This window comes from Bacillus rossius, chromosome 11 (assembly GCF_032445375.1).
Source record: "Bacillus rossius redtenbacheri isolate Brsri chromosome 11, Brsri_v3, whole genome shotgun sequence".
Taxonomy (NCBI): Eukaryota; Metazoa; Arthropoda; class Insecta; order Phasmatodea; family Bacillidae; genus Bacillus; species Bacillus rossius.
In genome coordinates this window covers 32638881-32699828 of record NC_086338.1, presented here as the reverse complement: position 1 = coordinate 32699828, position 60948 = coordinate 32638881, and the positions used below count along the sequence as shown (strand labels likewise).

At 39.2% G+C, this 60948-nt stretch overlaps 3 protein-coding genes across 3 annotated transcripts in view; 1 reads left to right on the top strand and 2 right to left on the bottom strand.

Moving 5' to 3' along the window:
• Nucleotides 1–520: 520 nt before the first annotated feature.
• Nucleotides 521–3597, bottom strand: LOC134536764 (wee1-like protein kinase). The gene has a single exon (XM_063376675.1). The coding sequence runs from the start codon at nucleotides 3354–3356 to the stop codon at nucleotides 1791–1793; it is 1566 nt and encodes a 521-aa protein (XP_063232745.1). The 5' UTR covers nucleotides 3357–3597; the 3' UTR covers nucleotides 521–1790.
• An 8789-nt stretch (nucleotides 3598–12386) lies between these two features.
• LOC134536775 (26S proteasome regulatory subunit 7) lies at nucleotides 12387–30366 on the top strand. The gene is made up of 9 exons (XM_063376691.1): nucleotides 12387–12546; nucleotides 13135–13172; nucleotides 17781–17954; nucleotides 20580–20719; nucleotides 21482–21650; nucleotides 22106–22270; nucleotides 24872–25063; nucleotides 28589–28784; nucleotides 30154–30366. The coding sequence occupies exons 1-9, from the start codon at nucleotides 12474–12476 to the stop codon at nucleotides 30309–30311; spliced, it is 1305 nt and encodes a 434-aa protein (XP_063232761.1). The 5' UTR covers nucleotides 12387–12473; the 3' UTR covers nucleotides 30312–30366.
• Nucleotides 30367–49170: 18804 nt separating this feature from the next.
• LOC134536774 (activated Cdc42 kinase Ack) overlaps nucleotides 49171–60948 on the bottom strand; it is a 69139-nt gene continuing 57361 nt past the window's right edge. The window contains exon 16 of the mRNA XM_063376689.1: nucleotides 49171–53436. The gene's annotated coding sequence lies outside the window, so the exon portion shown is untranslated. The remainder of the gene's footprint in view (nucleotides 53437–60948) is intronic.

Below are 60948 nucleotides of genomic sequence, written 5' to 3'. Positions count from 1 at the left end.
CTCGAAAACTGTTGTCCCCTCAGCAAAGAAGTTTCACTCTAAAAATACTGTCTTATGAATACATTAATGCTATATGTGCAATGCCAATTCACATTTTGTTTATTATTATACTTTTGATTGACTGACCACCCTAACATAATTTCCATCCCTTAAAAAAATAATTATACTTAATTATGAAATTTTGCAAACATGACTTTCAAAACAAGATTACTGACATCTGAATTCAAAAAAATTTCTCTTTTCACCTAGTCTACCCAAGGCTCAGAATCCTAAAAATTATATCAATATATATCATTCCCACCAACAAAATGAAATTAATTGAAAGCAAAACAGTGGAAAAATTGGTTCCATCCCTCCACCCTCAATGAATTGAAATTCTGCATAAGCTCCTGTTACTGGTTAAAACTACACTACTTGTTCAAGTAGAATGGCAATAAAATATCCTATTGTTACATAGCAAAATTCACATCTAGACAATTTTAACTCAAAAGATAATAATATATTAAATGAACTCAAGCTGTTGCAAAATCGAAAAATTTATTATTTTTTTTACAAATTACAGATCATTTTTAGGAACCAAACACTATTTACACACAGGGGTTTTAACAGCTGTACAATAAAATAATTTAAAACTCAGAAAAATGGTACATACATATTTTGAGATTTCTTTTTACAATATCACGGCATCATTAAAATCATAGGCAGTTTTAAAATGCTAAAACAAAAAAAAAAATTATTACTAAAACAATTTACCATAATTACATTAGAGACAAATTATAGGGAATGTAATATTTGGAATTACTACACAAAGTACTCCGTATGCTTAATAAACATCTAAAACTATCATTGGGGAAGTAGAAGAAGTGATTATAAAAATATAGTTGATATTAATGTGCTCATCAATTCTGTGAAACACAACTTTCATTTCCTTTTGTATATGCATCCAAAACTTTACACCACATAATTTATCTGCACATACCAGTGGAAAGTAATATGCCTAGAAAACAGTAAACAGTTTTCAGTAAATTTCACATGGTCCAAGAAATATTTTGTCACATATGCCTAACATCATTGTGATTGAAAAATGAGAGTTTCACAATTTAAGCTTTGTCTACAAAAACAGTCAACAATCCTCACTCTTTGTTGCACAATACATCGTGCATGTTAAAATAAAATGGACAAGTCATGAAGCACTGTAATAAAATGCCCTTACGTAACATTTCAAATGCAAACCACCAGCGAAATCATATCTACAGAATAAGAACAAGTGAACAAATGTTAACCGACATCATTATCTTAAAAACATCTTCTGTAAAGAGTTAGAATAAAAAACTGAGACACAAAAAACAAACCTGCTAACCACTAAAACAAGCCTGCCTAGTAGCAACACATTTAAGAACAATAATATCATCATCATCAAATAATTTATACAAAAATAAACACAAATGCTGAATGCAAGATAACATGCCTATCTGTACAAGAACTGCCAATTATATTTTAGAAATACTAGAAAAAGGAAAATAATAAACATGATGCTATTGCTTTTGGAATCTCCACACACACACACACACACTCATACACACCAGCTTATAGAAACCTTACAACTGAACGTTATACGCTTCTACATAGACGATAAGTAGGCCTAATAAGATCATAAAAACTGACAGTGGTTTGCAGTTTAGATATCACATGACAATGGCACAGCCATGGTTATTGTTATAATTAAAATATTTGTTCACTTCATGTTGCACGCTGTGTGATGCATGGTTACTCCAGACCGGAGCCGGGCACTACAGGAGGTTGCTGCTCTGGCTTCGCCGCGTGCGATAGCCGACCTGCCTCGTGCTGGAGTCCCCGTCGCTTCGCAGCGCCTCCTGCAGTTGCTGCTCCAGCAGCTGCCGCTTGAGTCTCTCCGTCTCCAGCTCGGTGAGCAGGTCCCGCTTGCTCTTGTCGCTGGGGGGCACCAGCACCGGGTGGTACAGGATGGCGACCGCCGAGGGCCGGGCGCTCGGCTGTGGATCGATCATCTGCCTGAGCAGGTCGTTGAACTCCCGGCTGCACTGACGCAGGTACGACAGCTGGCCGTCCCGTATCGCGTGCCACTCTTCGCCGTTCTTGGGCAGCGGGCCCCCGCCGCCCGCCTCGTAGATGGTCAGCCCCAGGGAGAACACATCGGCCTTGGTCAGGTGAGAGTAGTCCTCCTGCAGGATCTCCCTGGTGAGGTAACGGCAGTCGCCCTCCTCCACCTGCGGGTTGTTGAGCGACGTCACGTTCCCGAGGTCCCCGATCTTGTACACGACACGCTCCGCCGCCGGCGCGGCCTCCTTCTCGTCCGTCTGCGTCTCCTGGCAGATGAACACGTTCTCCGGCTTGATGTCCAGGTGAACCAGCTCCTTCGAGTGGATGTAGTTGACCCCCTCGGCCAGTTGATGCAGCAGCACGTGAAGCTCTGCCTCCGTGAACCTGGTGTCTTTTATCACTTCTGCGAGACTGCCCCCGTTGCAGAACTCGTTCTGAATGTACATGTGGTTATCCTCCGCCCATGCAGAGAAATAGCACACCACGTTTTGATGCCTGCCCATCACAGCATGTGCGTACACTTCATTCAGGGCACGCTTCTCGTTGATGCTACCAGTGAGTGGGCGAATACTCTTCTTGATGGCATAAAGACAACCATCTAGTCTGTTGAGACATTTGTACACGCTGCAGAAGGATCCTCTCCCAATCAATCCTAACTCTAGAAATTCTTGGTGGTAACGGGAGATGTTTGACTGTTTAAGAGCAAACCTCTTGGTAGGCTGTTCAAGATCGCTTTCATCATCCTTCACCTTCAGAATACCTTTAGGAGTACTAGAGTCATTTGGTGATCCTTCATTTAAACGAGCCCTTTTTCTTGGCATCGACAGCATGTTCTTTGGGGTGAAAGGATTAGTATTAAAAGATGTTGAGTTGTCTTCTTTAACATCCGAAGTATTGTGGTCCAATGAAGTAAGACCCACGCACTTCCTCAGGATTGTTTTCGGCGTTTCAGGGACATCGTACAGCTGTAACGCCCGCACACGTTTGTAGGGAGGAGAGTTTACAGACGGTAAAAGTGAATTCAAATTCTTCCTGCAACTGGTTCTGGCTATCGTACCGTCAGTCTTATCGTTGGGAGAGGACGCTCTTACTTTGAGAACAAACGGCGGTATGGAATTTGGAGAGCTCGTTTCAGGGTTGAAATGTGACATCCCATTATCTTCAGATGATGTATCAAGGCTGGAGAAAAGTTCCGACCCTGAACTTGTCACATTCATGTCGTCGTCAACACAGCGCATGTCATCGGGACCACATTTACATGGAGTTTCACCCATCATAGCGATACGCTACAGAGTAAATACACACTACGATGCTATATATTAAAATTGAATAAAATCCGTTACATCGTTCACTTAATTATGTAAATGATGTGTTAAAACCACCTTAACTTTAAAGAAAGCACAACCACTGCCAAACACATTTCAAATACAACACTTGTACACATATTTTTAAATCAAAAATTTAACGACGCCATTGAGATCACAACAAACTATTTTCGTCCGCCATGATTTCTGCATAGAGAACAAAATATAATAGAAGGAAAACCTCAAAGCTGAAGTTAACGACATAGAGATATCTATGGGTCGTTGTTAAAATCCGAAAGATATATAATATTATTCTAGTATTTTTTTAACTTCATTGCAACTTGTCCTTGAGAGCTGAAAGCTCATGCTGAGGGCCTATACATACAATGTACAACGTATAATACAACAACACCAAAAACAACATAAACACATGTATCCGTATGTGTATCGATATCAAAATAGCCTATACAGATACATTATTACGTTTTAACATACACGTCGAATACTAATATTAGTAATATCAATGATTATTACAAACATGTTCACTGTTTCATAAAACTTTTAGTAATATTTAGCGGTAATAGTCATTAGAAATTACAATTGAAATAACACATATCATATTCAAAAATATTAATTATAAATAGAACCATTTCTCTGTCTCTTTATATATTTTTATTATTAAACTAATTAAAACTTAAGTTTTTATTTTTTCTCTTAATCATTAGTCACTATTGCCATTAATGTTTACATGCAAGTAGATGATCTTTTATTTTATTTTAACTTGCCATCACCCGGGGTCTTGAACTCGATACCCGGGTTGAGCCTAGTAGTTGCTGGTGTCTCTGTTGAGGTGTTTGTTCTCCGGGAGGGCGCCAGGCTAGTCTTAAAGCGTCTAGCCGTTGTTGTGGTGGGTCGTCGGCCCCAGCGTGCACTACTAAGCTCCTAGGCTATATGGTGTCTGAACACAATGAACACACGCACGTAATTACTTGACGGTTTTTGAACGAAGGGGAAACGCAGGGAACGGCACGTCCGTCCTAGTTGATGACCCGTTGTCGACTGCCGTTGACCGCGGCTGGCCTAAGAGGGGGGGGGGGGGGCAGCGTCAGAGGCTAGGGGTACGGTCTCGCAGCAGGGTAAGGTACTGGCGGGGTGGAGACCGGGCTTCACTGTCACAGGCGGTACGACGTCAAACTGAGGCATTTGATGTTTTTTTTTATTGAAGCTTTTAGATACTTCATTATGAATCTTAACTAGGTTGTTTCTGACACTATTAGTACCAAAAGATGATGTATTACATTGCACTATGTGTTATTTACTCTCTCCTCTCGTTTGATAGTTATGTACCTCCGAATTCAGCGTGAACAGTGTATTTAATAATGTAAGACATTTAAAATGTTTATATATGATAATAATAGATGAGTATTTTCGGAGGTCTTTTAGCTGCAGTATGTCAGTTTCACTATAAAGTTTGATTGTTGGAGTAAGGTAGTTATACCCATACAAAATCCTAATAGCTCTATTTTGCAAAAGGTACTTCCAACTCATGTAGATGTGTTTTGTTGCACCACCCCCAGATTACTAACATGTATCTAAGATGTGATTCTGTGAGGAAGCTATAATAGCTTTCAGTAACTTTGGAGATATTGTGCCTTTTTAACCTGTGCATTATTCCAATAATTGGAGTTATTTTGCCCTTAATTTTACTAATATATGTTTCTCCCGTGTGAGTTTGGAATTTTTAAAATATCCCTTAAAAAATTATTTAAGTAATAATTGATAATTAACTATGTATTAAAGTTGAAAATGTAGTAAATAAAAAGACTTTGTAGTAATATCAAAAGTTTAAAAGACAATCTATTAAAAATTTTCAAAAATGTGTGACAAAGCTTATTAAACAATAAGTGATTATCTCAAATTAATAGTTAATTGCTACCAATAATGGGTACCCATGTAGAACCATTTTTAATTATTATTTAATTTATTCTTTGAATGAGAGCTACTGTTCATAAACACGAAAAATGTGAGAGCTAATAAACCACATAATATGCTCTATAAAGCTTTGGCAAAATCCAATTTTTAGTAATAATGGTAAAAAAATAAGGCATGTAATCTTCTGATAATTATAATAACTTTTAATAATCATAAAAACTGTTATAATACAATGGAAAAATGATAATCATTAGGAGAACCATGTCAGCAAAGTCTTTTCTCACCTATTGCTCTGGTGAGATTATACTGTGGGTGTGGATGAGGTAAAGCATGCCGAGATGCTAGATAATGAATTACTTTTCTGGGCACCAACTAAAAGTGACATAAGAGTCTTAATTGTTCTCAGGCATGATGTAAACCCGTTAATTAGAAGACGGTAGCGTGATCAGCGGAACAGAGCTACATCAAGCAATTGTAGGCACCAAGTCGCTGTACTAACAGGCTAGTTAAGTAAATGTGTCGATATTAAGGTAAGAATGTTTTATTGACTATACGAACCTCGTAAAACAATCCCCGCCAGTGTGACCTGTTCCCTTACTCTAGGTCGAAGCAAATTTTTATAAACTTCGCGTCCGCTAAATGAAGTTAATGCTGGATTGAGATATCATCGCAGAAAACACACACACAATTGTTGATCACTATACCGGTGTTCAGTTTAGAAATTCAAGAATTGATACTTATTATACCATTGACGTCCCTCGGCCTATGGTCCCTAATTTCCTGTCTGCGAAATGTCCTGATTTGCCCATGTAGCTCTCGTCGGTGAGGAAGTGAGTTCAGGCCTACGTGGCAGGTACCGGAAAATACGGGACCTGGAGGGAACGTTACGTAGGTAAGAGGAACGGTAGGTAGTTCCAAGGTTAATGCGATGATGTCTGTTTTCATCACCCCTTTTATTCTGTAAAGAAATCCTGCCGCAGCCTGGCTGGCACGTCGCGGAACGAGCGTCCTCCTCGCTGCGACCCGGACTCCTGGAAATAAGTCTCGTCCTCAATGTGTGACCCGAAACGACAGAGAAGGTAACTCCGTAGCGAATCATACCGGTTACGAAAGTTCAGCAGTGCTACACAGCACGTACGCGACCTGTCGCGGAAGCGGGAAAAGGTCCAGTAAATACATGTACTGACCGAGAGAGTTCGGCGGTTCAAAGAGGCACATTCACGGCCTATGACGTATGCAAATAAAGTCCTGAAACGATACGTAATGTCTGAGAAAAGTCCAGCGGTACAACGAATACTGATATAGAGCTGCTCGGCTGCAGAGGCCGTCCCGTGACGTTATCATTGACTGCGAACTCAGAGCTAAGAAACACGTCTCCCGAGCGGAGCGGAGCGGAGCGGAGCGTACATCTGCTCGCTCTCGCGTCTGGATCGCCACTGCTCTCCTCCGCCCGCTAGCGAGCCGAGGCCCGCGGGCCGCGGAGAAGGGGAGGGGAAATCGGCCGGCGTGGGAGAGGCCCGCCTCACGGTGCGCCAGGCTGCGAATACATGGCTGACAACAATCGAATAATTAAATACTTATTACACGATATAAAAGTAATTAGTTAATAAAATGCAAACACAAATGAACCAATCAATAAATAAGTTACAATTAAAGACAACCGAAGTATTTACACAACATTTACAAACACTATTCCAGACGTGAGAGTTATATATAATCGTGGAGGCTCGTGGTTATTTAAATGTATTTACAAAATATAACTATATACAATATCCTGACGTCCGCTGACGTACCAGGGCGCATGCGGGTGCGTCCCTGCTCGTAGCACTTCACAGTCGGTGCACAAGGGGAAACATACCTCCCTTAGGCCCACGTCGGCGGACAGGTACGGCCTCTGTATCTAGGAGGGTACGACGACTGTCGTCACCATAATAACACTAAAACACATATTAGTACTAAACAAATTGTCTAATATGTCCACAGAGGTCATAAGATTGTTCAAACACCTGGCAGGCTGCAAACAGGTTGGCACTGAGAGTCCTAGGACCTAAATAGTGACTGGATGTGCAAGGTTTCACTAGAATCTTGCAATATATGGGCAAAGCTGAAAAAGTCGTGGAAGGACTGGTGTTTCTCCCTGGAGTGATGCTAGAGGTATGTTGCATGGTCTGGGGTTCAGATGATGGGGCCTCTGGTTGTGCGTTGTGGGTGTCTTTGCAGGAGCTCCCAACTGGGACTTTCGTAATTCCTTTTTGTGGACCTTGAGAGATTTTTCTAGGATTTAGACATAGATAAAACCTTTTCCCATGTTTCCCCACTATCAATTAAGGTCCCTACAAGATAAGGGCAAGGCTGGCACAGAAGTTATCCTCTTAGAATGACAGCAGGTGAGTCTGCCAGTATACAAAATCTCCTACTTTGAGTGTATCACAACTTAAGAAATCTAGAGTGTTTTAGCCTTAAAATCATTTCGGATAGGCCACAACACACATAAAATAATTTTTGCAGATTCATATAGTATCCTCTCTGCATTACAAAGCAATAACCTGACACATAAAGTGTCTGATATCATCATCAATATAGATCATCTTTTGTGTACAAACTTCATGTACTTGTATAGCAAGTGATATGAGAGTTTAACACAATGAAATTGTAGACAAAATGGCTAAACTGGCTACTTCACAAGAAATTACAGTTAATACCCCAATTAAGGAAAGCTTGCCCTTGGTTCTGTAAACATCAACACATTAGAACTGACGACAGTCGTCGTACCCTCCCAGATGCAGAGGCCGTACCTGTCCACCGACGTGGACCTAAGGGTGATATGTTTCCCCCCCCCCCCCCCACCCACCAAGTGCACCGACTGTGAAGTGCGGCGAACAGGGACGCACCCGCGTATGCCCTGATACATCAGGAGTGTTGTAAATAATTATGTTCTATTAATACATTTAAATAACCACGAGCCTCCGCAAATATATAACTTACGTCTGGATTAGTGTGTATGAATGTCATGTCAATAATTCGTCTTTATTCTGTAATTTATTATTTGAGCCATTTGTGTTTGTATTTTATTAACTGACTATTTTTATATCGTTATAATAATTCTGTAATTCATTCCAGTGTTATGTCAGCCATGTAACTGCAGCCTGGCGCATCGCGAGGCGGGCCTCTCCCACGCCGGCCGATTTCCCTCCGCTCCTCCACGGCCCGCGGGCCTCGGCCTGCCAGCGGGCAAGGAGGGCAGTGGTGAACCAGACGCGAGAGCGAGTGGACGTGCGCTCCGTTCCGCTCCACTCGAGAGACGCGTTTTCTTAGCTCAGAGTCAGTAGTCAGTGAAACATCACGGGACTGTCTGCAGACGAGCTGCTCTTCTTTAGCATTCGTCATTCCGCTGGACTTTCTCAGCGTTACGTGTCTATCGGGACTTTTAACTGCATATGTCACAGGTCGTGTAAGTGCCTTTTCAAACTGCCGAAACTCTCAGTCAGTACGAGTAATTTCTGAACTCTGTCCGCTCACGTGACAGGCCGCGAACGCGCTGTGTATATATATACGGAACTTTCGTAACCGGTACGTTTAGCTACGGGGCTACCTTCTCTGTTCGTTTCGGGTCGCATCCTAAGGACGAGACTTATTTCCAGGAGTCCGGGTCGCGGCGGGGAGGACGCTCGCTCCGCGACATGCCGGCCAGGCTGCGGCAGGATTGCTATACAGAAATAAAACGGGGCTCGTGAAAACGGAGGTCACCACATTATCCTTTGAACTACCTACCGTTCCTCCTAACCACATAAAATTCCCTCCAGGTCCCGTATTTTCCGGTCCCGGCCACGTTGGCCTGAACTCACTTCCTCACCTACGAGAGCTACATGGGCAAATCAGGACATTTCACAGATAGGAAATCAGGGACCATAGGCCGAGGGACGTCAGAACCTTTTCTTAGACGCGAATTCGCCTTCTCTTCAATCATGGCTGTTTAAAGTCATTTATTTATTAAATTTACACCTTGCAGCATCTCCCACCTTTGTCTGTGAAACAGCATAATCATGACATTAATAATAGTTACACTATTTCAATGTTCATTAATGTAACATCGTGAAGAATTTTTTCAGCAACTAATTTGAGATTAAATATTTGCATTCTACATTCGCGAATATGTGCTATCCCCGCCTAATTTAACCAATTTCAAAATATTTATATAATTATTTGTCATCTAATGGAGTTCCAGTCTGATCTCAACATGGCGATTTTTTGACGCAATTCAGTGTTTGGTTTTCGTATTTAACTTTGACGCCGTCCCCGTTGCCTGATCTGATTCAACGTGAATTTTAATTGTTTGATTAAATTTTGGATCTCAAGGGCGGGGTTCCTGGCCTCGTGGCTGCAGGCAGGGACGTGGCGACAAAGGGCCCCCCGGGCTGTTATGGCCTCCCAGGACGCCTGATTAATGAAACACACACGTTCTTGTAGCTGTTTTATTGCGTAGCACAACCTATACGTCACACGCTCACGCAACTGGCCGCTTCATCGTCGACCTAAGCTCCGCGCACGATGAACCTGTTCTGGCTTATGCGAATGCACGTGTACGTGACGTGAAGTGCGTGGGCGATAGGTCCCGCAAAATTACTTAAAATAACACATTACACTATAAGGGCGGTAGGTCCCGCGAATTTACTTATGAAAACACGTTACACTATAAGGGCGGTAGGTCCCGCGAATTTACTTATGAAAACACATTACACTAAATCACCGTGATAAGTCCCGCGCAGGAGGATATGCACAGGCGGCTAGTCCGCGTGGTGGCGAGGGCCACGTTAAGCTGGGTACGGACACGGTGGAATCTTGAACGATATCACACACGTGGCCGTGGCATGTCCCAGTTGATGACTCGTCCGAATGTTAATGGTCGCGTTTGGCGCAGTGCCGCCCTGCGTGGGCAATTAACTATGTCCCGAGGTGGGACGTTATAGCGTGAGGCGCAGGTGCCACTAGGGGCCACCTAATTAATTACGTAGGAAAAGAAAAGTCCATGGATGGACTACACACTTTATTAATAGACCGCGCGTGATCGCTAACGGCCGAGTTGGGCCGACCGGGGAGCTGATATAAAAACGATTGGGCTATAATTACCTATTGCAGTTACAGAATGTTGGCGCGAAAGTTGAAGGCTCCCCGTGCGTGGGCTGCCGGCCCGGGCGAGTGCTGGATGGCGACTGACTAACCTCCCTGGCCGCCGGGGCCAGGGAGGGGGGAAATTCCGCGGGAAAACTGCGGAGCGCGGGAAGATGACTTCGGCCAGTTTTGTGACTGATGACCCTTTATAACATGATCATTAAATTAACATTAATTAATACTGAATTTAAACTTGTTAGTTTTTGTTTGTCTTATCAAATGCATGAATAAACAATACCCTTGCGCAGTGCCACACCCGGCTTTGCACACGTAGGAGGCCGTGACTGACTGACGTCACGCCGTTCGGGGCACTGCACTACGTTGCGCGCACGGGCGCATTCGGGGCGCGGCACTTATCAGGTGTTGAGGACACATAACGGCCTGTGCTCTCAGAGGGAGCACTGACGGCGGCGTCAACTTTCAGATGACACAATGAAAGTAACTGTATTTTGAATTAAGTATTTTACAGGCGCCAAACGAATATGATATCTTCACTCTGCTACTCTGGAGGATTATATATATATATATATATATATATATATATATATATATATATATATATATATATAGCTGCAATTGGGTACAAAGTGCCCGGTGGCAAGCATTCTCCCTACTTTCCTTACTCTCTCCTTCTGAACTGGTCCAAACTCCCAGCCGACACACACTCATCCTCCAGCCTATTCCATTCCCCTACTGTCCTCACGACCATCGCTTTTTTTCCCCTTTCTGTTCTCCTCCTCTCTTTGAAAACCTTCCTAGTATTTTCCTTCCTACTTCTAGGCATTTCCATTTTGATTTTTGACTTTTCCCCCCAGCTCTCCTCATCCTCCCACTCCACTCAGCACCTGGTACATCTTCACCAATCTCTCCTTCTGTCTTCTATCCTTTAAGCTCTCCCATCTCATTCCTATCATCATCTCTGTGGTACTGCACTCCCCCTTCCCTTCTCTGTCTGTTCTCCTCCACTTGCCCTTTACCCATCTAGCTGCTCTCCTCTGCACCCCCTCCAGCTCCCTCTCAAGTACTGCCATGTATGGGTCCCACACTGCTGCGGCATACTCCAGCATGGGGCGGACCATAGTTTTATAGACCTTGTCACGTATGCTGCTGCTTCCCCCCTGAGCACTCGTCCCAGCATGCCCAGGGCCTGAAAAAAATGTCAAAAGTCATGTACAGCAGACGTTAGGTAATTAGTGAAATAGGGTCTATGAAATAGGTCTTCTTACGATAGTTTATCTAACAGACTAAGGGCCGTATTCCAAGACACAAAAATAAGGGTTTAGGTGTTGAATATGCAATACCTGTACCCTAACCATATTCCAAGTGCACGATAGGACACGGCCAGTCCCTTATTTTTAGGGCACTGATTTTTGGTGTTCTATCTGTTGCCGATTTGATCCATAACTGTATATATATTTTTTCTTTTTTAATGAACTTTAACGGAACTTTTACGATTACAATTTCCCCCCTAATATCTTAAAAAACAGCAAATATAAATACGGCCAAAAATTCATCGTTTATTCTTTTACAACCAAAATTAAATATTTTATTTCACATTATAATTCCATAGTTTTAAAAAATAAGCTAAAAATTACTATGGATTCCACGAAGTACAACTATTTATAGCCTCGCACAAGTCCTCGTTTATTAAAACGGCTGCCGATCTGATACCTTACAGGGGTTCAGTTAGGACATGTTTTGAAATATGACCCGAGAGTTAGGATACGGCAGTTGCCCAACAAGGCAGTGCATATTCGCTACCTTACTGAAACGTCTTGGAATACCGCCCTTAATTATCCCATTTCGTGTTTTAATTACAATTTTTCACAATTCCAAAATCTAGTATGTTATGGCTTAATTATAATACTTAAGCCAACATAAAAAAAATAAAGTTTTAAGAGATTTGTGTCTCGTTCTCTATGTATTTCTGAATTATTTTTTTTTTGTTTGAGTTGTTTTGTCTGTCATCTTAAATATCGAAACTTAAAAATGCCAGACTTTTTGGGTGATGAAATGAGAAAAGTGAAGAAAGATGAAAAAGAAGAAGATAAGGAAATTAGAGGTATGATTATTATGTACATAATTGCAGCAATGTAAAAGGAGTAACACAATGTTGATTAACTATAAGGTAGCAGTGGGGTGTGAATTGATTATTTTTGAATTTTGCTGCTGTTGGCACAAGTCCAGTGCTACTCACTTGGTAACCAAATTTACACATCTGCCCCCTTTCTCCGTGTGGCTTACACAACTAATAACTGCATCTTCCTGTCTTTGCCTATTTCACTGTGTGCTCCCTCCCCTACAACTATCACTACCTCTGCCCCATACAGCTACACTGCTTCCCATAACTTGCCTGTGTTGTTTAAGGGACTCCTGTACGAACCACAATTATGTTTATATTCCCCCCTCCCTCCCTCCCTCCTTCAACACTACACACACACAGACATTACATGGTAGATGTACCTAGTTCCTAGCCATAGGTCTTTGGGACATGTTTACAACTACTAAAAGTATAACCTTTTGAATTTGAGTGTTTAATCTAATAAACTTTAATTACCTACATAGCCCTACTCAATAATTTAACCAACTCTGTATAAGCTGTTCTCAATGACTTTTGTTTCTTATATAAGATGTTTGTTTATTTTTACAGCCCTGGATGAAGGTGACATTGCATTGTTGAAAACATACGTAAGTAGTTTGATAAAAAAAAATGTAAAAATAAGTTTGGTAATGTAGAGCTACGTTTAGTAACATGAAATTACACATAAACATATTTCTCCTCGTCATATAGTTTAGTTGAGTGCACATCTGGAAAAAAAGATAATTAAAGCAGTTTTGTTTGCATTAGGCCTACCATATTACCCCAGGTTTAAAACCTAGAATTCCTGTTGAGGTTTATTTAGTGATATATCCTAACAAAGGATGTTTATAGTAGTGGAATTGATGTTCCTATTCTGTCACTAACGGGAAAGCACGCAATGCATTTTGGTCAAAGTGGTTTGATATCAGTACCCGGCCATCTTGGATTTTGTGTATGTTATATCATGCAAAAATTTAGGATGAATAAATTATTAAAAATTTCAGATGGCTGGAATCAATCTCCTTATATTTATTTAAGGTAAATATTTAGAGTCGCGGTAGATGCGGAAAAAAATGCTAAAAATCCGAAAATACTTTTATTCTATGCTCTTTCACTTCCTCTTTTCAAATCAACCGGCGGAGGTAAGAAATTCCAAATACTTTAGGAGATATCGAATTTTTTAATTTTCATCACAATACCTGCGTATTCATGCGGCGAAGACCATTGTTTTTTGTTTACGAGTATCTATTATGTTTCTTATTGGACAATTTTGTCACGTGACAGTTCCGTGATTGGCCAGTATTCAAATGAACCAATACGTGATTATTTATTCATTTATTGTTCAATACGATGTTTAATTAAACGGTCAACTTCTGCCATTTGATCATTGGTTTCTAATTTTAAAGTCTTATTTTTTTTATTTGGATATTTTTGCGCAAGTAATAAGTAACAAAAATATTTTACGTGAGTTTTTAATGTTCATCATTTGTCCGGGTTTTGTTAGGTCAGGTCAGTTACATTATAAATAATTTAAAACTAAAGAACCATTGAAATTAATTCACATTATTTTTAATGTCCGCTTAGTTTGAAAGTATTTATAATGTAACTGACCTGACCTAATCGACCATTTTAGTTCCTACTGCTTATCCTTTGTCCGGGTTTGTTTGGTCAGGTCAGTTACATTATAAATATTTTAAAACTAAACAGCCATTAAATTTCATTCTCATTGTTTTTTATGTCCGCTTAGTTTGAAAATATTAATAATGTAACTGACCTGACCTAATCGACCATTTTTATTTATAACGCATTCACTAACACACGACAAAATAAAAAAATGGCGTCGTTCTAATGGTTGTACAGGTGTTGTATTGCTAAATTAAAAAATTCGATATCTCCTAAAGTATTTAAAATTTCTTACCTCCGCCGGTTGATTTGAAAAGAGGAAGTGAAAGAGCATAGAATAAAAGTATTTTCGGATTTGTAACAATTTTTTCCGCATGAATACACAGGTATTGTGATGAAAATTAAAAAATTCGATATCTCCGAAAGTATTTGGATTTTCTTATCTCCGCCGGTTGATTTGAAAAGAGGAAGTGAAAGAGCATAGAATAAAAGTATTTTCGGATTTTTAGCATTTTTTTCCGCATCTACTGCGACTGTACATATTTACCTTATTTAATAAGTTTTTTTTTATTCTTTGGATCCCACAAGTCAAATGCTGTGGAATATAAAACATGTCAATATGAGGTATGCTCATAAATTACATTAATATAAAAATATGTGGGGGGGGGGGGGGGGGGGAATGCTCACTTTATTAAAATACAATAGACTAATCACAGTATAAATGACATAAATGACATGGAACCGTGTGTACATAAGAATGACATAGGTAAATTAAATCTTGGTCATATTAAGTCATTTTAGTACACAATAAAACAGTTCTTATCACACAATGGTATCAGGTATATCCAGATTTCAGTTAGGTATTTGTTACGAATATAAATGTATAGACCTAAAGGTAACACATTAATACTGATACCGGATACCCAAATTCTGGAAAGTCAGGAAAAAGTCAGGGAAGTTGGAATTGGTAAGGAAAAGTCAAGGAATTTACTTGAAATCCTGTAAAAGTCATGGAAATTTCCTAGTGATAGTATGTAATTTTTGGGTAAAATTTTATGTTACAGTTACTACATACTATAAAATAGCATATGCATTATCCTGTTTGAACTAGTTTGGGGCAATGGTCAATGCTATATCCTAGGTTTTATTTATTTCTTTACTAGCTGAAGTACCTGGCGTTGCCCCGGCTAAACACATCATAATATAAGGAACATCACTACCAATTTTCAATTCTGTAGGACATAAACTTGAAAAACGGGAAATTTGGATTTTAAATTCCCATTGATTTCACAATCTCGGCGCATCAGGGCCACGCATCAGCAAAACTGGGACGCCAATCTTCAGTTTCATTTTGTAGGAAGGCAGGTAACCCCTAGGCAAGACGTGACGGATGCACCAAACGATAGCGCGTTACAAATTCAAGGCAACACTGTGACAACTAGCCCCATAAGCTGGGCGCGGGACTGGACGGCACTGCCCTGGCTGCATGAAAAATCTCGTGTCAATATGCCTATTCCAGTCTACAGAATATCTAATTGTAATCAAATAATATATTTGTCTACTGTGTCAAATATTATGTATGTATGTAGTGTGAATTTCAATAGCACATACTGAACACACACTAACCCAGATACTTGAAATTAAAAATATGAAAAAAAAAAAAAAAAAAAAAAGAATATTAAAGTTGTTAAATATTACAAATTTAAATTAAAAACAATTTAAATGAATAATTCGAAGGTAGAACAATCATATAATCACACAGTGCTAAAGTCCTTCAGTTTATACAGTTATATAGTTATGTCAATGTGTACAAACAACTGAAATTTCACTTAAATCCAATATAATGTTTGAATGAAATAATCGTAAAAGCTTGCTAATATTTCAAGATTTATGTGTGCGTTGGTGTTATTGTATATTTAAGCACTAGACAACACTTTCAACATACCAAACTTCTGCAAAATACTCAGGCATGGGTAGAATGATGAAACCCTAGTCGACAGTACTACCAGGTGGACAGCATAGTCTCCAGAACGTCAACATACTAATGCAGGGTGAGCTAGAACTGCAATAGTCAATGTCTGGAAATTGGCTACCGTTGCTCCTCCGGGATGCTGAAAACTGCTACTATTTTGGTACTATCTCACCAAGATGATATCACGGATCAGGGTACAGGGCGTCGTTTGTGATACAGCCGAAACCTCCAGCCTAAAATGATTGAATTGCCCGATGTGGAAGTTCACAGCACTTTAGCATTACACCCTAAGTCTGATGTGATAAAGTGCAGACATTCTAAAGTTTTACTTATTTTGAAGAAAACTAAAGAATTCTACAGTCTTCGCGAGGTCTTCTTGCCTCCACACACAGGAGACGTCTTACTCGATGTACGAATCATAAGTGACTCTTTTTTGACGATTTTCCAGACTGCATTATTACCAGAAAGTTTCCATTCGAACTGGGTAAGGCAGCAAAGGGAAACATTGCTATGAGAAATATTGGATGACTTAATTTCTACCTGGCAAACTGTGTTCAGGTGCAAGTTCATGAAGAATGTGTGCCTAGTGCAGACTCAGTACAAAAGGGAATGATTTAATTTAAAAAAATAAATATAGATAACAATTTAGGAGAAATTAACCTGCCAGTAAATGTTAACCAACAATCCTATGAAGGGTAGCTTGCTATAACATGTGGTTAACTTTACAAAAAGCATTTAAGAATTCACCAAAGATCGAAAAGTAGTCTTGTTTCTGAATTAAATTTTTAATCTGAATAATTAGAAGAGTTAACATGCCTAAAGGGCGTGTTTTCAGAATAATTTTTACATTTTTAGGCATAAAACAACCGGTACAGATTCTTAAAAGAACTTATGGGACTTGCATTACACCTTTATTTTCAATCCTCCGCCATGTAATGTTACGGTCACTGATCATATTTCATAGTTGTCCTATGCACAACGCTAAAACTGCGCGCCTGTTCAAAGCCTTGCTCTTAGAGGCGATCCTGCTCTAAAAATACCACCTGAGTGCCGCGCATAACATCCTGCCTCACTAATACAGATATACCCCCTGACAGATGAGCCCCTTAATAAGCACTTAAATTACAAAGCAAGAATGGATTAATTTTATTTTTAAGTTAAATTTCTTAACTGAAAGTTGATTTAGTGGATATAATGATATCATCAGAACATAAAATAAAGTATAATTAATGCCTTGAAAGGTAATGAAAAGTGCAACACAGATTTAGGTATCATATTCTAGCTATTGAATTGCTAGCAGAAAACAGAGATGGTAGCAGCAGCAGCAGCAGCACTCAATAGCATGTTTACATTATAGTATAATTGCACACTTGCATACTCACGTAATTGTGCGATTGCATACTTTTTCTCTTGCATACTTCCGCTCACATTCTTACACACTCTCATACTTGAACACTTGTATGCTTGCGCACATGCACATGTGTTTCAAACATTTGTGTACCCTACAAATTTGCTATCCCTAACGTGAGTGGCAGTCATACACCTATTTTCTTAGAGATGTTTGTGGCCATCTCTGCAGAGATGACAGGGGATGGTGACAGAGGGGGTGTTGCTTGGACAGGGCCAGGGCCAGTACACCAAGAACATCAAGGGTGTGGAGGACGACATCCAGAGTGTGATCAAGCGCGTGAACGAGCTGACGGGCATCAAGGAGTCGGACACCGGCCTGGCGGCCCCGGCACTCTGGGACCTGGCGGCCGACAAGCAGACGCTGCAGAACGAGCAGCCGCTGCAGGTAGCGTCTCCGTCCTGTCGTAAACCTTGAATTACAAGCGTCTCATGGGCGTCGCAACCGGGGGGGACGGGGGGGGGGCCCCCCCAATAATAAAAGTCTTCAATTTCGTCCCCTCCAATAATATATTTAGTTTCGTAGTTATATTATTAATATGATTTCTGTGATACAACCCATATGTTGCGCATGGTGCATTTGGTCCAATCGTGGTAATGTGAGCACTGTGTTTTTACAAATTTGTTCTCTGAAAATATTTTTTATAAAAAATAAATTATATATTGCAACCCACTATAATTAGAATATTTATGAAAGAAAAATGCCTAAAAACCACCTTTTTGCACCTTCAAACCCTGAATTTCCCCGGGGGAGGACCCCCGGACCCCCCGCTTTTTTTCCCAGGGGATTGATATTCCTCAACAACTAAATCAATTGCAGTCCCCCCCAAAAAATATATCCTTGCGACACCCATGAGTGTCTGGCTTGTATATTTCATGCTTTAAATATACCTGGCTCATTCACTTTCATTCGTTTATTCATGCATGCATCCATTCACCCGTCCGTTTTCTTCCAAGAATTGTAGCTCTCTGTAAAGTTAACTTTATTTTCAAGGAGCAAGTCTGAGGAGAAACTTTGTGTCAAGTAGAGTACAGTAAGTCCTCTATTTAGGTCGTACCGATTTACGTCGTTTCGGATTAACGTCGCTAATGTTTGAGTACTTTTGTTTCAATTTAAGTTGTCGCCGATTCACAATAACGTCGTTTACAATGACCGTAAATCTTTATTTTAACAAAAACACCGTATATAATTCGTTTATAATTCTTTGTTTCCTTCGGTAGTTAATTTATGCTATGTAGAGTAAGCTACACGTTCACCGCCTTATCTTATCATACATCATGAGGGACGCTTCCTGCTCTCCGCTGCTCTCCGCGCGGTGATGCAATACTACCAGCCCGCCCGCTCGGCCACCCACGTATCTCGCACGTAGAAGTGTTATCTACTTCCCGCAACGACACAGCATTTTCTCCTACCCCTTTTCGTCCAACTCCTTGGCACTTCAGTAGAGGTGTAAAAGTAACTAAAAAAAGTGTACCCGTATGTATTCGTTACTATAACAATTAGTACTCGTTACTTTCGTATCGTTACTCGTTACTTCTGATACCGCATAACATGCTATGTTATGTAACAGCAACGAATCGAGTCGTATTTCGTACGCGTACAGTATGACGTCGCGTAAATAATAATAAATCGAATACAAACAATTAAAAGTATTTGATAATTAACAGCTTTTGTTAACCAAGAAACAATAAAATCTCATTAGAGCAGCTTTATTATAATATCTCTTTTAAGATAAGAACAAAAAACGTGAAAATACACGATAATGAAAAACAAAAACATACATATTTATAATTTGTAAAAAATACTTTCTTACGTTGTTTCTGTTCCAATCTCAAACTTTGTCTACACACACAATACCTTTAATAAACAGTAAAAAACTTCGACGACGAATTTCCAAATTATACTTTTCTTAATAAACAAACATAGTTCTTTGTAACGAATAAGCGTGCGCATGCGTAAAACATACGAAAAATGCGAGTAATGAAATGCATTCGTGTGTACTGTGTAACGTTTCGGTACTCGTTACTAGATGCCGCACCCGTTACTCAGTAACGAATACATACGGTTTGCTACAGCTCTACACTTCAGTCGCTATGATATCATTGAGTTGGCCGGAGTTTTAAACGTGCCGTTGTTAACTTTATCGTGATTAAATGCGTTTGTAGTAGGCCTACAGTATCAGCTCACTGCAATTTATGATTTTTTCTTCATAAGATGTCTTCCAAACGACTATATATATATGTTTTTATATTTCAATCAATAAAGGTAATAAAGCAGCTGGTTAAATAACCATTCTATAAAGCTGAGAAGTACTAGTTGGACTTGTTTCCCACGCTGTCGGTTGTAATTTGCTGATAAAATTGCCCGTTAACACGTCTGTATGCCAGCGCTTCCGGCCGACCTTGGGCCGTGGTCGGCCGGTGGTATGAAACATGGCTCATTTTGCGTCGTTTCTATTTACGTCGCGGTTTTCAGGAACGTAACCCTGACGTAAACCGAGGACTTACTGTATTTTGAGTGATATTATCTTTGAAAGATTTGTGCAATGGGAGTGCATGACTTGATGTAAGCTTTTGGACATTCGCCATTGCTAAGCACGTGTATGCTGTCATCATTTGTGGTTTTTTTTTTCTCGTTTCTCTTCTGTTTTTGGAAAACTATTTTGTTTGTTTCGTCTTTTCGTTTTGCTGTGTTTTTGTCTCGTTTCAACTGTTGTGCTGAATTATTTGGGTTCGGTATTTTTGTGCTGTCATCATTTGTGGGGGGTTTTTCCGTTCTGTTAGTCCATTTTTTTTGTTTTTATTTTTTTGTCGGCCATATTCCTGTTGTGGAGTATTGTTTGGTGTTAAATCCTGACAACAGCAATTTTTTTGCTTAATTTGTGTTTTTGTCATTTGTTTTTTTTGTAGTTTTCTTCTACAGACATACATGTGCTTAGCAATGGCGTATGTCCAAAAGCTTACATCAAGTTATTTTGAGTGAACCAGGCATTCATATTATTTTTGCACGCAGGTGGCAAGGTGCACCAAGATCATCAACGCTGACTCCGACGACCCAAAGTACATCATCAACGTGAAGCAGTTTGCCAAGTTCGTGGTTGACCTGGCGGACTCTGTGGCCCCGACGGACATTGAGGAAGGAATGAGAGTCGGGTGAGCGCATTGTCGTGTTACAGACACCTAGTTTATTCATCACATGTTACTCATGTTTACAGAGATGACTAGTCAGCAACTTGGAATCATTAGTTTTATATTAAAAACTAGGTGGTTATTTTTTTATAGGTGCTAAAGTGCAAAACAAATAAAATAAAATTAATAAACAGATAGATTTACTAAAATTACCAAAAAATTTCTTCAATTTAATAAACCAAGAAATAAACATAATTAACAAATTTAACCAATTAAAAAAAAAAAAAACATTTTTCGGGGGAGCTACTGTTAGTCTCTGTTCAGTTTTTTAGCTATAGGGAAGCTGGCCACACACTCATACACCAAAAACACTCAAACTTCCGCTAAACTGTATGAAATACAAATATCTGTTGAAACAATTTGTGCGCCACCTATTGCAAAATAGTTATACAAACTCAGAACCTTTCGCGGGGATGCGCATAACAACACACTCAAAATTTCATTAAAATCGGATGAATGGTACAGGAACGCATGTGGGACAAAGCAACGAAAATTCAAGACGTGATGGGTGCCCCAAACAATAGTGCGTTTGACATTCAAGGCAACGTCATCTATTGACGAAGTTCAAAACTATTACATATTTTGCTAGCCGCCGCGAGCTCCGCTAAGCGGACGGGTCTCGCCAAGAAGAAGGATATGAAGTTGTCAGATCTTACCATTGTATCCATCAGGATGAAGGGATCAACAGTGCGAGAGAGAGAGAGCAGTCGTGCCCGTGGCTTGCAGCGTGGACCGCAACAAGTACCAGATCCACATCCCGCTGCCGCCGAAGATCGACCCGACCGTGACCATGATGCAGGTGGAGGAGAAGCCGGACGTGACGTACAGCGACGTGGGCGGCTGCAAGGAGCAGATTGAGAAGCTGCGGGAGGTCGTGGAGACCCCTCTGCTGCATGTGAGTGCTCCGGCCCTTGTCACTCGGTGTTCCCTTTATCAATGAGAGGATGACAATACTCGTGGTCCCATTTCGACAGGCAAAAAGTAAACATCATAGCCATGAATAATAAGTTTTGCTTTTCGAGGGTTTGAACTGTGAAAGTTAAAATTTTTAATAACACAAATTGTGTTGAATTTTTTTTAATATTTTAAGTCATGGTACCTTTTGAGAAATGAAGTAAAATGTAGTCGTATTAAGTTACTTTGTTACATGAGATTGCCTGGATCAGTTTAAGAGAGGAAGTTTGCAGATTCAGTCATAATGGAAAATTGTGAAAAAGCAATTAATTGTATCTATGGTACACATGCTGTAAAATTTCTTTGTACATTCACTTGTAACCACTATTCTAGCTTAACAAACGAGAGAGTAGGCTATTACATGTTTATTATTGAATTTGTTGTGTATGTTTTCAGCCGGAGAAGTTTGTGAATCTCGGTATCGAACCCCCGAAAGGGGTCCTGCTGTTTGGACCGCCCGGCACAGGGAAGACCCTGTGCGCCCGTGCCGTCGCCAACCGAACCGATGCGTGCTTCATTCGTGTCATTGGCTCCGAGCTGGTGCAGAAGTACGTCGGAGAGGTTCGTACACCTCATGCTTGTGTTGTAATCAGTGATTACTGAAGGTTTTTTCTTTTATTAATGGTAAAAGATAGCAAAATTTTTTTAAGTAGCTTTGTAAAGTTAAATTGAAAAAGGTAAATTAAAAAAAAAAAAAAACAATTTAAGTAGTCTGCTTATAGCAAGTACTTTATACTGCTTACAGTAGTGAAATAAAACATGCATGGATCAACAGGGTTTTTTAAAGTTACACTTGAACCCAGATATTACGTATGCTCACATTTCCACGAATTGCATTCGTAAAATCGCTACCTTTGTAAAATCGGGGGTGGCCTATTATCCCACCAACCCCCTCCTTCCTCGAAGAAAAATACTGTTTAATATTTTTGAACCAAATATGCGTGCAAATATTAGTGTTATTTGGTCTTACTAAATAAAATACCATTAAATATTAAATACTACTATCAAAATCCAGCTGCAGCGTTTGAACATGGAATGCGTGCTGGCCTTCTTTGCCTGGTCCACTCACCCACCTTCCTCTGCGCTGCGGCCGGTCTCGGATGCTTGACATTTTTTTCTGCTGCCTCTTTCTTAGCAAACATTAAAAAAAAATTCTACTTTACGTTAAAGCGTATCGTGCCCGCCTTTCATACATACTACGATCGCGTAAATAGTGACTTCCAGTTGTGAACAGTATGTGGAATGCTAATACTAATAACTGCTCGTATTTTTTATCGGTCTACGTGTTTGAGATATTTATCATGTAAAATAAACATGCGAACCACGTATAGTAGCATGTAATATTCAGTCTCCTTACCCGCTTCTTATTTTGCCACCACTGATACTTTTCTCCTCCCCCCCTTTTTTTTATTAATTGCACTCAAGGACATACCAGTATCCAGTCATTATGGGAGAGGTAAAGAAGGGTTGAAGAGCAACAGAAATACTACTGGTTAGACAAGACTGGCCCAGGCCTGGTTCATAAGCTGGAAAAGTTTCCTGCCTAGAATTTCTAGGTGCTTCCCCTTATCAGATTTATAAGTTAATCTTAAACAGCTTGCAGTTTAAAATGTTTACGAAAGTTTGTTGATTTTGATTGCCAGAATTTAGGAGACGCAGCCCATAGTTCTGTGTATACCTATACTGTTTCATAAAAGTGATCATAAGTGTTTGTGGTTAAGAAATGCCAAAATGACAAAGCATGCACACGTGCTCATGCACACATGAGATACCTCTCTATTTATGTATATCTACCTATGTTTCTCATTATCAATCTCTATCTCTCTTTGTCTCTTTCTCTCTCACTATCTTTATATATCTCTCTATCTCTTTCTATCACTCTATTTCTCTATCCCTCTTTTATATTTAATTAAATTCAATTCTGTAATGAGTGCGCACTCATACACCGAAAACACGCAAACTGCCGCTAAATTATATTAAATACACACATTATTGAAATGATTTACGTGTCATGTATTGTAAAATGGTTGTACTGATTTAGAAACCTTCGCAGGCATGTGCATAATAACTCACCAAAGTTTCATCACAATTGAATGAATTCTATAGTTACGCATTCATTTTTATATGTATAGATTAGCCTTTATACAGCTAAAATTTGTTTTGCTGTACAATTGCTAACCAGTTGACTTCAGCTTCAGAACAGACATGTAGACTAATACCTCCATGGATACGACTCGCACGCCACCATTATTACTATAGAAAAGAGGAATTGTCATAAAATATTTACTGATAATTATCAGATACGACTCGCTCGCCACCTATGTATGTAATCTCACCTAGACAGTAATCTACCTCATGTTTCAAATGTCAAGTGTGCACAGGGTTTCACAGGGTTTCTTCCACTTACTTCTGCTTCTCTTCAGTGTGGCTGCTGGCAAAGTCTCCGCCTTCCCCCCACTTTCATCCTCCCAGGCGACTTCGTCTATCACAACATTCTGTGCTTTCTGAATGACTACTTTTCAACAACAGTTTATATATATATATATATATATATATATATATATATATATATATATATATATATATATATATATAAGATAGAATGAATGAATCAAGGTTTGGTTCTTGTAGAAATCAGGGCCATTAAGGACAGAGAGAAATGATGTACGAATGGAGCATTGCTGTAATCTGTAAAGAATGGGTGGAGGAAACGGGAGTAGCCGGAGAAAACCACTGACTCGCAGCATCGGCAAAAAAATCCGAGGTCGACCCCACCTAAACTGGAACCCGTGTTAGCTTGGTGGGAGGTGAGTGTTCTGACCACTTGACCAGTGCAAGTAAAATATTTCCGTTGCACACTTTTAAGGCATTTAATATTTAACGTTTTTATGCAGACCCATAGTTGATTGTTAAAGCAGATGTAAGTAATGTTTTGAGTAGAATAAGCATTCCCTCTCATGCACAGTATTTCTGCCTTTGTGCAGCTTTCTAGCTGTGTTCTCCACATGGAAGCATATTTTTTTATTGCTAACCGGTAACCAGAAACAGAAACGGCATTAATTGAAGCGAAATGCTGTGGGAAAGTGACGAGTTGTGTGTTTGTTCGTGGAGGCGGATGCTGTGGCACTGTACGGCAGGGAGTGTGTGTGTTGGCGCGCGCAGGGAGCCAGGATGGTGCGGGAGTTGTTCGAGATGGCTCGCAGCAAGAAGGCGTGCCTCATCTTCTTCGACGAGATAGACGCCATCGGGGGGGCCCGCTTCGACGACGGCGCGGGCGGCGACAACGAGGTGCAGCGGACCATGCTGGAGCTGATCAACCAGTTGGACGGCTTCGACCCGCGGGGGAACATAAAGGTTGCGCTTGTTGCCTCTTTGCCTCTTTGTGTTTGTCACTTGTCCTGTACATGACCGGTCAGTTTTGAACATCTACCTCAAATGCAATGCTTACAGTGGACCTCTTCACCGGTATCATATTTAATATATTTAAAAATAATTCACCATTTTTTTATATTTGACTAAGTCACATTAACATTTTAGTGAATTACCCGTAAAAAGTAACTAAACAGATTACGGAGACGAAACTTAAAAATTTGAAAGTTTATACATGTATAACTGGTTACTGCATAACTTAATTATGAATTTGTGCGTAAGATTAATTTTTTTACATGTTAGCTGCTATTTATAAAAAAGTCGGGCAAATATACTTTATAAATTATTGCCGAAATTCGTGGTGGTCACTCACTAGTAGTTCATTTTCTCTGTGTTCCACGCCTGGTTAGTGCAAACATACTGAATTGTGTGGTCAGATTTTTGACCATAACAAATAGTTAGGGAAAGAAAAAGGTAAATTTGTAGTGTAGTGGCTTCGAGATGTTTGTTGAAATGTTTAAATTTTTGAAAGAAAGTGTTTTTGGTCAAATTTTTGAAAAGAAAAAGGTAAATTTGTAGTGTAGTGGCTTTGAGATGTTTGTTCAAATGTTTAAATGTTTGAAAGAAAGTGTTTTTATGCAGCTAATCAACCTTTGTCTTCAGGTTTTTTTCCCCCACATTGTTCTCCATGAACAGCTACTCTAAATATTGATTTAAAATGTTTGAAGAACCGCAAAATACTGCAAAACCGATCCATTTCATGACAGGGTGGCCAGCCAACCGGAAAATCGGGAAATACGGGAAATAGCCAGGATTTCTTAAAAAAACCAGGAATACCGGGAATCAACCAGGAATTTTTATTAGAACCGGGAATTTTTTTATGAAGTAACGGTTGCAATAACATACGGCTGTTAAATGATCACGTTCACCACCCGTCGAAGCACGACAGCGTGCTCGTGTGCTATATTTTGTGAAAGTTAATTTGTTCATATTGCATTTAAAAACTTTTGTAGTACGTAAGAAACCGTTAACAATTCAGACTTCCATACTTATTATGTTTCTGTATTCAAAAGCAACAGCATTTTGGCTGAAAACGTTGTTGTAGGGTGGTAGTAATTTCTCGCACTGCATGTTGGTAGCACTAGTTTTGTATGTATATTTGTTTTTACTTTGCGCTCATTTTGTTGCGTCACGGTATCACGGATACTTTTCTCGAGTTTTTTTAAAAAGTTTAGTTGTGCGGGACGTTGTTTTGAATTTTTTAAACTAACATGTAATTGGCGCAGACTATCAAAATGTGAACGAGTTCGGTCACCACGTACAATGACAAATATACGGAAGAGTTTGAATGGGTGGAGAAAGATCCAAAGTGCAGGACACACGCTATTTGCAATTTGTGTAATGTTAAAATCAATATCGGTAGCATGGATGGGAAGAACAGCATTAGCCAGCCACGCAAGAGAGGCAAAACACGTGCGTTTGGTGTCAAGTAATTTTTGTGACGTGAGATTATAAATTTTTTGTTGGTGGTAGGTTTTGTTTTAAGCAAGTTCATTGATTTAATTTTTAAGCCTATAGTTAAGTTGTCTATTGTTTAACGCCAATAAAACATCATATTGTGTGTGCTTTGTGTAACAAAAATGCAAATTGTAGGCAAATATTGATAAAAACCACCCTTGAAAAAACCTGGAAAAAACCAGGAATTTTATTATCCTAGAAGAGTGGCCACCCTGCATGAAAATCGTAAAAACATTTTTTTAAAATGTTGAGTTTGTGAATTATTGATTAAATTAACTCATATTTACATTTGAAAACCCTATATATTTACACATTTTTGATTTTAATTGCAGCCAGGCAAACTGTTTTAATTCAGGAAGATTACAAACTAATTTTCTGTTATTTCCTCTGGAATCCAGAACAATTATTTACATTTGTTTATTTTGTTTTTGAATTGCAACAACTGTTTCATCATAGTTAAGTACAGCAAGTAAGCTACTATTGTGTCGCTTAGTGGCAGATTGATTGTGACTATTGATTTATACGCTGTTGTAACTAACACATTTGTTTAGTTGGCGTTTATTTATTTTTTATTACTATGATCTGTGTGATGAAACAAATGCAAATAATAGTTGGTTTTCGTTTGAAATGTCACAAATTTTGCCATGTTTTAAATTCTCACCACAATTTTTTCTGCCACTGATTAGCGAGAAAGTAGTGAAATAACTTTGAATACGTGTTGTGCCTAGTATTATATATGTTTTTGATTATTGTTTGTGGGTTATGTATAGTGCACAATTGACTTAACCTCAACAGTGAACGTTGGTGTATGACTATCTAATGAGGTATGCTGTGTAAATTATTCTTTAGCAATTGAATACCGTATATACTCGTGTATAGCGCACTCTTTTTTTCCCTCAAGTAAAGGAAAAAAAAAATCAAGGATGCGCGCTATACACGGAAATAAAAATATTTTAGGGGGGGGGGGGGAGGCGAGGAGTGGTAGTCGTTAACTGCCGGGTGATGGGTGACCCCACACATACGCACAAGCAATGAGGCCTCTCTTTCACACACACACACGCACGCGCGCGCAAGGTGAGTCATCTAGTCCTCCGCGCCAGCTTTGCAACGTAGCGCAACGGGAGTGGTGGTGTTTAGTCCTGTCAACTGTCAAGGTTACTTGATGGTCATAGTCCCATTCATGCCTGCCTCCCTCCATCCGCCTTGTACCAGTACGATACAGCGCTTCATTATCTTCCATCTACAAAGCAGAGTTTAGCTTGCTCGTGTCATTTCAGATGGTACAGTATGCCACAAAAGTTTCACTTTCAGGTGGAAGAGTATTTAATTTAAGTATTTTCCTGACACATCACCACACATCAATGTAAATAATCATTTGTTTCATAAGTAATTACTTAACAGGTACCACAAAATGTTAGTAATATTTATTTATGGGAAAAAAATTCATAATTTTTTTCTTTGGAATTTGTTGCAAAAATCGTGGTGCGCACTATACACGAGTGAATACGGTATTCATTGTTTTGAAGTGTTGGCATTTGAAGTACAATCAAATACGAATAATAAACTACATATTTTTATGTGAGAGTACAAATATACGCACAGGCCTATTAATGATGCAGACCTTTTTAGCCACACAATGGTAACGTTAAAGTTTTTGAGTTATCCTTTTCTTCATTGTATTCCCTCAATTTTAGAATTTTTTAAATACTAAGGATTGAAGGTATTTGAGAATTTGATTGGCTCATCCCGGTTATAAATACATATCTTTGCATCATACTGTTATGATTAATGAGGTTTTTTTTTTAATAGTACTAGAAAGAACTTTTTGGGAGAAATCTAATTATTACAAATTTTAATGTGTAGGATTAAGAATGAATTAACTTAAAAACGTTAAAAATATAAAAATTAATCTAAAAATGATATTGGTGAAGCACATGAAACAGAATGTGTAGCTTGGTGCGGCACGTGCTGAGAAGTGTGGTGTGTTCCCAGGTCCTGATGGCCACCAACCGACCGGACACGCTGGACCCCGCGCTCATGAGGCCCGGCCGCCTGGACCGCAAGGTGGAGTTCGGGCTGCCCGACCTGGAGGGACGCACACACATCTTCAAGATCCACGCCCGCTCCATGAGCGTGGAGCGGGACATCCGCTTCGAGCTGCTGGCCCGGCTCTGCCCCAACAGCACCGGTAATATCATTCATTCACTCAGAGCTCTTTGCTAACCCTGTTCCTCCTAGCATTGCTGCAGAGTCTGTGGCGCAAATATCTCTCTTCCACTCGATTGGAACAACCATCGATTTGACTTTTTAGAGGCACATTAAACTTGAAACACTCCCCATTCGTTTCCTACTTTTCCTATCATCGTCCTATCCTTAACAGAATAACACAGACTGGAAGAAGTTAAATAGCAAACATGTATAAATGTTATAGTTAAAATAATCTCTTCGTTAAAGTAATAAACATATTTGAATTAATGCGTGCAAATAAAAGTAAATTTATCAATTAAATTGTAGATTTCATTTCACTCCTTCTTTGTATCCATACAAAATAGTGATAATTTAATAAAAATGATTCAATTTTTTTCATAAAAGTATGCAATCATTTCATCAATGTTTTGTTATGACGTCACGTTAAACTATCGTCCGTAAACTGACTTTACAGACAACCAATTTTTTTTACTTTTTTATCTGCGAACTTACCGTATTTTATTGCATATTCATCCCACATTTTATATCATAACCTAGTTTGAAAAGTAGGGTTGCGGTTTTTAGGTGAAAAAAAAAGCATTTTTGATGAGGTAAAGTTATAAAAAACAAAACCTTTTCATGGAAAGTACGTTTGTTAAAAAAAAGTTTTTAACATATGTTTTCTTAGACAGTGTCTGCAGTTTTCATTTTTTTTTCTTTCAGATTAGGTATCAGTTCTTCACAGTGTACGCGCAAGTTGTCTCTGGGTTTGTGTGGTTTTCAGTACGTGGTGAAATCTCGGTCAAATGATTTATTCAATTTACAAGTGACAGTTTCTGTAATTTATGATACTTTTTTTTTTAATAGCGGATGATTTTGCGCCAGTAGACCATTTCTGAACTTTAACATGCTTCATTCACTGAATCCACTTACACACATTAATAGGCTCATAAAGGTTTATCATCAGATGATGACTCACTACGATGTTTGTATTTTGGACAAACATCTGCAACACAGCAATTTAAATATGGATTTTAATAACTCGTATGAACCATTAATGCAAATCGCGGGTATGTGGGAATAAGGGGATATGTCAAATATTGGCAAAAAGGTTTTTTTATATGGTATGGAATAAAGGAGAACAAGCTCTATAAATTGGTACAAATGGTTTAAGTATAGCACCCTTGTGTGTTATTCTATGGCACTGAACTTTTGGAATGATTAATTACTGATCTTGCATACTTGGAAGAACTTTAAATGTTTAATATCTTAATTCAAGTAATTTCGACATATCCCCTTTTTCCCGCGCACCCACAAAATATTATTTGGGGTGTTTGTAATGTCGGCTGCAACGTTTGTGTGGTTGTCAGGTGCTGAGATCCGGTCTGTGTGCACGGAGGCAGGCATGTTTGCGATCCGTGCGCGCAGGAAGGTGGCCACGGAGAAGGACTTCCTGGAAGCGGTCAACAAAGTCATCAAGTCGTACGCAAAGTTCTCCGCTACGCCTCGGTACATGACTTACAACTAGCTGCGTTCGACTGCATGTTTGCCCAAGTGCACTAAAATAAATTCTGTAATACTTACACTCATGTTAATAATTTATGAATTGATGTACAACAATTTTTTCTTTAAACCTGTACTCTTTTTCATAAGTCCTTAATGATAAAGAAATACTAGTTTATGGCATAGACTTGCTGCCTCTTGCATATGGATGCAGCACAACCACAGAGAACCATAGACATTTTGAGGAATTTATGTGAGAGTGGAGCATAAGCAATGTTACATGATTAGCAGCTTCAGAATCTCAAAACTTGCTCAAAATTCGGTCTGGTCTTACGCTTTTGTAGTGTTTAATGAAAAATTAAATATACTTTTTTTCAGAGTAAGAACATTACAGATTGGGGCCGGAGAATTAGCATTAAATGGGTTTATTTTTTATTTTCACTTATATAATAATACTTTTTTTGCTAATTTCCTAAATTACATTTTCAACATACCTGTTTTTTTTTTTTTTTAAATTAGATTAAATTAGTTATATGTCTTTCATTTGTAAAGTCACCATTTTGTGAAATGTCATTCAACAGTTACATTTTTAGTGTTTTCAAAATTGTGTTACAGAATGTGAATGTAGTATTTCAGACGTAAAACAACCTGTGTTGTATACTTCACGTCACCTGCTTCATCTTTCATTTACTTTATAAAATATTTATCACAGTCACAGATTTGTATGTTGAGATTGTCTGACATATCACACTTATAATTTAATTTTTATAAACTAATGATTGTGTATCATCTGACATGCTGATAACACGTCCACCATCTTTGCTTTAGGTTGTACCATTTTTCATTTTGCTGTGGCAAGATTGGAAGGTAAACCACAGCAGCACTACAGGTGCTTGGAGTTCCCCAAATTTAGAACATGTGGCGAATTGCGATTTTAAAGATTGTCTTTACACTAGTTGCGACTAGTGTGCTTTGTTATATTGCATGTGTGTAACTGCGGCCAAGTGACATACATCTGAAATAACTTAGATATATAAAAGCAAACCAATTGATACAATTGATTTGTAAATTACTATAATGTAGTATACTCTTTATATTAACCTTGAAATTAAAAGTTTTCTGGGGGGGGGGGGGGGGGGGGCAATGCTTTCGTAAAGTTGAATTAAAACTAAAATTCTTTGTCTTCATGTTCAGGAAAATTAAAAAATTTAATGAAGTTTCGAAGATTTTTCTTAGAGCAGAATACACTGAAAGCTGGATTCAATGCTGGTATTTGTGCCATAAATAACGTACACCTTTATGTAATTACTTTACAGTGGAAACTCATATTTATGTTCTTGTTACCCTGCAATTTATGCAGTTTTCTTAAATTATTGTCTCTCGCTGACGTGCGTGCTAGTTTTTATAAAATAAACTGACAAGAAAGGGTAGCTCGCTGCTTTTGTTTTCTATTCTGGAAGAGGACTGGTTTAAAAAAATATGGTAGTCGGGCATACAAAAAGAGGATGGAGGGTTAACACTAGTGCCATATTTCTTAATCACCAATAAACTGAGATACGGAACAAAGACTTTGCTTGTACTCTACTGTAGACAAATAGACAAATATATGTTGCGACTAATAATGAAGGGTGACCCTTATGGCAGAAAAGGTTGTATTTTTACTACCCAAATTATAGCTGCGACTCTTTTGCAGGTAAATATGGTAAACCAGTTTAATACTCTGCACCGAAAAAAACCCCTGCAACTACTAGAGTTTGACACAACTAAAAAAAACGAAGTTTGGACTCGAGTAACAGTTTGGCTTGGCTCTACTAAAAAATTTGGAGACATGTCAATCTCTTGTTTTCGATTTTCCAAAGCTTTGCATGCCCCCAATTTATTGTCACTAAATGTCATAACTAGAGACCCCGAAAAATGGTGAAGCACGAAATTCACGAAAATTTAATACTTTAAACAAATTTTGCGACTTTCCTATGATTTCGACATAGTCACGAAATTCACAAATTTCCGCACGACATTCGCACATTTTCGCGCGAAATTCACGCATAAACATAGGCGTGAAATAAACATAGACTGAAAGCCTAGTGCCGTGATATTATCTTCGTTTTGACACGTTACTGAAATCCACTTATTTTTATTACTCTGTTTACAAGCAGTAAATATTGCCATCGCAAATAAAAACAAAACGTAACATGTCAACAATCGATATGTGCGCACTACCAACATAACAAAATTGACTGTCCACAGTTTTCGTGTTTTGAATAATGGTCGTTTCTGCCGCACGGCGCACTGGTGTCGATTTTTCTAACCTAATTTAATTGCATGGAGCTAAGATGGCAGTAATTTTTGCGTGCACATATCTATGAGTGTTTACAAATACCGTCCACATTTTGTAAGTTTTGTACAATTGAATTTATGGCTAAGATGCCGAAAACTTTGACAATGTTTAATCGCGAAAGAGATGAAATAGGATGGATTTTGGATTTTATATTTTTGATCAGCGGGACAAAATTATGATGTGTAAGTTCTGCAACGTGCGGGTTGATAGGACACACAAAGACACGCGCAAAAAGCATGTGGCAAATGACACAAAACAAAACAGAAAATAATTATTTTTTCAAGCAAATTCTACCGTGTCTAAACATATCTCAATAGGCGACAGCGTGAATAAAGCAAACAAGCTTGAAAGTGCAGAAAACAAGAATTTGTTTCTGATTTTGTTAATATGATGCTGTAGGTTAACATTCCTTTGGAAAAAGCTGATCATCCAGCTGAGGGAATGGTTTAACACCCATGTTGAAGGTTAGCCTTATTTATTTAGAAATGTTTTCCCCCTCTAATAAAAGTTCATAAGCATATGTAGGCCTACAATATTAGCCATTAACTTACCTTTAGGCCCAACTAACCTTTACTTCAAATAAATATGCAAGTACCTCAGATTAACAAACATTTAAATAGGATGGATTGCATTGTGAAATGGTGAGCACACAAGATATTTTTGACTGATTGATGGTTTGACTCTGTAATCCAGCAGTAATCTTGTAAAGGTTAAGTTAGGTTTGGCTAAGAATAGTTTTGAGTAAATTAGCCCATTAATATTTTCAGCGATAACCTTATAAATGTTACCTATTTATAAGTATATTGTATGTTATGTATACATTTAAGGTGCAGGGGATTTGCCATCAGCCAACACACTTGGAGAAACTTATGTCCCAAAAATTGCCCAGACAAATAAGAAAGCAGTAAGGCACGCTGAAGAAGACAAACAGATTGTATTCTTGTGTGATGAAACGACAAACAAAGTGGGCCGATGTAAGGCAGAGTCTGCTACTTTGTAGTGCCTATCCACTATGAGGTTTTTTTTTACACTGCCAATGGCATAATTTTTTCACCATTTTTTTGGGGTCTCTACCGATTGCTTATTTTTACACAGATTTTTGGCACCGCTTGCTTATTTTTACACTGATTTTTTTACACCGAAATGAGCCAGTTTTAACCATTTTCTGGGGTCCCTAGTCATAACTGTATAGGCCTGTGCAACTATTAAAATTTTAGAATATGAATAATAAACTATTTATATTCGATTTGACTTCGATATAACGAATATTCGTGTCCTTACGAATTTTGACATAGCATACCTCATGTGTGTGTCTTATACCAACATTCACTGTTGAGGTCAAAGTCATTTGTGCGATACAAATTCCCTTTTTTGATGTTTTAATGGGACTTAATCAAAAACAAGAACAATAAGCAATGTTTTAAACATGCAACAAGCAGTCAAAACTTTTTTCACTACTTTCTCACTAAACAGTATCAGAGAAATTGTGTGAATGATTCAAAAGACATCATACTTGTGTCATTTCACACTTGAAAACAAAATATTATTTATTGTCGCAACAAATATCATGATTACATACACCAGAAGTATGTAATGGTTTAAAATTCCAGATGAAATTAGCAGAAATTGTGTTTATAATATTGCTGAACAAAAAAGTAATTTACTTGATTGTTAACAATGAAAACTTGTGAATAACTAGGGTTTAAATGTGTAAATATGAGTTCATTTTATTTGGGAATACAGCATTCAAAAACAATTACAGTAGAACCTTGATTAACCGGGGTAATGGGGAGGTCAGCACGGATAATTGAAAATCACAGACAATCAAATTCAAATTTATTTAGGTTATACATTAAAGCAAAATTTCCTAAGAAATTCATACAAAAACATATAAACAAATGTACAAGTATTACTGACACTAAATATTAATTCTAGTCCGTTTCTTTGTCCATTCAGTTATACTTTTAATAAATAGTTTTTAGTAGAGATGGACGAGTTGAGGTTTTTTGGCTTCGAGTCGAGTCGAGCCGAGTTTAGCAATTCATATTTCGAGTCGAGTCGAGTTCGAGTCACCAAATTTTTGTAGAGGTCGAGTCAGTTCGAGTTTCATAATTTTATAATTTTTTGCGTCGAATATGATAAATAAAATATTATTACACCCATTGATATAAAAATTGTGTATCCAAGATGCATCTGCATTATTTAAATATTTTAAATGATTAATTAGAAAATCATTGTTATTTAAATATTTTAAATGATTAATTAGAAAATCATTATGTTATTTAAATATAAAAAACTAAGCTTTATTTCAACATGATTTCACAGTATCTTTAATGTAGCTATCCTAACCAAATCAACCGTCCACAATGTTTTAAAGTATTTATAATGTAGCGAACCTAACCTAATTGACCATAGTTATCATGAGTTGTCCAAAATAAACATTCACGGACACACTGCTAACGAAAAATATGGCGGCGTACAAATAAATACCGTTGCCTTGTTTATGGTATTTCCTTTTATCAACACCGCCATATTTATTTACAATGAACAAAAAAAAACGAAGATGTACGATCGGGAGTTTGGCTCTTTCGTCTGTGAAAAGAAGGCTTCCCGAGTTACGTAACTTTTTTTTTCGATCCACCGGCAGATCCCCACATGAACAAACAGCTCAAGGGATATAGGCCTTGTCACATTGTCACATTCTCAATGTAAATACACTTTTCGCGGCAAGATTATTCGCCCGGAACTTGTTACAACTACAAGAATATCAATATGTTTTTAAATAAATATTTCATGCATTTGATTTGGCGATCAGTAACTGATTGCCAAATAATATGCATGAGTGTTGTTATTATTATATTTTATTCAAACAAAAGGAAAGTAATTTTATCCTAAACGGTATTGACACGCAGCGCTGCGTAGCGGAGCACAGCTAATTTTAGTTCCAAAATGCAAGGCTGGCTGGCCTTACACGCAGCCATTTTCACGCATCACGGTTTGGTGTTATTTACTAAATATTACAATATAATTATTTTATGTTTTTATTTTTAGGTTACGGAAATCTCTTGTTTATACGAGTTTTTATAAACGGGGCACGATAAACGTGATGATTATTAATACATGTGCGTTTTGCAACATATTTTTCTTCAGTGAAAATCCATTTGACGTATTTTGTAAACAAATGCGGTACCGTATTTGAAGTAAACACAGGATGAAAAACAAAATGAAAACAGTGCACGCTGTTTTCCAAGCCTTTTTTTTAATATATAAAATGGTCATGTGACATAATTTTGTCCTATAAACTGTCGCCACTATCGACAAAATCACGTTACGACGTCACCTTCATAAATGATGTACTGCAACATGTTTGTTTTGACAGTTTAATTATTTATTATTATTTACGATTTATTTTATTTTTGTTTGCTCTATGTATAATATCATTTATTTTCAGAAACGGCAATATTTGGTTATGTATGTCTATGGAAAAGTGATTCTTTGGATTTTTACCGGACTATTTGAACGAGGTATTGTTGATACCCCTCTAAGGACTAATGGACTTGAAAACTGTAAACGGTAAAATTAACGCCGTAATTTTATTATGTAAATTATTAATTTTAATATTTATGTATTTGAATTTTAAGTGAAATTTTGTTATCCGCGCAATTGTTGCGTTCGGAGTTTACGTTTTCGGTAAGAAATTAGGTAACTGAAACGGTCCTTTTGGCCAATCACGGGCCACCATTTAAAAGTGAGTCTTACTGGTTATTTTGAGGAAACTAGTAAGAAAGGGAGTTCTACAATGGCCAGCTGAATGAGCGGCAACTTCGTGACGTCGGCGAATTTAAATCCTGAAAATTAGCTATCTAGCATCAGGCATCCCGGATAGTGGATGATAATTATGAACCATTAGGGAGTTCAGAACATTTAAATAGGATTTATCTAAAAAGATAAATATCATAGGAGTGATTAACGTGAGTAATAAAAGTGCCCAGATTTTTTGTGCCCTAATCTTATGCACGAATCACGAAACTCCCGTTTTTACGTCACATCGTCGCCGAAACTTATTATTAACATTGATTTCATGAATTAAATTGACTTTATAGAGGATTTAAATAATACTTGGACATAAATTTTACGAATTTACACATTAATTAACAGACTCAGTGGTCCTATAGATGAGAGGCTCTGAGCTCTGCCGATGATTTTGAACCTATCTAGCCGAGGTAAATTGATTTAAGTTCCCTAAAAAAAAAACATTAATTAAAAACTGTGTAGTGTCAACGAACCCGAATTAAGACTTTTGAAAATATTTAAATGTGCGCAACATAACTCCTGGTAATTGAACTTTTATTGAATTACTATGATGTCACCGTTAAGTTAGGTTGTTGTTTTGGATATGAATAATAATTAAATATATTAATAAGATTGAAATCTTTTAAATCGTTTTTACATTGGAAATAAAATAATTCTATATTTAATATTCACAGTGTTGTGTTGTGTTATTTGTAATTCCACCTACTCCAGTGTGTATTTATGTATGTTCCATATCAATCAAATAACACCTAACTGTGACTTACCTTATGTCAACATTACCAGTGAAGAGTCACACAATTTAAGAAATCTAATTTATTACACAGTTTTATTCAGCCCAACGTTTAAGTGTGTGTGTGGAGCCTACTAAGCAGCACGAAAGTAGCTCTACATATTTAATTGGCTACCCTAGCGGGGCCTAAACAACTAAGAAGGTTCCCGCACATATTTATTTGGAGCCCATACGGTGGGGCCGATTTTGAGGTTAAGGGACACCTCAACAATTTTTTTGTGTAAATTCTGTACCATCCGAGTACTGTGTGCAAGTGCACTATTTGTGTAACGCATTATTTTTTTCAATTACTTCCTTGCACACCACTATGGCCGACGAACAAAACAAATACTTTCTTAGAGAAAGATCACGAAGTGTAGGGGAGGAGTATGCTACTGCACAAACCTCAAGCAGTGAGTCGAATCCTTCATCATCTGCAGGGAATTCGCCTGTAGTCACCTGTGAGGAAAGGTTAGGGCGGCTCACATCTCCCCTAATCATGGAGCAGGAAAACATAAATGACACTGTCCTACACACAATTGCACCCCAGGATAGCACTCCTACTCCACCACCAGTGACACTAGAGTCACTGATGCAGATCTTGCTGCAGACAAATGCTCAGATGAAGCAGAACGACTCTAAATTGGAAAAAAACAACACCGTTCTCACTGAAAAACTAGAGCAAAACAACACTGCTCTCACTGAAAAACTAGAGCAAAATAACATCAATCTCACGGCTGAGTTGAGGGCTGGATTGGAACAGACCAATGCTGCCATGGAACAGAACAATGCCAGCCTAAGGAATCTCGAGCACAGCATCGAGGTTAGACTCTTGCAACAACATGAGGAGATTCAGCAGATAGCCGAACAGGTCTCCCAATACAACAGCAGGGTAGATGGGTTGGAATCCCACGTCACGTCCCTGAGGAACATGATGGCCAACGAGCATCGAGGACAGGCCAACGCCAGGGAAGAGGTGCGTGAGCACATCCAGCACCTGGAGAGTAGGCTTGGTGACATCGAGGTGGCCACAGCTACGCTGAGGGACAGGTTTGAAAATCTATCTGTCCAACCGAGCCCTACAGCTGCATCAGCTGGTAGTATAGGCCAGGCCCAGGCAAGCGAGTGCCACGGACCTACTGTTCCAACACTGCCCACCACAAGCAAGCAACAGGGCGGCACCGAGTGCTACACTGAGCACCTGCCCCAGGAACCGTCACGTGTCACCCCCATCACTCATCGGCCAAGTAGCAGGACGTTTGTAAACACGTCGAGTATGGACCCTGCTACTCTGATCCACCACCCGGCCAAGCATTGGGCAGAGGCCATGCCCACGTTTTCAGGAAGGGTTACCGAGAACCCTATACGGTTCTTGAAGCGCTTTGAGGAATATGCGGCCACGTTCAATCTCAGCGAGGCTGAGGTACTAAAATGCCTCAACAGTGCGTTGAAAGGGCAGGCTTTCTACTGGTGGGAAATGCTGAGTGCAACCACCAGTAGCTACAATCACTTCCAGGCCATGTTCCGCCAGCAGTATTGGAGTCTGCGCATTCAGAGCAATCTGCGTGCCCAGCTCCATACTGAGAGGTATGACCCCAGGAAGGGCACAACGCTGGAAGCCCACCTCTCAACAATGTTTGAGAAAACTAGATACCTCGACTTGCCCATGACGGACGAGGAGTTCGTAGCGGCAATACTCACTCAGTTGCCGCTGCGCTACCAAAAGCAGTTGTCCGGCCTGACATACCGAGACGTCACAGAGTTCAGAGAGAGGCTCCTGAACTACGACAAGCTGGAGAAAATGGACAGGACGCCAGCACCCAAGGAGGACCACGAGAGGGTACCCCAGCAGAACCGCCAGCCACCCCTGAATAACTATTGGCAAAACAGGGACAACAAGCCAAGGGACAACCGTCAGGCAGCTGTCCACACTATGACGTGGCAACCCAAGGGCAGAGAGCAAAGCTCATATGGCCGGTACGCTATGAGCCAACGCAAAGGCCCCTACAACAAGAGGAAGACCTGGTGGTCAAATACGAGGAACTATCATAGCGACGAAGAGATGTACCAGCGCAAGAGGAAGGACGACCGCAACGACAACCGCCGCCGCTCCTACTCGCCTGAAGTACGGCCTCCCAGGGAGTCCCGTGACCGACGCCCAAGATCCTCGTCTGAAGACGAGAGAGAGTACGCGAGGAAGTACCGCAAGACGGAGGAACCTCGATACCAGGGCCGGCACGAAGAAACCCGAATGCCACCCCACCATTATTCCCCCCAGACGACAGAGAATCATGGCGGCCAAGCCCATAATAGCCAGTTCTCTGGAAACAAGCAACGCTACCAGAACGCGACATTTCCACCACCATTCCAGGCGCAGCATCCAGGACATCAAGCTGCATACTACCAGAGAGGGGAAGTGAACCCGGTAGCAGCCGAGTTCAAGGCTGCAGTGTCCAGCGTCGCAGGACCAAGTAATTGGAACCACAAAGAACAACAACAACGTGTTCCAGGTGGACGTGCCAACCAGGGCACGTTAAACTAGAACGGGTTTCAGTTGGATCGCCCCGAACAGAAACCCACTATTCAGGCTCAGGGGTACATAACGACAAAACTCCAATTTACAGCTGCATCAGCTACGATAAATTTATATGCACTGTTATGCTAAGAGAAAGTGAAAGGGACTTTCTCTATAATGAAAATGATGAAAATAGGGTTCATCAAGTTTGTACAGTTTGTCCACATGTGACATTAAAAATTGAAGAATGCAACGTGGATGCATTAATTGACAGTGGCGCTGAAGTCACGTGTATCAGTGAGGAGTTGGTGAACTACCTCGAGCATCAGGGCATCATACTACCCAAGATACCAGTACCAGCACTCAAGATAATTGGAGTGACATCAAGGGCAAGCCCTATTGTAAACAGACAGGTACTGATAACAGTACACGGCCTAGGCAGACCGAAAGACATGACTGCACTAGTTGTGAAAGGCCTAGCAAAACCGCTAATAATAGGCACCGACTTTCTATCACAATTTGGTGTAGTGATAGATTTTAAACTATGTAAAATTCATTCAAATGACTGTGAAACTCCAGTCACACTCACAGGCAAGTGGCATGTGAGGGAAAGTTTTGTGGGAATATTGTACAGTGAACCTATGCACAGGCACATATACAATGCACAAGCAAGTGAGCAACTTCAGGCATCACTTGAAGACATAAGACAGTCACTACAGGAGGTGAAGAGTGTATCACCCAGTCAGCTGCAACAACTGTTTGGTGTACTGGCCAATTTTCAGTCAGTATTTTCTGACAAGCCAGGCAGAAACAGATTCTACCAAGCGAAAATTAAAATAAATGAGGAGGCACCGTACCACCGCAAATGCTATCCCATTCCGGTGAAGTACGTTCAGGAAGCCACAGCCTACCTACAACTTATGATTGATTGGAATGTAATCAGGAGAGAAGCAAGCCCCTATGCTAACCCCATAGTTTGTGTGAGTAAACGAGACGGGACAGTAAGACTGTGTCTCGATGCTAGGGAGCTCAACAAAATTACAGTCAAGGACAGGGAAAGTCCTATACAAACGGCAGAAATTTTAAGATTGTATCAAGGTGTGAAGTATCTCACAACCATGGATCTGTCGTCAGGCTATTGGCAGATACCATTAGAGCCTAATTCCTGCCAATATACATCATTTCTGTTCAGGAATCAGCAGTATGTATTTACAGTTATGCCGTTTGGACTGTGTAACGCAGTGGCTGACTTTACGAGATGTCTAGACGCAACCTTAGGACCCGAGTGTCAGGGATTTGCAAGGGCGTATGTCGATGACATATTAATAACATCATCAAATTTTGAAGAGCACATGCAGCATGTTGCCACTGTACTGCACAAATTGCAAGAGGCAGGCATGACTGTGAAAATTAGAAAATCTGTTTTCTGCAGAGAGGAATTACCCTTTTTAGGACACATCCTCACACCTGAAGGCATTAAGACAGCCCCAGACAAGCTGCAGAACATCCAAGAGTTTCCTACACCGAGGAACGTGAAACAGCTAAGAGCGTTTCTTGGAATAATTGGGTTTTACAGGATATACTCCAACCAAGTTGCACAGTGTGCAGTTCCACTGTTCAGCCTATTGAAGAAAGGTCAGGCATGGATGTGGAGTGAAGAGCACGAGCAAGCCTTCATCAGCTTGAAAAACTTGTTCCTGACTGAACACGTCATCTACCATCCAACCCAAGGGAAGGAATTTCTGTTATACACAGATGCCTCTGACACAGCCCTAGGATGTAAGCTTGCACAGGAGGAAAATGGAATTGAAAAGACTGTAGCAATGGCTAGTCGTACTCTCAACCAAGCCGAGAGAAATTACACTGTTACAGAGCGAGAGGCTCTGGCCATCATATGGGCACTCCAGAAGTACAGGGATCTGCTACTTGGAGAAACAGTGAAATTGTTAACAGATCACCAGGCGTTAACATGCCTTAAGGCAGGCAAGTTATTTGGTAGCCGCCTTACGAGATGGTTTTTGCTACTGCAGGAATATGATATTCATATACATCATATCAAGGGATCTGCCAACACCACTGCAGATTACCTAAGTCGCCTGCATGAACTGCAAGAAAGTTCACCATCTACATCAAAACGACAGAAGGAATTTTTAGTGGCACCAGTATCCACAGAAATATTTAAAACCAACCCTAAACTCCGAGATATCCTGAAGGATATAAAATGTAAACAACAGGCAGATGAGTACTGCAAAAACACCATCAACCAGCTGCAGAAGCAGTCAGCTGATAATAAAATTCACCAACATTTCTGTTTGTCAGCAGAAAATGTTTTGTTTGCCCAGTCAAGGAAGAGAGGCATTTTCGAAGATCACTGGAAACCAGTGATACCAGCTGATTTGAGGCAACCAATCACCTGGGAACTACATGTAGCCTTGGGACATGTAGGGAGCAAGAAGCTCATTGAAGCATTAAAGAGGCAAGTGTATTGGCCTAACATGTCACGCTATGTAAGTAAGGTCACAAGTGCCTGTGACCTATGTCAGAAGGTGAAACCACCTGGACAACACATGCATGGAGAATTGCAGCCCATTATTCCAACAGCACCATTGGAATTATTATCCGTTGATTTATTTGGCCCCCTACCACAGTCAAAGGGAGGTGTTAAGTATGTTTTTGTGATGCAAGATGTTTTCACAAAATTCACCAAATTATATGCAATTGTGAACCCAACTGCAAAAGCAGTTATGCAAAAATTAAAAACTTTCGTTGAAGAAATTGGTTTACCTAAAGTGGTATTGTCAGACAGAGGTACCCAGTTTACCAGTGATTTGTGGCAAACAGGAGTCAGGAAATTAGGTGCAATACCTACAACCATCAGTGTACGGCATCCACAAAGTAACCCTGTGGAAAGACTCATGAAGTCAATAGGGAGTCTTTTACGTACGCTATGCCATAACTCGCAGCAATCATGGCGAGATAAGTTGCCATATGTAGAGTGCGTTATTAACCATACTGTACATGGTTCTATTGGAGTTACCCCTGGAGAAGCCATGAGCCTGAATAGATCGGTGGCGATCAACCCGAAATATTTACCCCGATGTGAACACACCCCTAATGAAGAGGAAAAACTACCTACAGGAGAAGAGGTAGAAGCTCTAGTGAAGAGGAAGTTGACAGCAGAAGCTGACATCAGACGCAAGAGGAAACCAGCATCAAAATTAGCAAAATTTAAAATTGGAGACCAGGTACTGAAGAAAACAACTCCGGTAAGCAAGGCCTGGGAACATGTAACCAAGAAATTGTTTTTGTTATTTGAAGGTCCTTATGTCATCACAGACATAGTACAAGAGAATTGCTATGCACTAGCAGAGCCAGCAACAGGCCGACCAGTAGGCCGTTATAATATAACGCAGTTAAGGGAATACAAGAGCCCTACTACTATGTAAGCAGTACCGACCTAAGCTGCGAATGCCTCGTGATGGTACAAGGTGTAGTACCATAAACAGCTGAGAGCAGTCTAAGTGTAAGTTTCAGACCAAGGATCTGAACTGTACAGAGGAGTAAGTGTATGTCACTGTGATTATGTGATCTAGTACGCCATGTGAGGCGTAGTGCAGCCACTGTAATTTGTAATGTTAAGCGGAGGTGTAATTCCCGCTTGTTTCTGTGTAAAGGTGAAGTAAAATGCCACCTATGCAGATATTTACCCTGTGGTTATGCGGAAGTGTAATTCCCGCTATATTGCTGTATTTGAGGTGAAGTGAAATGCCACCCATACAGATGTTATTGTAGCCTGTGAAGCTACCTGTGTACAATGTGTATTGTATTTATGTATCAGTTGGCTTGCACAATTCCTCGTATGAGTATGAACTCAAATGTCACTAAGACATATATATACAACATTAGACTAGCCTATACCTATGTGAAGCTGTATGTACTGTGTACTAACAAACGAGAAGAAATTAAGCTTATTTAGTGTCGATGTAACTATGTGGTATGATACCCCATCCTGCTGTGTAAACATAGGTAAACACTGGCATGCAAAGCATCTCTAAAAGCACATAACCCTTTGCAACTACAAGCAGAGTAATATTATGCAGGTTACCTTGATTTAATGATGATGCTGAGTAATCCAATAGGCGTCGTTATGTTGATGATGAAAAATAGAAAATCACTAAATTTTCTAATATTTATAGAAGAACTCACTAAGATTTTAAAACTTCACTATTTTATTACCATTTCTGGGATGAATTTAGGGAAAAGAATGATCTTTAGGATTGCATTCTACCCAGAATGCAGGTTAGAAAAGTATGCACTCATTTCGCATACAAATCCAATCAGATTTAGCTGAAATATTTAGTTTATTAAACTTTGGATGTCAAGGCATTGATATTTTATGAAATGAAAACACTGAAATTTGAAATCGATGATTTTTAAGAATTTATTGGGAGAAGCCCCTATACGAGAAAATTACGTCGTCTCAACACTATTCACTCGCATCACTGTCATAGTTGCTTGAATAGTATTCTTCGAATGATGTGAAGAATAGCGAAGAATGTGGATCTGAAAAACTCAGGATCTAAGCCCTTTGTCACGAGAAGTGAAGATACTCCGGCAAACAAGTGTCCACAAGCAACTTCGCCTAACAGAAGTTATAAAATTGAAGAAGCAAGAAAATTTTCTTAAAAAGAAATGAAAAAGATATTGAACATGTGATACCCTATGTTGAAAGCTATCCTGATACAGCATGTTTGTGAAACAGCTGATTTGTAAAAGGAACCTTAGCTACACTGAAGCCAGGAGCCTCAGTAGATTACAAGACATGTGTTACTGATAGTAACCAAGATGAGATGAAATGTGAACATTATTCAACCCAGCGAGACCGCTACGGGATGAAAACACAGTAATGGAAGATGAGAGGAGGAAGATAAAGCCTCTACAGCTGTTGAGCTGAGCACAGCAGACTGAAATTGAAAAAGTTACTAAGTTGGTAATTGTGTAAACCAACGACTTCTCTGTATAGGAGAAGATAATGTAAACAATGTGTAAAAATGCTATGAAATTTTGATTGTATAACTTGTAAACATAATGAAAGGTTAATGGTATGTTATGTAAATGTTATTATATATATATAGTTATATATAAATGTTATATTATATGATCAATTGCTAGTATGTACTATGTAAACATAACAATGAACTATTAATTGTCAGTATGTACATGATATGATATATATTCTTGGATGAAATGTTAACAAGTGTGATGAAATGCAAATGTAAATTGCAAGCTAAATATGCTATAGTTAAATGCAAATATTTTTAATAATGAAATGTAAACATGTAAGTTACAAACATTGAGTAATGAATATAAATTATGTTAGCTATCAATATGTTATAATGAAAAGCAAAACATGTGATGTTTGATATTCAATAATGATACGCTATAATGAAATGTTGTGGTGAAATGTATGAAATCTCATGAAATGAGAACACAAACAAGCAAATGCACTGTGATGCATACTAATCAAGTACGAACTAACAATGTGATATGTTAGTAGCAAGCAAAGTACTAATATTGAATTTAATGGATATTGATAACCAGGCATTGTTATGCAAGAATTGAGATTTAATAATTAATAGTATTTATTTTTTTTTTTTTCTAACAATGATGTTAATAATGAGAATGTTATATGTTAAGCTAGGAATTTTAAGGTTAATTTAAGATATTTTTGTTTTAACGGTGACGTCATAGTGTTCCGCGGCAAGTACACAAGTTGTATTGCCTGCAGACACTTGTATTTGCAAGAGTACAAGTACGCACATAGTGATTAAGGTATCGATTAAGACCCGGACACCTATACTTAAGTCAGGTGCGAAGGTTACACCAGAGTGAGCTAGACGTAGTGCGGTTCGCAACGATTGTGTACCTAACAGTGATGGGAATAGACGAGTGCTTCCTTGTGGGAAGTGGTGACCTCGCCCCACGCAATCAGCACCGCAGACGCCACGACGCCGTCTCGCGCGTAGTCGTGAGGCAGGGCGGCTGGACGCCGCCACATCAGCAGTTGATGACGTCAGCTGCAGTGCCAGATGCCGTGCTGTCTGGTACAGCATCATCGCCCCACGCCAGACCCCGTCGACGCGTGGTGAACCAGGCCAGGTTTGTTGGTCGTTTTGAGGACAGGCGCCGTCTCGACGCCGCTGTCCGCTGCAGGAAGGAGGAGTCGCAGCAAGGATGCAGTCATCACCGCAGATGGACGTTGACCCATTGCCGTGACGTGACCTGGAGAACGTCCTATTGTTGACTCACGTGTACATTGCACCCCTTCGAATCCCTTTAGTGAATCATACTCACAGTAAGTAAGTCCTCCCGAGTCCTTCTCAACAGGAGCGGCTCAAGGCAGAAGCTGTCGGAGAGCAGCAGCAGTTCCAGCCTTCGAAGATTTTGCACTGCAAAATCCGTGAACTTCTTCGCGCAGGTCTGTTAGCAGCGACGACCCGATAAAAAGTGTTTAAAAAGGCGCGATTTTCAGGCGCGCAACGGTAAAAAACGAATCGAGGAGAGGTAGTCTCTCTCATGTTGTTTTTTTTGTTTGTCGTTTGGTGCGCGCGTTGCTAGGCAACGAAGAGTGTTGTGTATTGTGCGACGGAGAAAGAGAAGTGCCAATCACATTGCACCGTTTTGAACAGGTCAAAGAGCACTGTTCAATGTAATTGACAAGGGCGGCAAAATCTGTACTGCAACATGTTTGTTTTGACAGTTTAATTATTTATTATTATTTACGATTTATTTTATTTTTGTTTGCTCTATGTATAATATCATTTATTTTCAGAAACGGCAATATTTGGTTATGTATGTCTATGGAAAAGTGATTCTTTGGATTTTTACCGGACTATTTGAACGAGGTATTGTTGATACCCCTCTAAGGACTAATGGACTTGAAAACTGTAAACGGTAAAATTAACGCCGTAATTTTATTATGTAAATTATTAATTTTAATATTTATGTATTTGAATTTTAAGTGAAATTTTGTTATCCGCGCAATTGTTGCGTTCGGAGTTTACGTTTTCGGTAAGAAATTAGGTAACTGAAACGGTCCTTTTGGCCAATCACGGGCCACCATTTAAAAGTGAGTCTTACTGGTTATTTTGAGGAAACTAGTAAGAAAGGGAGTTCTACAATGGCCAGCTGAATGAGCGGCAACTTCGTGACGTCGGCGAATTTAAATCCTGAAAATTAGCTATCTAGCATCAGGCATCCCGGATAGTGGATGATAATTATGAACCATTAGGGAGTTCAGAACATTTAAATAGGATTTATCTAAAAAGATAAATATCATAGGAGTGATTAACGTGAGTAATAAAAGTGCCCAGATTTTTTGTGCCCTAATCTTATGCACGAATCACGAAACTCCCGTTTTTACGTCACATCGTCGCCGAAACTTATTATTAACATTGATTTCATGAATTAAATTGACTTTATAGAGGATTTAAATAATACTTGGACATAAATTTTACGAATTTACACATTAATTAACAGACTCAGTGGTCCTATAGATGAGAGGCTCTGAGCTCTGCCGATGATTTTGAACCTATCTAGCCGAGGTAAATTGATTTAAGTTCCCTAAAAAAAAAACATTAATTAAAAACTGTGTAGTGTCAACGAACCCGAATTAAGACTTTTGAAAATATTTAAATGTGCGCAACATAACTCCTGGTAATTGAACTTTTATTGAATTACTATGATGTCACCGTTAAGTTAGGTTGTTGTTTTGGATATGAATAATAATTAAATATATTAATAAGATTGAAATCTTTTAAATCGTTTTTACATTGGAAATAAAATAATTCTATATTTAATATTCACAGTGTTGTGTTGTGTTATTTGTAATTCCACCTACTCCAGTGTGTATTTATGTATGTTCCATATCAATCAAATAACACCTAACTGTGACTTACCTTATGTCAACATTACCAGTGAAGAGTCACACAATTTAAGAAATCTAATTTATTACACAGTTTTATTCAGCCCAACGTTTAAGTGTGTGTGTGGAGCCTACTAAGCAGCACGAAAGTAGCTCTACATATTTAATTGGCTACCCTAGCGGGGCCTAAACAACTAAGAAGGTTCCCGCACAATGAAGGTAGGCCTATTTTAGCGCCGTAGCACGGTACCTAGCAGGCAAGGTTAGGTTTGCACGGGATTTGTTTTGTTTAAAGGTCATTATCATTTCTTGCTGTATTAATGACTTGGCAAAAACGTTAAGACAACCTATAATAAAGTGCTATAATGTCACTATGCTGGTACTTAACTCGAAACGTGTTTCGAGTCTCGAACTTGATAAAATATGTGACTCGGTTTTCGAGTCGAGTCAATCTGACCCAACTCGGCTCGGCTCGGCTCGACTCGATAAACCAAGACTCGACCCATCTCTAGTTTTTAGTTTTACTACTTTCTTGTCCTTCCCTAAGAATTACACTTTGCAGGCTTAGCTTCTCTCCCCCCCCCCCCCCCTTTCCCCCCCCCACAAGTTTATTTTTAAATTGAGAACCTGGTTAACCGAATGCCCGGTTAATTCGGTCATTGATAACTCAAGGTTCTACTGTATTTACTTTTTGTGTGAAATGGATTGCATTGGAATTCATGGTATTTAGCCATTCCCAAAAATTTTCTGGAATAACATGCAGAGTAGCAGGTTCTGGATAATAAGGTGAATAGGAACTGAAATGTAAGGTTGGTTGGTTGGTTGGTTAAGTTTGGTTAAGTTAGGTTAAGATATGTTAGCTACATGATTAAAAACAATGTTTTATTTCATACTTTAAATATTATAACAATATTTTTATCTATTGTAGCTGACTTAACCTACCAACCTTTCACTTTATATTATTTGTTTAATTTTTCAGTTGTTACATGTGAAAAAAAAAATGAGCGGGACTTTATCATTCAAATTCAATATTCGTATACAATTTGAACTAAAAAACTGATAATTGTCATAGTTCTAGAACTTTAGTAATAGTGTGGCTATTTAAAGTGCTTGCAATGTTAATGTGTAATATGCCTTGGTACAGTCTGCAGAAAATTACGAATTATGGTGGTCAGCTGGCTTAACACTATATTTGCAGTTTTATCGTTTATAATACATACTAATGTGGCTTAGTATTATTGCAAGGGTACATATTTAGTACACAATAAATTGGACAATGGAACGTATGTCAGACAGTACAAGTGATACACGCCATGGTGAGAAAATTAATTTTTACGTTTGTAATAGGAAACCTCCGACTAGGACAACCTCTTCCTCCATGAAGCTAGACACATTATGAAACCATAATTTAAGTATTTTAATTGTAAGACATTATTTATGCTTAGCACAATCACTATGCAGTTACATACATTCCACATTTTAGAAAATCGTTATGAAAAATGTTTTTAACAAAAAAAGTGTAATATTTTTTACAACAGGTACTAGAGGTGTATAATTTATTTGCACAAAAAATGAAATATAAACATAAATTAGTAGACATTCATTGCAAGTTATACAAAAACTTGCTGAGAAACCTCATGTTTTACACAAATTTTTACTTGTTATAAACTATTAAAAATAGAAACAAGCAGCAATGTCCCATCAGGTCAACACATTCGTGTCAAATCACTAGGCCTAGGTTCATTTGTCACTGTCTCTAGGAACAGTGAAGTCTCTAACATGTACATTATATATCAACGGACAGACAACAATTGTTTATGGTGTACAAATACATATGTTTATGGTGTACGAATACATACTCTGTATCATTAAATGCCAAAATAGTCTGTGCGTATAGGAACACATAGGTTACTACATAAAAAGTGTACTTAATAGAAAATAAATAGCGCTATGATAAAGAAAATTCATCACAGAGATTATTAGAATGATAATTTAAAGGGAAATTATGTTCTTTAATAATTTTGAGCTTAAATAAACAGACATTAAAAATTTTATTACAACACTAATAGATAGTTTGAGCACCAATTCATACCAAAGATGGCAAACCTTTGTGATTAATTTGATTCCCACAAACTACAAACACATGCATCTAGATGTAATCCCACGCCTACTCAAAAGCTATCTTCTTCCATGGTTTTTACAAGGGACTAGCACTTTGTATCAATTAAGGGTGTGTGAAGCTTCGGTAGGTCAAAGAGGAATCAAAGATTAATTTTTTCCAAGTTTGTTTTTGGGAAATTATAAAACTACAAAGTTTCTGAATAATTTTCCTTAGAGCAGAATATGTTAAAAGCTCTATTTCATGCCATTGTTTGAATCATGAATAGGCTTGTGCGAATATTCAGTTGTTTACGGATACCGCTGTGCTGATGTCGAAAGTCTGGAATAATTTTGAGATCACAAAATAATTGTCTAGTGGGGCAGAGACAAAATTTCCACAGGATTTGCGTAATGTTTTAGGTTTATTTATGTGCAGTTTTTTGTTACATCTGGCCACATAAATTTTGAGAAGACTAATATAGTAAAGCCAAATTTAACATAATAATTCAAAAACATTACTAACACCCAAGTTATCAGCTTAAGTATTTTATGGAGAAGAGAGTGGAAGGTCGTTAAAATTTATTAGAACTGACAGCATCCATAAAGATCAGAAACCTGGCATGCCAGCTCTGTGATTAGTTTCGTTCAGAACAGGGCAGCGAAGAGAAAAAAAAACTTGTTTTTCTGGTGGATAATACACAGTGAACGACATCCGGATACAGGCCTACACTCACACTCCTAGTGCAGTGACAGCTCAGGCAGTTATCTTGTCACACATAGCCCAGCACTTTAGTTAAAACAAGTCAAAAAATATAATCCTTAAATGTTAATATATATTAATGTAAATAATTATTTATTTTCACATAGAGAAAAATTCAAACAAATTTTTAGACCTTGTCATGTTTAAATATAGATTTAAACTGCTCATTTAAAATTTTTTTAAACCAACCCTCTTGAATTTTCCTTACACATACAGTAGAGTCCCGCTAATCCGAAAATCCGCCTAATCCGAACAGGGCTAGGATGTAAAAAGAAATATTTTTATAACAATTATGAACCTTGAAAAGCAAAGAAAAACAAGTTCTTTTTCAAGTAATGTCGTACATTTATTAATATGTACATAAGACAATTATGATTTATCTATTTCTCCTTCAACTAAAAAGAAAAAAATATGATTACGTACATAGTACTTAAATATTTACGTATTTATATTATGCTAAATACGCTAAATAATAAAGGTGTGTTTTGTGTCTGATCTTTAATATTTGACACATCAGATGTTAAATAGCCCACGCCTCATAAAGACCATAAATGGCATTATATAAGAAAATTCCGCCTAATCCGAATTTTCGCTAATCCGAACAGGGTTCAGTCCCAATTAGTTCGGATTAGCGGGACTCTACTGTACTGCAATTGCCTTACATATTCACTTTGGACTGTCAATTAAATTTTTTTTTGTGCTGAGCCTATTTTGATTACTATTAAAAATATTTTATATTTTTCTTTCAAAATTTGAATATTTCAACATAAAGTATGTAATTGTAGCTGACTTAACCTAAACCAACCTTTCACTTAAGTATTATGTATTTATCTAATTTCCCAGAAGCCACTACACTACACTTTTACTTTTTCTTTCAATATGTATTTTTATACATGGAAAAAAAAAATTTAGTGGGATTCTAATTCTTACTATTCAAATTTGATATTCGTATTTGAGAATAATTTGATATTTGTACCGTATTCGAATCAAACTAAAAAAACTGATACTCGCACAGGTCTAGTCATGAATAACATCTGTGGTGTCCACTAGCTGCATTTTTTACCGGGAGGGAACCACTCAAGCCATAAACAGCTGCGACTGGACTCTCATTCATGTTCAGTGTGTTATTTTGTCTGTAAAGTCATAAATAAATTCTGCATGGTTGATCATTCGTAATGATTAATTTATACATTGTTTCACTACATGATAAAAATTAACTATTTATTACACCACCTGGCAAATGAATTTTTAGGACTTTATGTGAAAATTTCTCACATTTTTAATATCACAGTCCTTTCTTTCGTTCATAGTAAGCAAAACTAAAAGCAATACAATAGTGATCTACAATTTGCAGGAACGTACCGATTTTTATTAGAAAGTTAAACTTTTCGGACACATTTCCCACATGATTAAAGAATAAGGGGGGAAAAATGGTTATGTTGAAAGATGGAAGACATATTTCAGAAGGAAAAAAGTGTTCACAAGGAATGAAATCTACAAGTTTATATACAAATGTACTGCCTCCTTTTTGATGACCAATCCCCTTTAAAATCCTGTACCATAAGTTACAGACCATGGCTTCTCTACACAAAAATGTACCATATAAACAGCTTAGTGAATTTTTCCTATGCTGAGCTATCAAAACAGTAACCTACTACACAGATTTCAAAAAACAAAAATTCAAATAAATGGGATTATTTGTATGTAATAGAGATAAAACTTACAGCACACATTTATTCATTGAGTGCTTCGAATTATGAAAATTAATTGTAATTAAATGGATCCTCTAACCTTACAAAATAAACTAATAAATGAAAGCTATGACTGATAAGCGATAAAACATTTGCTATATTAACTAATTAATTATATTGTACGCCATCGCGGGAAGCCAATGTTTCGCCATCTCTGGTTGGAGTAGGTTTTAGACTTTACAGGCAATCACTTCACTTCATTCACAGTTAAGTTAAGATCAGTCCCGTTTTTTTCAAAAAATTAAAAAAAAAATGGAAGTAATTGTGTATGTTTTGCTGAATTACTGGTCATTTGCTGTTACTATGAATAAATTCCATTAATATAAAAAAAACTATAATTTAGATGAACACATGTTTTATGTTTCACTCTCATTTTACTAAAATAAGATTTATCTTTTGGCCAAAGGTACAGCAGTTAAAACACCCTTCATCAGGTTGAGATGGACTAGTTTTACATAATTTCAATGAGCATGTGCTAATACTCACTAGGCACTCAATACTCATGCTTCAAAATGATGTTTTAACTTTCAACTGAGGATTTAATTTTGTGGCCAGAATAAATTTTAAAGTGGAAAGCTCATAAACATCACAATAGGAATTCAGTACTGAGCTACATTATGTTGACAAAAAATGCTGTAGGGTGTCTATTATTTTGTTTCTTAATTAATAATTATTAATTAATATTTTAATACAAGTGATATACTGCATTTGTGCAAACTAATACTGATGTTTACGAGCTCAATTACATAGTTTAAACTTAATGTGAATGCACAGCATCATATAAGTTTGTGATATCTTTACAGGCATTATTATATCAAAACATTTTTGTCAAGGGGCTGACAACAATAATATTGTTAACTATGTACTGTACACAATAACAATCTTAATGTGACCACAGTTATGCCAACAGAGAATAAATAGCACTTTGAAAGACTGTTTACCTATAAACTATAAACATCTTCAAAAACATAACTTATATGTTTAAGAGCAGTTTCAAAAATTTCACAATATCACACTGATAACTATAAAAAATACACTGTACATGTATACATAAAGAATGTGATAATACTCCTGGTAAAGAGTATTGTGTAATACTACTAAGCTGACATGCCAGTTCCTACACCTGTATGCCCCAATGGATTGTGATGTACTGCAAACCAGCAGATGGGGTTTATCACACCTGCAACAGGACAGTTTGGAGTGGTACTGCACAGATATACGAGCAACAATAACACTACATGAAATACAGTAAACTCTCAATTACCTGTGTTAACTGGAACCTACCCATACCCAGATAACTGAAATACTGTAATAAAAAAAACAACTGGATAATCAGTTTTATGTTAAGGACCACCCTTGAATTTGGTTCATACAGTATATTTCTCTGCAGTAGGATTCTAAGCACAATTGAAGTCTCTGTGTACCGTGTCTCAGCTTATTGGAATAAACAATACAGCACTGTTGCCATGCTGCCGTTCTGTGTATTTAATTTTTCTACCCCTTGATGGCAAGTTATTCTTTCTTCTCATTTCATTGTCCTTTCATAAAACTAGCATGCAGAGAAAATTGTGTCAGGCTGGATGAATATGTAAGTAGCACTTCAATTCTCTGAGGCGTTCTTTACACGGACATAAAACAGGAAAAAGTTTCCATAAATTAAAGATGGATGCAGCAATACATATGAATGTTGCAGTGTTTATCACAAAATGTTGCAGTTACAAGCATGGAAAATAAATCACACGAGGAAAGTATACTTTTGGCATCATGAAAAACTGTCGTGATAAGACATGTGAAGATTGCCTTCACTATGTTACTAGTTTACGGTTATTTACATCGGCTGAAGAGAGAATGTTAACTCGACACTTCTCAAAATAACATCATGCAAACCATGCACACACATATTCTAACTAGTTTTTTTCTTCCAGAGTCCCTTTCTTCAGTGCAAACAGGCGGGCAGAAAGTGACATAACAGCACATAAAAAAACAAGAAACAAGATAAAGACTGGAGACTTAAAGCAGTGGTTGGGCATACCTGTTAGATTTAAAGTGTGACAAATGTGATAACCAAGGGATTAGAAGATAAGAACATTGGACCAAACAGTTTTCTGACAGGGTAACAGGGTGGTTAAAAATAGGTATAGAATGGCTAAGCAAAGTAGTACGCCACAGATATGTCATCATTTTTTTTTACCAGAGTTAACGTACTTCAATGTAAATATACAGGTTTCTACAAATACCAAATACCTGGTGAACCAAATTCAGAACTTTTCCAAAACATTTAGAAATTTTTTTTTTGTATTACCGGATGATTATTTGTACACAGAATGTAGATGATACGAGAAATTAAACGTATTACAAAATACACCTATTATTCACAAGAATGTGATGATTTTTATATTAGGAAAAAAAAAAAAAACTTTTTCAGAGATTATTTTCATTTATTTATTTATGCTGTAACCAACTCGTCGTGTCTTACATGTTTCTATATGTACTTAAATGCAAAAGCTTGGAAGCACTGAGCAAAAGTTGGGAGCGAGCCCTAATACCATAGCATCTCCCAGAGGTGACACAAGTGGAAACAAGATGAATTTAGAGCACTCACTGGAGACAAGGCAAAAAAATCTTAAAGACTACGGTGTTAGTTTATAAGCATATTCCTTTTATTGTTGACATAGGATTATATATATATATTAGATCCAATTATTTCTCCCTCTTTTTGTTACACAGAAATTTCTATTATTACAATGCAGTCTTAATTTAAACTTGTTTATACCTCATTTGAATATAATTGAAATCGTGTGATTACGAAGTTACTCTCTCGTTAAGTTACCAAATGTTGCAACTTATTCTAGCCCGGCCGGGGATCCAACGGAAGTTAACATACATTATAAAAAGTAGGATACAATATCGAATTTTAACCATACCAACTTCACTTGTACCCTTATAATAAATTATTTCTGAAATTACATTATTATTTAATCATTTCGAGGCTGCTGTCATTTACAATTTTTGTTGTAACAAAACAATGTTATTGTCCTTAACAGTGATTACAGACTAATTTCATAGTCCTGTTGGCTGGCGCATGTCGTCAAGAAGGATAACAATGGTGGCCGAGAAGAAAGAGAAGCCCGCTGCAGGGTCGCTGGTAGCAAGGGTTGCATCTGTAGTTGAATTTGGAACTCGGGAGACGCCCGGGGTGGTACTTAAACCCACATCGTGGGTTGCAACTCGCAGATTAATCCATGCAGGAAATGTGACACGACCGCGGGTGTCGAGCAAAACTACTATACACTTTCGGCACTACCGAATACTGCTTAAAATCAATAATGAAAATACAATTTTTCAGGAACACTCCCGGATCACAAGCGACTACATACTAAGTAGCCAACTGGAGAGATCACTGGAAACAAAATTTAACTAGCGAAATAATTCGCGGACGACGTTCCAGGACACGATCTGGGCTCGGTCGAGACAGAAGGACGACTTCATCTCATCATGGGAAGTGCAGTACATTAAAATGCCGAAAGGTGCCTGGGGGCAAAGAAGAGGGGGATCCAGGGCTCTGATTGGCTGGTACCCCGTCAGTTAGGGGCCTATGCATCAACAGGGGGAAGGAGGGTATGTGTGTATTGCAGGTGGACGGCAGTCAAGGGGCAACTCGTAGAGGGGTGTAACAGGCTGGGATGGGGGGCAATCTCGTGGCGAGTTACGGAACTAAGTGCAGTTGGTTGCCGAGGCCGCCACGAGAGATCGCGGTGGAGGCACTGCACATAAGCTAGGACCAAAGGGGCGACACTGGCGCTCCGAGACGAGAGGCTGGGGAAGTAGATGGGTTCGTGGTCGAGACATAGGTCGCAGAGAGCGCGAATGTGCCGCGCTCAGGCGGGTAAAGACGGAACTGAGATATAAACTTTAGTTCACGATACCACCGAGAGGTACCGTTTGTGGTATAGCTGCGAAAGGGAAGACCTTGGTAGGAGCACTTCTCGGAACAGGGTGGGTGGTGTAGGGGGGGGGGGGGGGTTTATGCACAGTCAGTGGGAAAGCGGGGGTCCGGCCCGAGGCTACGTGCCTGGCCGGGGTGTAACTTGGGCCGAGAGGCCTGACCTAACTCGCCTACCGCAGCTGAGTCTCAGGTCGGAAGCCGACCCTGAGAAGCTTGCCGAAGCACATAACAAAACGTGAGTTCGTGACAGAATGGATCAGGAGGTACTAGATAACACGCCAGGGCGTGTTCTGGCCGGTGGGAACTAATGTCTGTCCAGCAAAGTCGGCTGGACACAGTTATCCTGTGCTGAGTGAGCCTGGGAAAGGACTGACAGCAGCTTGGCAAAGTTTAAATGGGAGTGAGCCTTAGAAGGGAAAAGTTTAAATATGACAAATATTTAGGAGAAACAAAGTAAATTTAAATTGAAGCAAAAGGTTTTGGAAATGCTAATCCGAGGGAATTTTTGGCACAATGCACATGTTGAGGGTTGCTGTGTACTTTTTTTAATTGTGCGACTTGGTGCCTTCTTGCACCACACGTTGGACCTTGGGACAGTGCTGCGATCTGTGGACTAAACGGACAGTTACGCATCATCATGGCGTCGGTTCGAATGTTGATGTATGTGCTCGAACATTTTTGGTCCTCCGGGCCGGATTATAACGCAAATCAAGATTAACGGATGGTGAAAGTGTTATAATAACATCTAGGGAACGATTTTCAAAATATTTTGCACGGGAAACGGTATAGGGACCTATCGGTGACGCGTGGTTGTAATGCCGACGGCTTATAATTAATGACGGACATTGCGAAGGTAGAAATTGATAATTATTAGAAGAGTGAAATTATGCGGCAGTGCATCTATGTTTACGGTTATTAAGGGCACACAAGAGTCCTTACGCGGGGATTAGTGAAGTTACGCACACAAAAATAACTAAGTCAAAAACAGAGGGAAACGCTTACCTACTAGATAAGCACAATGGCGGCACAAACACCGGAATTGCAACACGTAATTTTAAACTTTTTATTGGGCAAAGCCGATGAAGCCCGTGATTTATATGAAGCGTCGGAGGAGGATGCATCCAAATTGGAGGATTTTAAAATTGTATTTGAGGAAGTTATAGAAAAAAGGAGTGAATTACTAGCAAATTTCTTTGCTATGTGCACTAACCCCCCCAGTGATAAGGTCGATATGAGCGAAGTCAAGCAACAGTTCGCGGTTTATGAAGTAGTGTTCAGGGAATTGCGTAAATTATACAATAAACAGACGTCAAGCCAAAGTGAGGTTAAGGCACCAGGTGACACAGTGCCTAACACGGGATCGCAAGCCACGTTAAGTCCCCACGTGTCAATGTTGCCTGCATTACCGCTACCGGTGTTCGGCGGTAACCGCGCTGAGTGGAAGGGATTTGCGGAACTATTTAACTCTGTGGTTGGCCAATGTTTGCACTTGACTAAAGTGCAAAAAACTCACTATCTGTTAGGATGCCTTAAGGGCGAGGCGCGGGACTTAGTTTGCAACATACCAATCACGGAAGGTAATTATGATGTAATATGGGGCCTTTTGGAAAGGAAATTCTTGAGTGTTCGGATCACAGCGACCATCCATGTGCAAAAAATATTGCATTTGGCTCAAGTAGACAGTCGCAGTGAGAATGCCCTTAGCAAGTTTGTAGCCTGTGTCGAAGAGAATGTAAATGCCCTGAAGGCATTGGAATTCCCTGTCGAAAAGTGGGACTTCCTCTTATTGAACATTTTGTTAGAGAAGCTTGATTCACCTTTGAAACAGGGGTTTGAAATGTCAAATGAAAAGGACATTCCCTCCTACCGCAATCTCTTGAAGTTTCTGGACAAGAGGGCAAAGGCAGCAGAGCAAGTCCATCTGTCTTCAGTTAGGAGTACCAGGCCAGTCTTCTCACAAAACACTTCAAGCAACCGGGTTCTTAACATAAATAAGTGGCGACCGATGAATGTGTCAGACTCAAACATACCTGGTTTTAGAAAGACTACACTTGTTTCAACTCAAGACAACCTGAAGTGTAGTGTGTGCGACGGATTTCATGGATTGCACACCTGCCAGGAATTTCGTTCAAGGTCAGTTGAGGATAGACGGAAGTTAGTGCAGGCGCAGAGGCTCTGTTATAACTGTCTGCGGGGACAACACGTGGCAGCACAGTGTAAGTCTAAGTTTCGCTGCCAACTCTGCCAGGGCAGTCACCATACACTCCTCCACATTGTCACGGGACAGGGGCCTAGGAACTACGCAGCGAGCTCAGATGACGATGGACGGGGTGAGGAAGAAAGTCCAGCAATTACCATGTGTGCATCAGAAGAAATGAGGCCGGTCAATCCACCCACCACAGTGCTGTTAATGACGGCATTGATACGCATCAAGGACGGTGCAGGTCAATACCAAGTGGTTCGTGCGCTACTAGATAGTGCTTCGCAGTCTTCCTTCATCACAGAGGCGTGTGTACAACGGCTGGGACTAAGGCGACATCGTACAACTGTGAGTATTGCTGGGGTTGGCAACACTTTGATCCCGGAAGCCAAGGGATCAGTTATTTGCGAGATTAGATCACACCAATCACCAAAACTTCACATCACCAGCAAGGCATTAATTCTTAAAAGAATAACCAAGGACCTACCATCAACTAAGATTGCCACTGGAAGCTTAGTGCATCTAGATGGCCTGCCGCTGGCAGATCCCCAGTTCTCTGTGCCCAGTGCCATAGACATGCTGCTCTCTGCGGAGGTAGTGGCAGAAGTAATGACAGGTACTAAGATTCACGGACCGCCTCATGCCTTCCAAACCCTATTCGGATGGGTACTGGCAGGCAATGCTCCATGTGCACAGTTCACTCAGCAGGCATCAGCATCATTACTGGTACGCACTGACATGTCACTAGACCTCGCTCTTCAACGGTTCTGGGAGGTTGAAAATCTCCCTAGTAAAACCTTCACATCCAGGGAAGATCAGATCTGTGAACAGCACTTCCAGGAGACTCACAGGCGTGACAACCAAGGCAGGTACATGTTGAGGCTTCCGTTTGCACGTTCAGCGGACATGTTGGGTGATTCATTCACAACTGCCCTCAAGCGATTGCAGGGGTTAGAGCGTAAACTATGTCGATCCCCCCAGTTGCTTCAGCAATACCAGCAATTCATGGAGGAGTACGAAAGCCTGGGTCATATGTCAAAGATTGGGACATTGACACAGGATGCCGACAGCAAGGTGTCTGTATCGTTAAGGGCGGATGCGCGTAACCAACCCCTGTACATTATACCACATCATGCTGTGGTCAAAGAAGATAGTTTAACGACTAAGGTACGCGTAGTATTTGATGCATCGTCGGAGACGACCAATGGACCCTCCTTGAACAAGTTGCTGTTGTCTGGTCCTAAATTGCACAAGGAGGTTGCTGACATAGTGCTGAATTTCCGAACATCAGCAATTGCGATAACAGCTGATGTATGCAAGATGTATCGTCAAATCGTAATTGATCCTGAGGATAGGAAGTTCCAGTGTATTTTGTGGCGTAATTCGGTTAGTGACCCCATACATATATTTGAGCTGAACACTGTAACGTATGGACTATCATCTTCACCCTTCCAAGCGCTCCGAACCATGCAGCAGTTGGCAACAGACGAAGGCGCTAACTATCCTGTAGCTGCTCACACTCTGTTACATGATGTTTTTGTCGATGATATTGTGACCGGAGCTGATACTGTAGGTGATGCACAGGAATTGAAAACTCAGCTAGTGGCGCTACTCGGAGCAGGTGGCTTCCAACTTCACAAATGGTGCTCCAATAATGGAAATGTAGTCGGCACCCATGACACTGTTCAGGCTGATATGAAATTTGACATTACGAAGTCGGTGAAGGTGTTAGGAATACATTGGACGCCATCAAAGGATGAGTTTTGCTACAAGGTAAAGGTACCCACTGTACCGAATACCAAACGTGGTATTCTGTCCTTCATAGCTCGATTGTATGACCCATGTGGCTGGTTGGCCCCAGTGATTACAGCCAGTAAAATTCTGCTGCAAGTGTTGTGGACTAAGGGTCTTGGTTGGGACGACCAAGTTGACGAAGACATCTTGTCTGAATGGGAGAGCTTTACAGCAGCGTTACCATTGTTGTCTCGGGTACGAATACCCCGATTTATTCCATTGCAAGAATTGGACGTTCAGTTTCACGGGTTCTGTGACGCGAGTGAGAAGGCCTATGCTGCAGTCATGTATGTTAGGTGTGTGACAAGGAGCGGTGAAGTTACTGTGCGCCTGCTAATGGCAAAGTCAAGGGTTGCTCCCTTAAAGACATTGTCCATTCCAAAACTTGAGCTCTGTGCTGCACACTTGTTGAGTAAGCTATGCTTACATGTTTTGGCACTTTTCCAGCCCAAGGTCAAGACTCCAGTGTTGCATGCTTGGACAGACTCAACTGTTGTCCTAGCTTGGTTAAGAATGTCTCCACACAAGCTGCAGACATTTGTAGCCAATAGAGTGGCTGAAATTCAGAGTGCTGTGCCGCCAAGTGCCTGGAAGCATGTTCCCTCGGAATGCAACCCAGCTGATGCAGCTTCTCGTGGATGCTTGCCAGTCCAACTGCTGGAGCAGTCTTGCTGGTTCGGCGGTCCTGGATGGCTGTTGCAAAAGGAAGAACATTGGCCATCACAGGCGATGAAACACCACGGGAGCATTCC

Coding starts and splice junctions, on each gene's coding strand:
- LOC134536775 (XM_063376691.1), top strand. CDS start 12,474: ATGCCAGACTTTTTGGGTGATGAAATGAGAAAAGTGAAGAAAGATGAA. Junction 13,173..17,780: donor TTGCATTGTTGAAAACATAC/GTAAGTAGTTTG, acceptor TTGCTTGGACAG/GGCCAGGGCCAGTACACCAA. Junction 20,720..21,481: donor GAGGAAGGAATGAGAGTCGG/GTGAGCGCATTG, acceptor CGTGGCTTGCAG/CGTGGACCGCAACAAGTACC.
- LOC134536764 (XM_063376675.1), bottom strand. CDS start 3,356: ATGATGGGTGAAACTCCATGTAAATGTGGTCCCGATGACATGCGCTGT.